Raw genomic sequence first — 65,794 nt, forward strand, 5'->3', positions numbered from 1 at the left:
GCTGCGGGTCCCCGCTGCCCGGGCCGGACGCCTAGGCCAGAGGTGTTAGGCCTGGTCAAGGGGCCGATCTGGTGATTGGTGATCAGAGGGTGATGAGGGTCAACTCCTCTGGCCGAGGCATCAGGCCTGGGCGGGGGGCGGAGCCGGGGATTGGGGGGATATGATGGTCCCCTTGCCCAGGCCTGAAGCCTGGGTCAGAGGCGTCAGGCTTGGGCGGGGGGTGGAGCAAGCGATCAGAGGGAGATGGGGGTCCCCTGCCCAGGCATGATTCCTGGGCCAGAGGCCTCAGGCCTGGGCCGGGGCCAGAGCCAGTGATCAGGGGGAGATGGGGGTCCCCTGTCCAAGCCTGACACCTCTGGCAGAGGCGTCAGGCCTGGGCAAGGGGCCGATCCTGCGATTGGAGGGTGATGGGGGTCAACGCCTGAGGGCTCCCAGTATGTGAGAGGGGGCAGGCTGGGCTGAGGGACACTCCCCCCCCCCACACACACCCAGTGCATGAATTTCGTGCACCGGGCCCCTAGTTTATACAGAAAAGTGCTAGAATATTGAATGACCAGGTAGGCGTTTGGAATAAAAATCTTTGGTTGAAATATTGTTGTTTTAGTCTTGGGAAAAAAAAATAACTCTGTAATATAAATTTAATGGATGGCTTGTCTCACCAACTATTTTATAGTGATACTAGAGGCCCAGTGCATGAAAATCGTGCAAAAGTAGGCCTTCCTTCCCCTGGCTGCTGGCACTGGCTTCCCTCTGGCACCCAGGACCCAAGCTTCCTTACTCTAGCTGGCAGCAGGCACCCAGGACCGGAACTGGCTTCCCTCCACCTCAGCTTCATCAGGAAAGACATCCAGAATAATGTCCGGAAGTCATCTAGTCTAATTAGCATATTACCCTTTTATTATTATAACTAGAGGCCAGGTGCACAAAAATTTGTGGACTAAGGGGGAGGGGAGGTCCCTCAGCCCGGCCTGTGCCCTCTCCCAGTCTGGGACCCCCTCGGGAGATAACGACCTGCAGGCTTAGGCCTGCTCCTGGGTGGCAGAGGGCAGGCCAATCCCTAGGTGCAGCCCCTGGTCGGGCTCATGCTTAGAGCAGATTAAATATTTATGTTCTGGAACTTCTTTCCTCCAACTGCCTTATTGGATCAGGAGGTTGTGATGCCACCCTCAGTCATGCTCAGGGTAGGGCCGATTGGGGGGTTGGGGCACCGCCCCCTGTCACACTCAAGGCAGGGTCGATGGGCAGGTTGCAGCGCCACCCCCTGTCATTCACAGAGCAGGGCCAATTAGGGGGTTGGGGAGCTCCCCCCTGTCACTCACAGAGCAGGGCCCATCAGGGGGGTTGGGGCTCTGTACCCTGTCACGCACAGAGCAGGGCGGATCAGGGGGGTTGGGGAGCTACCCCCTGTCACTCACAGAGTAGGGCCGATAGGGGAGTTGGGGCACCGCCCCCTGTCACACACAGAGCAGGGCCGATCAGGGGGTTGGGGCGCCGCACCCTGTCACACTCAGAGCCGCAGGGTGATCAGGGGGTTGGGGAGCTCCCCCCTATCAGGCACAGAGCAGGGCTGATCAGGGGGTTGGGGTGCCTTCCCCTGTCAGGAACAGAGCAGGGCGGATAGGGAGGTTGTGGCCCCGCCCCCTGTCACACACAGAGCCGCAGGGCGATCAGCGGGTTTGGGCGCTGCCCCCTGTCACGCTGATCCCGGTGCTGGGAGGCATATTACCCTTTTACTATATAGGATAGAGGCCTGGTGCACAGGTGGGGGCCGGCTGGTTTGCCCTGAAGGGTGTCATGGATCAGGGTGGGAGTCCCCACTGGGGTGCCTGGCCAGCCTGGATGAGGGGATGATGGCTGTTTGCAGCTGGTCACACACCCTTCAGGGTGGGGGTCCCCACTGGGGTACCTGGCTAGTCTGGGTGAGGGGCTGAGGGCTGTTTTCAGGCTGGCGGGTGACTGAAGCTCCCAACCGCTCCTTTTTTTCTTTTTTTAAAATTCTGGGCCAGCTTTATCTCTGAGGCTTGGCTCCAGCTCTTAGGCCTCCGCTGCTGAAAGCAGGCTTCTGGCCTTTGTTTACCTTATGTATTTGAAACAATGTTGCGATCCTGCTGGCTGAAGCCTGGCCGACTAAAGCAGGTTTCTGGGGTTTTGTTTAGCTTCTATATTTGTAACATAGTTGCTTAGAGTTGCAACTCAGAGGTCGGCAAGGCAGGCAGGGAATGTTGGAGTCCTCTGTCACTGAAGCAAGCAAGCCTCATGTTCGCTTTAAGCTGCCTGGCTGCCGGCCACCATCTTGGCTGGCAGTTAATTTGCATATCTCGCTGATTAGCCAATGGGAAGGGTAGCGGTCGTATGCTAATTACCATGTTTCTCTTTTATTAGATAGGATAGATCTTAAGGTCTTACTCTCCATGGCTCCCAACATATGCCTTACCTCTATAATTAAAGTTCAGTAGATGCTTGCTGAGTTTGAAAATATATTTTTTGACAAGACTATTACATTAATGATGGTTTGTCCTCCTCTGTTAATCATATCAGATGATATATAATATCTATTAGTGCTCATCTTAAGTTCAAATACTTGGTTAAGGTGATGTGTGCCCTATATTTGCCAGTAGGAGGACCTTTAATCTGTGTGTCATTTGACATGTCCCATGGGTTTGTGAATGCTCACCTGGTTATTTTTAGTTGAGTACCATATATGGTATTTGGATCATTGTAAAAATAGTTTGAGTTCTAGAATAATATCATCTTTCTTCAAGGAGGATTTACATTTGCTTCTGGAAAGAGGTTAAGGCTACTAGCAATGATAGGTCTCCTTAATCCAACTGGAAGACCTCAGAGGATTTGAAGCTGCGAGGGCTGGCTTATTTCTGGTTTATCTTTACTCCCAATGTAGTCCTTTGGGTCCCAAACCCAAAACCTGAAGTCACGCCCCTTGACCTTCCTCAAACTTTAATTTTGTATCCTTATTCCTATTAGTCTGTCAAAAGTTCTGCTTAGCTTCCCAGTCACCTCCTTGGGAAAAGCAGCTCTAAATGTTCTGCTCACTTCTCTGTGTTTTCTTCTCTTAGATCTTATTTCATTGTCGTGCTAGCTCTACGAGTGATTTAAAAAATATTTTTTCCAACTTCTCTGGGGTTTTTTTTTGGTAAAAGTATTAGCCTGAATTACCTAATCCATTACTGGAAATGAAAGTTCTCCTTGCCCCAGAGTTGACTTTTAAAAATAAAAAGATGGTTATATCATTTTCCTAATTAAAACACTTCAATGATTGCTTAGTTTTCTTCAGAATCTTTTATTAAGCTTAATGGTCTTCATCCCCAAATCATCTCCAGCCATTCTCCATCTTGCTTGGTGCTTTCCAGATACAGTGGCTCTCTTTCGCAAAATTTATGATTTTCAATCATTCAACCTTTACAATTCTGGCATTGCACTGTGGTTTCCATCTCCTGACTACTGTTAACTGCTCCCACCCATCACCTCCCTCATGACCTAGTTAATGCTTACTAATTACCAGAGCTCAGCCAAATGTTCAGCAAGAACTTCCCTGACTCTCCCGGCCTACGTAGGTCAGTCACAGCACCCAGTTTCCTCTTCAAAGCACTTATTAAAGTTTGCAATTATACACTGATTTGAATGATTAATTGAATAATCTCGGTCTTCTTCATATGCTATATGATGGCAGGGGTCATGTCTGTTTTGCTCACCATTGCATGCCCAGCAACTACTTGTAACAGGTGTTCAATAAAATAGAGGAAAGAATAAAAATGATTGTCAATCAAAAGTCCTTTTCTGGGTCAGTTATCTATGCAATTAGCCCATTTATTTGCACCAACAGTTCTGCAGCTACGGTTTGTTGATGCAGCTGAAATTTCCTGGCTTTTTACTTTGAAGTCTGATTTTAAACACACACACACACACACACCAGTTTCGATTTCCATTCCTCCTATGGTCACGTTGATTTCATGTCAATAGAGAGTTATTTTTAACCAAAGAAGTGTTGCTTTTTTGGTGACTTTGTAAAACTTTGGAACAAACCGAGAGTTACTTTGGTTTCAATGTAAACAACACTGATTCTTGAGAAAAAGCCATTCTGATGTTTAGTTTTCATTTTGGCTAACTCTTCAGAAAGTCAAAAATGAAAGACAGAGTCTCAGGCAGGTGATAATACAGCAAATAATGTTGCAAATATGTTCTTTTGCTGACTATAGATTTCCCTGGTAGAGTGAATTTCCATCTGTTTTGCATTTGAAAATAAAAGACAGCTGCTTCTTTAAAATTTGTAGGTAAGAAGTCAATAAATAATGAGAACTCTAATTCATATTATAGGTTTTTGTTTTAAAACCAGATTTTGGCTTACATTAATAGAAACCTGTATACTCCTGTACCAAGTTTGTATTTTGTATTTTAATAGGCTTGTCTTGGAATTGGCTATTTTTCTTTCTCTAGGTCTCTAGAATACACAAACAATAGCTATTTTACTTTTTTAGTTTCAAAGTGATTTCTTAGCTTTCCTGAATGGGGTCTTCGCTGACACAGTTGGGTAACGGTAACTGTAAATTAGCTTAAGTTTATAGGGATTACAGTTTTTTTCTGCTGGAGAAATATGAAATGTGTCGACATACCACTCGGCAACACCTCACTTCCACACTTTGTGAAACTAAATCTTCCTCTGCAAATACAGTCCTCTTTTTAAAAGACACACGTTTAGCCCTGGCCACTTTGGCTCAGTGGATAGAGCTTTGGCCTTCGGACTAAAGGGTCCTGGGTTTGATTCCTATCAAGAGCACATGCCCGGATTGTTGGCTCGATCCCCAGTAGGGGGCGTGCAGGAGGCAGCTGATCAATGATTCTCATCACTGATGTTTAACTCTCTCTTCCTCTCTGAAATAAATAAAAATACATTAAAAATAAAAACCCAATATGTTTGCTATGTAGGTTTAGAAATGGGGATATTCTTAGAAATGGCAGCAAACAGTCCCAATTTCCCCTAAACTTTTGCCTTCATTATCCAACTGCCTACTAACCATCTCCTCTTGGACATTTTATATATCTCAATCTTAACATGTCTAAAGCCACACTTGCTCCCAAAAGTCTAATTCCCATCATCCTTATCATCTCAATAAATGACAACTTCATTCTTCTGATTGCTCAAGCAACTGAAGGGTCATCCCTGGCTCTTCAGTTTTCTTCATATGCCATTTCTAAATCACCAGCAAAGCCTCTCAATTCTACCCTCAGCACATGTCCAGAATCTAATCACATCTCATCACTGCCACCATTACTCCCCTAGTCCAAGCCACCATAATCTCTTGCCTAGACTATAAACTGATCTTCCCTGTTTTCACTCTTACTATCGTATAATACTCCTTCACACACAACAGCCAGAGTTGTCCTTTTAAAATGTAAATCATATAGATTTTTGTCTTAAGGTAGAATCCAAAGTCCTTACCATGGGCTCAAAAGATAAAATATAGCCTCTGGCCACCCCTTTGACCTCTTCAGCAGAACTTCCTTTTGTTCATTTCACTCCAATCAAACTGGCTTCTGTGATTTTCCTCTGCCATGCCAGTCTTGCTACTACCTCAGAGACTTTGCATGATATTCCATCTACCTGGAATGCCCCTCCCCCAATATCATCATGACTAGCTCCTTAATCTTCCTCAGGCTTCTGCTTAAATGTTTCCATTCAGAAAATGCCCTTCCTGAACAGCACATCAATTTTAAAAAGTACCTCATTCCCTACCCACAGGACTCGTTCATGCCTTTCCTAGAATAAGGTTTTCCAGGATAGTCCTGATTTCATCTGTATTGTCTTGACATAGTAATTATAAGTAATTATTCTCAAAATGTCCTTGTTTGATAAATTATGTTGTTGCACACCCTTACAATATTTTCTTCTTATAGTTTTCATCTGTACCTGATACCACCTGTCTATCTCTCCCCGTTTGAAGGTTGGTGAAAGTTGACCATTTGTTTTATTTTCTGCCATATCCCTATCACTAAGAAGTACCTACAGCACAAAGACTCAATAAATCTGTATTGAATGAATGGGGTCATTAGCTACCTGATAATGTCAATTGCTCTCCTGGAAACCAGGGAGGAAAAGATAAATAAGAGACCCTATTCAATACACAAGCCCCACCTGAGAGATTGTGTTTTGATAGAAACTGGAAAAAAGATTTTCAGGTTGAAAATCTATGGTCTGGGATCTATCTGCCTAGTGGAGGAGTCCGAGATGAAAGGCAGATGGGCATCGGAACATCTCTCATCAGTGAATGGCTGGGATGTCCAGTCTGGCAAAATCATATTGAGTTTACTATGCACATAGTCCTGCCCAGTGTGGCTAGTCAGAGCTAATGATAAATTAAATTCCTAAATTCTATTTTTGACACCAGAAAAAGTTTTTACTACAGCGTTTTGGCTTTGCAGAGCCTAAGCAGCAAAAATAGAAAGTATTTATAGCCCCAAATGTCTCATGACAGTATAAGAAGTGGGGACAGGGAAATTGTCTCACAGAGAACTGAGTTTGGGATTCGATCAAAATGAGCAGTTGGACACAAATTATTTGCTGCAGGGAACAGCTTTGTAACCAAACTTTTGCATATAACTCTAATTATATCCTTAGGATAAATCCACACAAGTTAGAAATGCTATTAACTCGGATGATCTCTGCACATGATTTTCAAGATTGTCTTGAAAACTACTTGGGAATTCATTTTTTAAAAAAAAAAAAAAACTTTCCCCCTCTATTAAATTTAGGTGTACTCCCAGTAGAAACAGCTGAAGTTCTTAACATTCTAAGATATAGTAATCCTAGATACTTCAAGAAATCTGCTGCATAATTCTCTCCTCTGACAATAGAGGTAGGCTTAATTCCTCCTCTCTATATTATATTCCTAACACCATGCAGGTACACCTCTATTATAGCACTTGCCACACTACTATAGAGTATTTGTTTTCCTATTTGGCCACCCTCCAAGTCTCCTTTCCCTCCTACCCAAACCCCAAGGGTTTTAAAAGCCTATGAGCACTTAAAACAGCAGCTCTTAGGGAACATCTTCAAAGTGCAGAATTCGCTGCCCTCTCAGAATTTTTTTTTAATACTTACCTGAGGGCATGTTCATTAATTGTAGAGAGATGGGAAGTGAGAGAGAGAGAAAGACGGAGGGAGGGAGGGAGGGAGCAGAGGGAGAGAGAGAGAGAGAGAGCGAGAGAGAGAGAGAGAGAGAGAGAGAGAGAGAGAGAGAAGGAAACATGGATGTGAGAGAGGAAGATTAATCGGTTGCCTCCCATAGGTGCCCCAGCTGGAATCAAACCCTTGACCTTTCAGTGCACTGAACGATGCTCTCAACTGAGCCACATCGGCCAGGTCATGCCCTCTCAGATTTTCACTCAGAAGTTCTAGGGTGGGGCTGGGGAATCTGTAGCAGACTTTCCCAAGAGACTTGGATAATCAGTTCATAGACTTCACCATATGAAAATGACTGAGAGTAGGGACTATCTTAGTCATCATTGCATAACTAGTGCCTGGCACATACACACCCATAAATGTGTGCTGAATCAACTGAATGAATGGTCTGGAAAACATCTGGGGACTTCTCTAAGAGAATCCTTTCAAAAAGAATCAAAACCAGTTAGATCAGACAGCACTTTGCTTATGTGCTATGGGAATTAATCAACAAACAGGTCCAAAACTAAAGGGGATTAAAGAGCACAGTTAGCTATCCTGTGAAGATAAGAATAGTCCGGCAAGTGATTAGGCAGTTTACAGATGCAAGTCTTAGATAAACAGAGTACAGTCCTGGCCGGTGTGGCTCAGTTGGTTGAGCATCATCCCATGCACCAAAAAAAGGTAACCGGTTTGATTCCCAGTCTGAGTTTCAGGCTCAACCCCAGTAGGGGGTGTGCAAGAGACAGCCAATTGATGTTTCTCTTTCTCCCTTCCCCTTCCTCTCTCTCTAAAAAATCAATAAAAACATTTTTTTTTTAAAAGTCAAACAAAAACAGAATATAGAGGGTCCTCATGTTTGATGGTGTGACTTATTATTTTTCAACTTTATGATGGTGCAAAAGCTATATGCATTCAGGAGAGACTGTAATTCAAATTTTGAATTTTGATCTATTCCCAGGCTACTAATATGTGATACAATGTAGGGCGCGGCTATAGGGTTAAGCTTCGGACTGACCTGTTGGCAAAGCCACAAACAAGTCCCAGTTTAGAGGGCACAGTCCTCTTAGCATAATTAGGCTTGACCTTATGACGCTCCCTAGATCTTATCTGGGAAGCTAATGCGCTGAGGGAAGTGCAGGGAGTGTAACTATGGTCAAAACAGGTGAAACTCACAGGAACTGTGTAACTATCGTGACCACTACCTAGTTTACCTCTGGCTATAAAATAAAGGCTCAGCTTGCCTCTGGATCTCTCTGTGTGGCCTCAGCCAGGCACAGGAAGATCCACCTAGACCCAGCTTATTCTCTGTCGTTTCTTCATCCTTTCGCTGCCCTCACTCAGGCTTTAGAACCCTTGGCTGAGCTGGCTCGGCACGGTACAATACTCTCTCATGGTGCTGGACAGCAGCAATGAGATGATTTTGCCCTATAGTAGGGTCATGCAAGTGTTCTGAGCATGTTAAGTTAGGCCAGGATAAGCTCTGATGTTTGGTAGGTTAGGTGTATTAAGTGTACTTTTGACTTAATTTTTCAGCTTATATCAGGATATAACCCCATCATAAGTCAAGAAGCATCTTTGGTGAACTGGCAGATGCATTTTAGAACTCATCCTACTCATATTTTATCTTTTTATTTTCCAGTAGGCCTTGTACCCTCATCTTTTCCAGACAGAGGCACCTTGTTGCCTCAGCAGAGGCAGAGAGAAGTGAGTTTCATGAGAGAAGTGGTTATAACGGAGAAGTATTTTTAAAACCCAGAAATGGTCTGCAAAGTGAATATTCTATCACTTGATGAAAACATGAATCTGAAGTTTACATTTATCAAAGTACTTCATGTCAGGCTCAAAACCAGCCCTGAGCATTTTATTAATTCACCCTTAATTCATGCTGATTAAATAAATTCTCTACCTTTTGTTGCTCTGACATATTCTCTAGCAGCACTTTCCAATCTTCTCCCATAAACACCATATTTAAAATCCACTTGATATGAATACATTCAGCCAAATCTTTTCTTGCCCTAGAATCCCCAAAGTACAGAACTCCCTTTCCAGGAAATAGGCAATCTTTGTTTAAATAAGTCCCTAGAGTTGGCCCAATAGTAACAGCATCAAGACAAAATTTTCATTAATAGAATGTTTAAAAACAAGTCATTCCGTTGTCTAAATAACAGTTGGACTTTTCCTTTACTTTGGATATATTAGATACATGCACATATAAACTTCTGTTGAGTTAAAGAATAAGTTGTCCTTATACATCACCAGGAAACATTATAGCTTGGACTTGGCACTCATAGATAAGGAATTGTCAATCTGCCATTTATGCAGTGTGGCTGCATTCTCCATGTAATCTCAGTACAGCATTGCTGAGAGCCAAGGCCTCTGTTTGCAAATCTCATGTCTTTCACTGTGCTCTCTGAGTCACGTTAGTTACTGTTTCCTTCTTGGTACAGTAACCAGAAATGATTATCTTTGCACCAGAAGGATGTTGGGGAAATAACTATTACTAACAATTACGAAAACAGAAAGCAACTGATATTGATACTTATACTTTATAGCATGTACCCTGTTCATGAGCAGGGAAACAGGAGGTCTTGAGTCACTTGAAATATCAAGTATGTAGTCTTGGCATTTACATTAATAAGTTGTTCATGGGGAGTACTCTATTGATCAGTAATGCTAAGGCAAATCCAGCAGGCAAGGAAAACAGAGTGATAAAATAAATATGTGCAAAGGAAATTAGAATATTTCAGTCCTATAAGCATATTTTAAAAATATTAAATGGCTTTGGGCCACATATAGAAAGTATACACATACATATGCTATATACTATATGTTGCATGTATATATTTGTACCTTTTGCAGTTTTGAAGAGCATTCAGAGAGGAGGCACTTATTCATGTATGAGTACTTACAATATTTAATCCAGTGACTTAAATGTATTAGATACTCATTGAAAAAATGATTTTTTAAAAGTGAATTGATAGCTCAGCCAGTGTGGCTCAGCAGTTGAGTGTTGACCCAGGAACCAAGAGGTCACCAGTTCAATTCCCAATCAGGGCACATGCCCGGGGTTTCGGGCTCGACCCCCAGTGGGGGGCATGCAGGAGACAGCCGATTGATGATGTTTCTCTCTCATAATGTTTCTCTCTCTCAATCCCTCTCCCTTCCTCTCTCTCTAAAAATCAATACAAACATTTTTTTAAAGTGAATTGATAATTTCAATGATAAGGAACCAGTTAAGTAAAACTTGTTTATATTTATTTGGAATATTCAACAGCTATTTGTTTAAAAGACTGTGTTAACATGAAAAGCAAGTTATCATATAGTGTTAAGTTAAATATGACTATACAGTGATGTTACAATAGAAAAAAATCTTTAAATAAAACAAGATGCAACTATAGAAAAATGTTAAAATGGGACTTTAGATTCTTTGGTCTCCTCTCTACTTTCTATTTTTTCTTTAATAAACATGTTTCTTAATCATATAATTTGGTATAAGTGTAGAATTGGCAAAAAGTGCTATAGGAGTTGATGTATTGCTTTGTGACAGCTTTTATATCTCTCACATGCTATATCATATTACTTATCCAACTGGTAGAGCCTGCAAACAGGAAGAATAGTTGGAAGACAACATGATAGTTTATGTATTAGCTGAGAAAATTTTTAGCTACACATAACAGAAAACCAAATTGGGGCTTTTCAGACATAAAAGTAAGTCCAGATGTAGCCAGTCTAGAACTGCTGCAGCAGCTTCAAGATGTCGAGTGACCCAAACTCGTATCTTTCTGCTCAGCATCCCTATCTTGTAGATTCCAACTTCATATTTTCCACATCATGTTCATTTTCATTTTTGTCATGAGGTCCACCTCCATCCTCATTCTAGAAGGGGAAAAAAAGGATATAAAATGGAGTTTTGAGGTAGTAGACATATTAAGAAAAAATGTTTTTTTCTAGACATATTCACATGTCTAGAAATATATCCCATGGCCACCCATATCAGTATGGGATCTAATGAAACGAGTTTTTTTTAGCTAAGCTCATTGCCATCCTTCCTCCCATCCCCCACAAAAGTATCAGGATAGTCCAGCTGGTGTGGCTCAGTGGTTGAGCATTGACTCACGAACCAAGAGGTCACCATTTCAATTCCCAGTCAGGGCACATGCATGAGTTCTGGCTTGATTCCCAATAGGAGGTGTGCAGGAGGCAGCCAATCCATGTTCTCAAGTTGATGTTTCTCTCTATCCCTTTCCCTTCCTCTCTCTCTAAAATAATCAATAAAAACATTTTTTTAAAAGTGTCAGGATATTTCTAATAGATAGGGGCAACAAGCAGTGTCTGCCCTTTCGTTTCATATAAGGAATACACTCATCCCCTCCCTAAGAGAAACACTCTCAAAGTCTCATCCAGTTACTGCAATGAGCTCAAGCCCAGAATCCAGAAGTTCTGATGATGTGGGGTACTTCCCATCAAGAGTGTGGATCTGGCAACCAATATTTAAAGAAAATTTATCCGCCTCAACAATCCTAATAAGCAATGGTGGATAGACAAGAACAGAATGTTGGTAAAACAACTATTCAGGAAAGGGGAAAATGGGAGACACAGTGGTCTCTGGCCCATAGAAATACCAAATCCTGCTGGATAATTACTGGTATAGCAAGGAATCCATGCCCTTGGCCAGTTAATATGTCAGTTCCTGGTTCTGTTCTGTAAGAGGATCTTCCTATTCTATTGTCTTCCAGGAGTCCCATCTGAGGTGGACATTGTGGAGGGTACATTTTGGAGCATTAAAACTTTAGTAGTTGGAAGAGACTAGATCTAAGAGTGCTGAATGAGTCCAGAATCTGGTGCCATTTTACCTTCTGAGACAACTGACATCCTGAAAGCAGTAGTGGAGAGGTTGTGAAGTTCTCAAGGGCAGTGGGTGGGGAGTGGAGGGTGAAAATTCTGAGCTCAGGACCCGGGGAGGTGGGGAAAGATTTTAAGTTGGAATCCCCAAGAGCTACACCCTGGAATAAACTTTTAATTAATCCCTAATTGGATTAAGTTGATCTCTCCTTAATCTAAATGCCCCCCCCCCCCAATGAACCACACCTCCGAATTCATGGCCTCTTGCCATATTTGCTCTTGGCTATGTGACTTGCATCGGCCAATGATACATTAGTAAGCACAGGCCTGCACCCTGAGGCTTGTTCTCTTGGAATGCTCCCTCTCAGGATCCTGAAATTACCATGCTGTGAGGGAGTCCAAGTTAGTCACATGGAGAAGCCATGTAGAGAAAAACCAGGGAATCTAGCCAACAGCCCAAGACACACAGGCCTCCCTGAGCCAGCCCCAACCATCTGAGACACCCCAGTTGAGCCCCAAGGGATCATGGAGCAGATGTGTGGCTCATGCACTCTGGCCTGACTGCGTTCTTGAGCCAAAGAATCTGGAATCTTGAGCAAATAAGAGTTAAGTCATGAAGTTTTGAGGTGGTTAGGACACAGCAACAAATAACTGAAACACTACAAAAAGAATAAAGAATGTATAGCAAATAAATCTAACTGTTGGGGGAAAATACAATTAAAAGTAGGTAATCCAAAGGAAGGCGTGAAAAGAAAGACAACAGATTAGATCAATAAAAGCAAACAGTAAAATCCATTTAAATGTGCTTCGAAGGCAATTCTGTCTATGAGTAGGCATGACGAAGAGCTTGCCTCAAATCAGTTTCTAAGCCTGAAAAATCTTGTCTTTTCTGTATTAGCCTCTGTATCCTGTCCATATCATTTCCACCTGAGTTTAATGGCTCTGCCTTGATGCAATTTGAAATAAGCCTTCCTTTAATCTATTGTTTGCTAAATAAATTCATAAATAAATAAATAAATAAATAAATAAATAAATATTCTTTGTTGAATAGATTTAGAAGAGCTTGTCACCCAGTTTGGTTTAGAAGAGTTTAAGAAAGGCTTGGAACCATATATCTATTACTACCACCTCTCAGCTCCTATTTTTATAGGCTTCCATGTCTGGCAAGGTTAATAGCTGGCTTTTCCAACCCAGAAAGCCTCCAAATTATGGAATTAAATCAGTTTTATTTTTCAGGCCACAGGCCGAGAGCATCTTTTTGCAAGCTGTATTGTTCTCTCTCTCTCTCTCTCTCTCTCTCTCTCTCTCTCTCTCTCTCTCTCTCTCTCTCGCTCTCTCTCTCTGCCAGCTGTTGGGGATAAAGCCATAATTAACTTTCTTTTATTTTGATCAGGGCCTTTCCTTCCTATAGACAGAGATTATATGATTTTCACGTGTTTCTTCCTCCACCACTGACAAGCTATTCAATGTATGGACTTACCAGAAAGGCATTTGACAATCCGGACAATCCGGCAGAGTCTCGAGGGGCACGTGTTTCAGAGGAGAGGATGTGGTGCCCTGCACGCTGCCTGGTGGATGTCTGGGCTGATCAGAGCTGCGGCCGAAGCCTAGCACACGCCGGGCAATAGGCGCTCGACAAGTATTGTGTCAATTAATTACTACGGTGTCTGTGGGCTTTAAAACATATCTATCGGCGCCTTTCCGTCAAAAAACCCCAAAGATAGGTCACCTGAAAGAGGAATATGCCTTCTACCCGGCTGGGGCAGGCGATCCCTGGTGCTGCCGGGCCGGGCCGTTGAGTACGGAGCTGGCGACCCCGTCTGGCCGCAGCGGCCATAGCAGCCGTTTGCCGCCCCTTGGGGTTCGGCGGCGTCAGGGCAGGAGGCGTCTTAGGAGGAGGCAAATAAACAAAGCCGACCGCACAGAAACGGGCCGTTCCGTTTCACATCCTCCTTCGCACGCCCGGGATTTCTCGGAACAAAGTGATCCTCCATCTAACCGCAGGCAGGTGGAGCCCGCCCCACAGGGAGCGCAACGCTTCCTCACCGCCACCCGCTCAATGAAGCAAGTTGACAGGGACCCTCCCGGCCCGCGCCGCCCGGAAAGGACACGCCCCCTCGAGGGAGCGCGCGGCCGCGGCAACCCCCGGCGCGCCTGCTCGCGAGCGCGCACGCGGACGGGGCGGGGCTCCTTCCCGGCACCCAGTGAGCGCCCGGCCCCGAAGCCCCACCCCCGCCCGGGCCCCGCCCCCTCGGCCGGGCTGTGGAGAGCAGGCGACCGGAAGCCACTTTAAAGCAGAGCTCGAGGTGACAGGCGAACAAGCTGGGTCGGGAGCGCCGTCGCCGCTTTCTGTGCTCGCGGCGGCGGAATGGCTCGGGCGCCGGTCACCGCGTCCCCAGCCTGCGACCCTTAGAAACCTGAGTCTGCCCTCCGCGCCGACCCCCGTGCGGACGTTGTCCGCGAATCGGCGGCGCCGCAACTCGGCTCCTGCGGTCGGCGCTCTCAGGGTGCCGGTTGAGGTAAAGGACTCCGGCTGAGCTCCGAGGAGCCGGGGAGGGACCCTGGCGGGGCTGGCGGGCGAGGAAGGGGGCGCCGGCCCCGCAGCGACTCTCAAGGATCGAGGGCGATGGCTACTTAGATTGTGCTTTTTTGTGTGTGTGCCGAGTTCACTCGGATCCCGTCCGCATCGAGATGGAATTGGTTTACACTTCGTAGTCACTTAGGGCCTCTGGCAGGTGTATACACCGGAGTGAGACGCGGAAGGGTTTGGTCAGGGTCGCCGGCGTCTCCCCTGTCCGCCTGGGTCAGCGCGGGCGCGTCTGGGCGGCCTCCCCCGCGGGGGCGCTCCGCAGCCCGAGCGGGAGGCACGGTGGCCCGGGGAGCCTTCCGGCCGCCCCGCGTTCCGCCTGCAGCCCAGAAGTTAGCAGGCTTGTTCGGATTAACTTTGAAGGCGCGGGAGTCCTCGTCGCCCTTCCCGAGAAGCGGCGGCCACTTTCCCCCGGCGCTTCACGGGGCGGTTCTGCGATCCTGCGAGACCCGCGGAGCGATCCTCTGGGGAAGGTCGGTTGAGGGGGTGAAGAGTGGACTGGAAGGCCCCGTGAGTGGCTTCTGGGATGGAGGGGATCCCGGGCCGGGGAGGAGGCTAGACCGAGGGTTTTGGGGTGGGGGGTGGGGGTGGCGAGATGCTCGGGACTCCCGGACCGAATTGGCCGAGCCTGGCGGCGCCTCAGCCGCGCTGCGCCGAGTTGGCGCGGCCGGGGGGTGCGGAGCTGCGCGGATCGCCGCGGCCCTAGGAGGCGTCGCTCGGACCCGGGCTCGGCGCCGGGGTGTCGGGCAGCGGCGGCTGGCCTTCCGAGTCCCAAGTTTGGAGCCGGCGATCCCCGTGGAGCGGGCTCCGAGCCGAGCGTGCCCGGGAAATCGGGGCACCTAGAGGTGAGGGGAGGAGTGGGGGGGGGCCTGCGGAGGGGGACCCCAGGAGGTGCCCTGCCAGTCTCTGTTTGTTGTTATGCAAACTTTAATTGAGGAACTAGGTTCTGTTGACTTCCCCACTCCTCCAGGTCTCTGCCGCCTCAGGTTTATTTCCGAGTGTGACAGAGGACAATCATGGGAAAAGTTGAAGTGTGTGACTCAAGATCGGCTTAAGGTCTGCTGTGCCCGGAGAGGGTGTGATAGGAGGGTGTGCGTGCGTGTGTGTGTGTGTGTGTGCGCGCGCGCGCGTGTGTGTGTGCGTGCGTGTGTGGAGGATGGCACAGGCCGGTTTGGTGTGGCGGAGAGGGAATACCACAGTCTGTGCCAATTGTGCCTTGAGGCAAGAGCACTGAATGATGAATAATAACGCCTGGCTTGGCCGCTTTCCAGTTGATTTATGTCTTCTGTCAAGTCCCTCCTTCTTCGTGAAGCTTTTCCCTAACAATGGCAGCTCACACTGAACTCTTTCTACCTTTTCCTTTTGTACTTATCTTGGAGGCTAACACCTTGTGGGAGGTTTTTTGTTTTTGTTTTTCTTTTAAATCATTTTTCTGCGTTTGATCATTATGCACTTTTTACACGCACAGATTCAAGAATCCAATTAGACCTTTAATATTCACTTTTCAGGGGACTCAGTTTTATTATTTTTGTGTTGTTGTTGACCCATAAAGACGAATAGAACTAGGCACTTCAGGTTCTTTTTCTTCAGTTATTCAGACAAAAACATATCCTGAGTACCCACTGTTTGCATTGTGTTAGGCACTGTAATGGGCACCTGGGTTGCATGCTTGATGAAGTCATGGGCCCTTGCATCAAATATCTCTTTCAGTCCATTGGATAAGAGAGAAGAATATTAATTGCTCATCACCAATCCTTTTACACCCGACACAATGCTTAATAAATATTTTCAGAATTAATTAATGAGTGCTAGATTATGGAGTAGATACCATTTGTCATTTTACAAAGTTTCCTTTGCTTTATACTTTGTTCCATTTTTTCCCAAAGGGTCTGATTCCTTAAAGAAAGAACTTTTATTCTCTTTCAGTAGTTCATAAGGAATCTGAAAATGTGGCTTGTGTTTTATATTCTTATGTTATTTTCTACAATATTCCTTTATTTGCCTTTAAAAAATACATGTGTAACTTTTTTGAAGACAAGGACAAAGGGGTCTCTTTATGAGGTTGTGTTTGGTTTCTAAAACAGTGTGTGCTGTAGTTGTTGCTGATTTACTTTCTGTTGCTAAACAAGCCCTGGTATTCCTCCTCCAGCAGTGGTAATGTTTTGGGGATTGCAAAAGTAGACCCTTAATGTCTTTGGGATTTATATTGAAACTTTCTGAACACAGCAGGTCATCAAAAATATCATTTGGTTGTATGAACTTAACTCTTGTTTATAACAATTAGCCTATGGTAAAATTGGTTTCATTATATTTGTTTTCCCTAAAGTCACAGGTGACCTTAAGTAAGGATTTAACTGAATAGAAATGCTTCAACAGGCTCCTGGCTTTCTCCCATATAACATTTTGAGAGACCCTATTTTCTGAGTATATCCTCACACCCCAAATTCACTCACTATTTAACTTTGAAGTTTATCCTTCATTTGATGAACCTTTTTTTTTTTTTTTTTACAAAGAAACAGTTTTGTCACCTCATGAGAAAGGCGATAAATAACTCTGAAAAGAACCACAAAGCAGTGAAGATGTGGTTTCCCTGCTGTCATCAGTTAGACACACTTATTTCTCCCCCTCCCATTCTACCCTAGACTTAGAGTAAAAATTCATACCCCAGCAAAAGTACAAATTGTATATTAAGTCCACAAATAAATTTCAAGTGCCTAAAATACTCTTTCTCTTTTACTTTTACCTTCTGTGGGCATAGCCCTGGCTGTTTTGGAGCCTTGATTTCTCAATAAAATATAAAAAGATGAAATACAATGTAAGAGGAGTGATTTCAGTAACTTACAGACAAAAACTAAACATTTTGATGAATGAATGGTATCCAGTTGTTGTCAGCTTGTAAACGATCATCTTCTTTCCTTTCCTGGTAGGATTTTAGACTCTGAGGAGCAATTGGAGCTAATCCACATTATGGAAATGGAAACCACCGAACCTGAGCCAGACTGTGTAGTGCAGCCTCCCTCTCCTCCTGATGACTTTTCATGCCAAATGAGACTCTCTGAGAAGATCACTCCATTGAAGACTTGTTTTAAGAAAAAGGATCAGAAGAGATTGGGAACTGGAACCCTGAGGTCTTTGAGGCCAATATTAAACACTTTGCTAGAATCTGGCTCACTTGGTGGGGTTTTTAGATCCAGAAACCAGGATGCAGATGAGAACAGCTTACATGAACCTATGGTGAAAAAACCCCTGGAAATCAACACATCCTGTCCACCAACAGAAAACAATATGTCTGTCCTGATTCCTGAGGGGACAAATGTCGGGGACCAAATACCAGAAACTCGCCCTTCTACTGATGCTCCAGAACAAGTGATTCCAATCCAGGATCACAACTTTCCATCAGAAACCATTAGTGGGACAGTGGCTGATTCTACAGCAGGGCACTTCCAGACTGCCCTTTTGCACCCAGTTTCAAGTGATGTTCCCGTTAGTCCTGACTGCATAGACAAAGTCATGGATTATGTTCCAGGGGTTTTCCAAGACAGCAGTTTTACAATTCAATACATTTTGGACACCAGTGATAAGTTGAGTACCGAGCTCTTTCAGGACAAAAGTGAGGAGGCCTCCCTTGATCTTGTATTTGAGTTGGTGAACCAGCTACAGTACCACACTCACCAAGAGAACGAAATTGAAATTTGCATGGACTTTTTGCAAGGCATGTGTATTTATGGCAGGGATTGTTTGAAACACCACACGGTCTTGCCCTATCATTGGCAGATCAAGAGGACAACTACTCAAAAGTGGCAGAGTGTATCCAATGATTCCCAGGAGCACTTGGAAAGATTTTACTGTAACCCAGAGAATGATAGGATGAGAATGAAGTATGGGTATGTATTTATAACTTCTTTAAAGCTGTTGTTAAGTACTATAGAGAAGGTAAAGAGGTTAAAAGCTTAGTAGGGTAGTTTCTTTTAAATAACTAACAGGTTTTATTCTTTTTTCCACTGTTATTCTTCTGGCTGTGTGCTGTACTGATTTTTCATAGTGGTTGAATGAAGGCTATTTACCTAACCAGACAATAAAGTTTTTATGATTTGAACAATTCAGATGTTACTCTGTGCAATATGTATATGACTGAGAAGTTACCTGTACATTGAATGTTGTAAATCAAATACAATTTTAATCATACGGGAGAACTTGATTTTGAAAGAAAATCCATGATGAGTCTTATAACCTTAGACTTATACCTAATATATCTAATTTTCAAGTTTTGCATATTGAGTAGCTGCTACTTTTTAAAGGAAAATAGTATTGTTTGGAGATTTTTGTGGCCCTCTTGATTTTGAATGGTACAAACTGTTTTTGTGAATGATTCAGAAGTTTCTTCCAAACATGAATCCTGTTCAAGCATATTAATTTGTTTTTCAGTTTCCTTAAAACTTTTTGCCATTAAGTTTATTATTTTATTTATCTTATAGTAAAATAAATTCTGCAATTCAGCATACTTTTTAAAAAAATGAGTCTTTTAACAATGAGTAGAGGATATGTTTATCATTTACATAAAAACAGTTAACATATAAGTAATTTGGTTCTTTTAGTATGGATATCTAAGCAATATTCACTGATAGGAAACTGAAATTTTCATATCTGAATTCTTTAATTGAATTTAAAAGTGAAGAAGAAAATGATAGTTGCCACATGTAAAGTTACTAGTGCAAGAATGGCTGCATAATAACATTAATCTTTATATTTCTAAGTTGTTTATCCTGTAGTATGGAAGGAGTTAAAATGTGTGATGTTAATAGTTATTTGTGTATGACCAAGAGTAAATATTCAAATTACTTAGGGGAAAAGAGCACTTCTGTACATGCTACCTGATTTGGGAGACCATGAGGGCATCCTGACTGCTTCACAGATAATGAATAGCCTGATGATGTGTGTAGTACTGAAAGGAATGATCCATAGAGAGGAAAACGACCCTGAGTGTCCTAGACCAGAAGTCCAGGGGAAAAACTTCCTTGAGAGAGAGTCATCTTTGTTCACAGATAAGTTGGGTTACTCTCTTCAAGAGAGTCAACAAGCAAATGGTGGCAGTAAACCATTTCCAAGTTGTTTAATTCCGTTAATCTTGTTGTTCAACTTCTGTATTTCTAACATGGTGCCAAAGCATTGTTGGCATTGCAGAAACCTGGTCTTTTTTTTTTTTTTTTTTAACTTCTCTTGTTCCCATTTAGTATTAGATAAGTGGTTTCTTTTTAATAGTTCAGGCATATAGTGCTCAGATCTGTGTCTTATTAGCAACTCAACTATGAGACTAGAATTTTGAGATGCAAAGGGACATTGGAGGGATGTATGGAACAAGATGAGAAACAACATGAGGCCCAAGTTTAAAGGCATCATTGTTATATAGAAGACTCCTTGGGATTAAAGTAAGATTATATCAATAATGTAGTTTTCCTGATCATGAATGTATTATCTTAATAATAGAATGCATCCAAGATTCTATTTTGCTTGGGTAGTGAAATTCTTAGATCCTGTAATAAAGCTAAATACTTTAACTTCATATTTTAAAGCCAGCATTGGAAGACAACAATGTTTTCCATTCTCTTAAAATCTTTTTAATAAGGCTTTGTCTAAAATCTCTGTTGCCCATGAGCTAGCAATTCTAATTGGTATGTAAAGGGTAATTAATTTTATATACTCCAAAAGCCACTCTATCTTTCCCATCTCCAGATTGCGAAACTGCAGAATAGTAGCCTCCCACTTCACTCTTACGAAGCACATTTCCTGTCTGCTGAGTACTTGAGCATCTGGTACATTAAGTTTCTCTCTGTTTGAATTGGTCAGGATTATTGTCCAACACATTACGTTCTGTTATTATCAGCAAGGCAAGATGGGTATTTTGATGGAGAGAATCCAGGAACTCTTAGGTCAGCAGTATATTGGGTATTTTGTCCTTCGGTAAAATTACTTTGCTGAAGAATAGACATGGATATTGTTGAATTAGTTATAAAGTAGTTGCAGTGAGTGCTTGATTTCCAAATCAGTTTTACTGAAGTAATGTTTATTTGACACTTGAGAGGAAAGGTATGAGCGAATTATTATTGTAATTATTGTTGCTAATACATTGGTAATGGTAGTAAGTTGTCCTGCCCTGATAAAAATAGCAAAGCATTAAGTTAATTATTAGTAATGTGAAGAAGGTTCTCCATGGACTACAGTAAGAAATGTTATAAGATTGTAGATAACTAAGTGTCAAAAATTAGACTTTTGGGAAGTTGACCTGTGGTCATTGCAACCTGGTTTTCCTTGTATTCCAAAGCGATGTTGTGTTTCCTGGCAACAAGATGCAGATAACGGCATGTTGAGCCTTGCTGAGAGATTCACAAACAAGCTGGAGCAGCCCAGGTTCACATGGTTACCACATTATTTGGCTAAAGCTATTAATCTCTGTGGTCAGGCCTGTAAAGCTGGTCTATCTGTGCAGATTGCACATAACCAGGAAGTGTGTGTTCAGCTGTGTATATGTCCAAGTCAGATCCCAGCAGTCTTTGGGTTCAGGAAAAATGAATGACAGTTATTATCTTACTTGTGTTCAGTATTTTATATGACTTGATAAATCATTATTACATACTATATCTATAATACTTCATTGTGTGGAACTTGGGGAAAGTTAATAGTTCTGGGTCTGCTGTGCAGATAAAATTCTTCCAAATTAGATTTACAGGGTTCATTTTATTCTCAAGAATGAAATTGGAAAGGAAGTTGAGTTAGATAAATTCACAAGTCCATTCTGCCTCTTTAATCAAGATGCCTAGATACTAAAAATACACTTAATAAAGAGAATTTCAATAATAAATGCTTATTTGGTTCATTATAATGAAATTATTTTTAATTATTTTCCAATTTTGCCTTCACCCCAAATTATGATATAATCCTACTTTTCCGCCACACTGCTTTTGTACATCTGCAGATGTTCATTGCCAACATCAACTGGAAACTAGTTGTATGTGTGAGCTCCCTGTATTTACACGCCGAGGCTTCTTTTACACACAGGATGGGCTTTGGAGAATTTCCAAATTCCAAATATGAAGTTAAGAAAACAACATTGAATGTTATGTTTTCAATTAAGAAAACATAGTCTCTGACAGTTTAGGCACTCATCCTTATTAGAAAATGATACTAAATGGCAAGTCTAAGTAGTTTTAAGAGAGCCTCACTAACTGTAGAATACCTTTGAGGATAATTGAAATTGTGGAGGATGTGCAAATCTCCCATTAGCAACTAAGATCGCCATTGGTTTTCACATTACATCCATTTTAAAGTGTGCCAGAAGTCTTATAGTTATTATTAACCATAAAGAAGAGGCATTCTGCAAACCTTAATTTGGGGTTAATCTGTAGATGAAAATATAGCCTGTGATTATTTCTAATTCTGAAAGTTTTGAAGGAGAGTGGGAGGGTGAAGTAGAAAGTTGCAAAGCCCAACTCCAGGGTTAATTTTTCTCAGAGGACAATGTTCTTTTCTCCTCTTATGGAATTAAGGCATATTGATAAAAGAGGGAATTTTACTTGATATGACTTATGCCTAGAGTCTTGTCATAGTCTTAGTTTTGAGTGATTTCGATTGCTAATTTCTTTTAGAAGTGTGTGTGTGTGTGTGTGTGTGTGTGTGTGTGTGTGTGTTTAATCTGGGCAGAGGATAATAAAGATGACTTCACAGGAACTCTGTGAAAGAAGACAGGAGAATTGCATACTAATGATAATAAAGAGGATAGGATGTTCTTTTCTATGTGACTTGCAGAATGGATTATTTAAAAAAGAGCCAACTCCTGACTGAACTCTACTGGAATAGTTAAATTAGCCAAGTTAGCGCTGGCCTGCACAGCTGTGATGATGTATGAACTAACTCATTATGTGCTATTGATAATACTGGAGAGATGAGAACAGCTGAATCTTACTATGCCTTGTGACTTTTTGGTATTTCTTGAATATACACAGCTGGATGAATTTGAATTTATTTTTAAAATTCCTGCCTAAGAGAAAGAGAGAGAGAGCTCCATAAGCAATAATTGTATTTGAAGTGACTTTCAAAATGTGTGCCTTGTGCTTGAGGATAAAGCAATCTAATGAATTATATTTTGTACCTCTTTATGATGCTATTTACATATGAAATAAAACTAATTGGCTTCTTTCTGTACTAATCTAGAGGAGTTACTGGGTCTGTTGAGCTATCACGGGAATCAGTAGCGATCATTCATTTATTTTCTGTGTGTGTGTTTTATCAATAAGCAGATTAGGCTTTTTTCCCCATTGATTTTTTTGAGAGAGAAACATCGATGTGTGTGTGTGTGTGTGTGTGTGTGTGTGTGTGTGTGAGAGAGAGAGAGAGAGAGAGAGAGATATCAGTTGGTTGCCTTTCCATACAAGCCCCAAACTGGCAACCCAGGTTTGTGCCCTGGACCAGGAATCGAACCTGCACTCCTTTGGTATGAGAGGCGATGCTCTAACCCAGTGGTTCTCAACCTGTGGGTCGCGACCCCTCTGGTGGTCGAAAGACCCTTTCACAGGGTCGCCTAAGACCATCCTGCATATCAGATATTTACATTACAGTTATGAAGTAGCAACGAAAATAATTTTATGGTTGGGTCACAACGTGAGGAACTGTATTTAAAGGGCCAGAAGGTTGAGAACCACTGCCTAACCACAGAGCCAAGCTGGCCAGGGCTAGATTGGACTTTTTAAAGCACCTGTCACCTAGTTTCAGGTTAGGTCAGTCTGTTCCTAATGTATTTATGGTAATGAAAATGAACTTTGCAAGAAGCAAAGACAGTTGGAGTAAATAGCTTATAAGGTTATCTGGCAATCCCTAAAAATATATTAGATATTATACATTTTCTTATTGAGTTGACTATAAAGCTTTTACTTTTTGTTGTAAGTAAATGGGGAAAAGCAAGTAGTAATTCCTTATTCTGCATATGTGTATATGCAAAAAAACCTACAACTTTTGATTGATTAATTCTACTGTGTCCCTGTAAATCTATTTTCTGTAAATCTATTTACCATAAAGCAAAGATAAATTCATAAGTTCCTTCTATGCATCTCTGATCTTAGTGATTCTTAGTTTTATATTGGATTTGGGGCTACTTCTAAAGGATAAAGCAGTATGTAGCCCATACAAACCTTGACTACTCAAGGAATGCTACTAAAATCCAGCCATTCGAGATTATAACTGTTTTCTCATGGCCTTCCTTCTTTCTTATTCCATCATTTGAGACAACCAGATTCTCATCCTTTGTCTGATGGTAATAATTTTGATCACGTTTAAATTAGGACCTAAGGTGCTCTTAACCTAAGTCAGCAACCTTTAGTAATTACCAGTGTCCTGCTTGTGAGTTGCAGTTGTATTTTTGTGGAAAGAAAACTTAACTATATGTTTATATGTTTTTTGGTTTTTTTCCAAAGGAAAAAACAAGTGTATTTTGAGTTATAAGATAACTCTTGATGATTCTGGCCCAAGTTTCTATGAGGGTGGATAGGTTTTGCCAGAAAATCTCTTTGTTAAAAGCAATAGAGTTTCTCTTCTAAAATAAATCTGGGAGTTTTAAGGTGAATATGAATGATTTTGAATCATTGGAAGACACTAGAGTGCTGAGGGTTGAACCATTTTCTATTTCATCTGGTTTTGATATCTATCTATATAAAAGCCTAAGCGACGGTTATGACAAAGCGACCGGAATGACCAGAACGACCGGTCCCAGTCGCTGTGATGCACACTGACCACCAGAGAGCGGACACTCAACGCAGGAGCTGGCCCCTGGTGGTCAGTGCACTCCCACAGCCAACCTCCTGCAACCGGTCAACCTCCCGCGGCCTCTCTCCCTGGCTGGTCCCTACCCCAAGTTGGCCAGCCCTGATCTGCCCCAGTCGGGCCAGCCAACCTCCCCCCATCCCTCCCCCTGGCCAGCAGGCCCCAATCAGGACTGGGCGAGATGGCCCTCATTGGCCCTGATCACCAGCTAGGCCTAGGGACCCCACCTGTGCACAAATTCGTGCACCAGGCCTGTAGTTGTTAGATAATAGCTTGAGGTTTTTGGGTTGAACTGTACTTTGTAACACCATGAACAAACTGTGCAAAGGAATAATATACTCCTATAGTTCACCGTTTCTAGGCACAAACAAGTCACATTTTAGATATGAAGATACTTCTTTAACAAAAACAAAATTTTCTACTCATAGATTTATGGTAGTGCTTTCTAGGGACTAAGGATTATGCTATACAAACTCACCTCTATTTAAAAACCCTGTGTTAAAACTAATCCCTGACACATTAACTAAAAGCCTTGACTTTCCAGTGTAGATTAATTCCTTGTTAATAGGGAAATTTGAAATTGCAGGCAGTAGGTTGTGAAATATATTTTTTAATCTTTGAAAATAAAGGTTTTTATGTAAAATAAATTCTACTTATTCAACTTAGTAGTTTGTAAAGATATATATATATTTGTTCTGTACAAAAGATAGTTTTGCAGTTTTGTGCTAAATATAACTGATTCTGTGATTAGGAACTCAAATTTTAGAAGTTGATGATATTAATAAATTTCTAATTCTGAAATTTCCAATTTTTCTTGCTGACCTAGTCAGTTACTGTTGCTAAAGCAAGCATAGAAGGGAGTTAGCTAAGCATTCCTATTTGCAGTGTTCAGACAATAAAATGTGTCTGTCTCCGTGATCTTTCTCTGCTATATGTTATTTACTTATTGGTAACACCCACTTGACCAGTAGAGAACCTTTGCATGGTAATCACGATGAAAGGGTAAGCTCATATGAGAGCGAGAATGTCAGAATGACTGTTTCCTTTCACATGCTACAGAAACCAGTGATTTTCGAGTTTGTGTGCCACAAAGTGTTGTGTAAAGAGTGTATTAGAATCCCCTGTGACTAAATTGTCTGAGAAAGATTTGTTCAGGAAACTTGTATTCTTTATGCAAATGGTATTGTTGCTTCTGAGCATAAGGAAGGATTTATGAATAGTCAGTGTTGAAACAGCACTTCTCACAATGATTGGAAAAGATATTTCATTTAGGCCACACTTACTGGAATTTGTTACATTAATTTTTATTTTTGGATTAAGATATTCTTAAACTGTCCCTTCTCATTTCACATATAGCCATAGAATTTGGGTGACTTTCTTTGCTCTAAAATTTACCATCACTGAATAGTCAGTGAAGAATGGCTGGGGTAGGGGCCCAAGGGTGAACTTTGCTTGCAGAAGTACATGTGCTTTCAGTATCTTGCCTGTGCCCTGTGATCTTCACAGCTCCTGCAGCTGATCAGGGGACAGAGAGGGCAAATGGCAAAAAATACTCTAAATAATTTCCTGCTGTGATTGGTCTTTGGTTTCTGACAGTCACCTGGCTTCTCTCTTTCATTTCCAGGCATTGAGAGAATAAAAATAAGCACAGGAGAAATACTAGGTTTGCTTCCAAGTTAATAATAATAAAAAATAGGACATCCTTGAATGGGGATAGAGTATGTGAAACAGAAGAAACTTTGCTTACTTGCTTTCTAAGGTTTAGATTGTCCAAATGTTGCTGCACCTCAGGAGCATTGTGTAAAGTGTTCTACAGCTAATTAGCTACTAAAAAATTATGTAGACTCTTAAATTTGATAAAATTAAATATATTAGAGAAACTTGGTTTTGTAGAATCCCTTTCCTCTAGGAAAAATTGACTGGTATAAGCCTTGTTGAAAGATTTTGTAGACATAGTTTACAAAATCTATAGACAAAAACAAACAAACAACCTCTTGATATGTTTTCTATAGGAAATCTTATTTTTCCCTTTCAGAAATTAGCCCAGAAATAAAATAAGCTAATAGATTGTATCTTATTGGGAGTTAGAGTATATATTTTATGATAATTATTTATAATTAGTATTTCATTTATGTATAAGTGAGTTCTGAATTGTTTGACCTTATTTGAAAACAGTTATTTTAAGCAATTTTAACATTTATATACACCTGATTTTATAATGTGTATGTAGAAAAGTTTTATAAACAAATTTTTTCAGCTCTCTCTAAATACTGTGAAATTCTATATCCACAAAATTGAATTAATCAGTATTTGTGTTTTGAGTACACAGCAGACATTTTGTATTGTCTACATTGAGGTAAAATAGAAATCCCTCAATTTAAAAATATTTAACAAAGGTATATTTACTCATCTTCACAAAAAGCAACAGCTGCATAATTTTAAGGTAGCACAAGGAATAGTACACATTATTTTAATCTATTGTGTGCTTTCTATCACAAATTCTTGCAGAAATTAAGTTTTACTTCATCAGGCAATGGTAGTCAGAGACATGTAGAAGTATTTCTCACTTAAGTTACCTTCTAGGAGTCTCAGTACATGTGATTAAACTTGGATAAAAGTTAAAGCTGCCCTGCAGGCCTGGTTCGATGGTTGGGCGCTGAACTATGAACCAGGAGGTCTCGGTTTTCGATTCTAGTCAGGGCAAATGCCTGGATTTTGGGCCATGATGTCTTCAGGGTGCAAAATTAATCCCATGCCTTCATAAATAGATAGCAGTGAGGTCTTCTGAACTCTTAAGTATAATTTTTATTCACGAAAGATTATAGGCTTATCCACATATTATTAGAAAGTTCTTTTGTATTTTTTTGCTTTGGTCCATAGTTTTGTAATAAAAACCAAAAAAGCCCAACAACAGTATTTTAGTAGATTATTTTTTCTTCGAGTGGATATTGTAATTTGCTTTTGGTGGTTGCATGAAGGGGACTTCAATGTATGGTATTAAACTGTGTTATGTGTTTGTTTAGTTTCCCACATCCTTTTGGAGACTGTAGAATACAAAAACTTAAAAACGGTCCTAGCTAGTTTGGTTCAGTGGATAGAGCATTGGCCTGCGGACTGAAGGGTCCTGGGTTCGATTCAGTCATGGGCACAACCTAACCCCTAGTAGGGGGCATGCAGGAGGCAGCCAATCAATGATTCTCTTTCATTGATGTTTCTATCTCTCTCTTCCTCTCCCTGTTTACCTCTCCCTTCCTCTCTAAATCAATAAAAACGTATTTTTTAAAAAGACAACAATAAAACAAAAAACAGGGCATCCTTTCATTTAGTAAACCTACCTGCCTTTAATTTTTCTTCTGTCTTATCCTCATTATTATTTCACTGTGTTCACTTCTAAAATGACTTTAAGACCATCGATTAGATGTCCAACAATTTGTAAATCAGACCTGGGGTTTTGCACACAGATAAATGTGATTCTAGATGCCACTCACTAACTGTGACTGCATTTTCTTATTTCTAAGATGTCCCAGAAGGGACCAAAGGAGCAGCACACACAGTCAGAATTTTGCCTTTTGATGATTCCTTTCTAAGAGTTGTTTCTTAAAGTGGGGAATATTTTTACCTACCCCAAAATCTTTTGAGGCATTTAGAACCATAATATAAATCTATGATTCAAGATGGATATTAATTATTTTACAGAGTGATCTAAGCCTCAGCAATCCTGCCTTGATTAGGTCAGGGTCTCCTTAAATATGGGCAGATTTAACTGAAAGTCAACATTTGATGTGTAGCCTACCCATAATTACTGAGGGCCATATCCATAATAATAAACTCCCAATTTTGATTTATAGGTATATCTGTGTCTCCAGCTATTCTGGATACAAAGGGAAAACCCAGTTGTTACCAAGACCCTAGGTCATAGTATAAAATTTAAGTATAGAATTTTAACTTCTGGTAAATATTGAAAGATGTTGCTTTGTATGTAAGCATTTATAGGTAATTTTTATTGCCTCCTACAATAGCTTTGTGCTATTTGAGTCAGTGTTAGCAAAAAATCTTAATAACAGAATAAGTGACCATTATTGTTTCTAGTACAGAAAATTAAAAGTACATAGTCAGTCCTCCGAAGTTTAATAATTATTCTGCTTCTACAAAATATGCTGGTATTGTATGTGCCATGGCTTTGATTCTCATCACCTTATAACATATTTGAAAGGTTATATAAGCTGCCAGATATTCCAGCGTTGCTAAATGAGTTCCTGAAAACATCAAAGCCAGGTATCAAAAGCCAGCTTTATTTTGTGTGCCTGTGAAATTTCTTTAGCAGCAGCAAACATACCCCATCTGTCATGCCTGTCTCAAGTCTGTAAGAGAAGAGCCTTAACACTCTCTTCATATTGCATTTGATCTTTAGCCTTCTATCATTATGACCCTCAGTTTGGGGAGACATTTCATTTTATATCATAGTAATAAAATAAAAGGACCTATTAATTGTGTCAGGTTAGTCTAGCTGATTAGAACAGGTGTTATTGAGGTCACAGGTTTGTCCTTGTAGAAACCAGTTAACTCTTATAGGCAGGAAGCCACAGTGCCAAACTCTAACCCATCCAGTTAAAACTGTGCAGAAGTAGGATCCAGAAACTTATTCTTAATTGACCTCTGCTAAAGTCTGATTTCTATATTTTATTTACATCATCTTCCCATTTAAATGTGTTCCACCTCCTACAATTCCTATCTCATTTAATGGCACTGTTAACCAGTCACCCAGACCAGAAACATAGGACACATCTTGGACTCTTTCTACTCCCTTCAGCCCCACATGTAATCATCCTTCATGCAGTTAGGTTCTAACTCTTAAGTACCCCTCAGAGCATCCCTTGCCTCCTCCATTTTCTGTCATCATTTGTCTTAAGAGCAATGCTAATAACTGTAGATGGCTAAGCATAGAATAATAAATATTAAAGCAAAATAACTGCCTTCTCCACCCTTCCTCAATCTTTCCCCACCCTCCCCTTCCAAAAATAAACAAATCAGTCCATACCACTGCTGCTGGAGTGACCTTTATAAAAGGCAATCTGAATCTTGTTGAAAATCCACCAGTGATTCTTACTGCCCACACAATCAAATCCTAACCTCTTAACCCAGAATACAAAGCTCTTCATTATCTGGCCCCAGCCAACCTATCTGTAATCCAGTTTTTTATCTTATCATCCCCCTCACACACACATACACCCTGACCTCCCACATGAACTGCAAGTGCTGCATGCTCTTGGGTCTCTCCTGCCTTGCTTGGTTAGCATCTACACATGTCACTGTGCAAGTGGTGTCGTGCCTCCCATTGTCTGCCTGATGGCTGGCCAGATTTGGCTCTCATTTCATCCACTCTGGGATACCTCCCTTGACCATATTTCCTGACCCCCTTTTCAGCAGAGGTAGCTCTCTCTCTAAAATGTTCCCAAACCACCTTGGTGTCACATTTCATACTATGCCACAGGGTTTGTCTTTTCTGTCTCTTCTTCCACTGACTCTGGCATTTTGTTATTGTTGCTCTTCCACACAACTCTTTACTTGTAAGATTTCATATTATTTAAATTGTTCCTAGCTTTTTTTTCTTTTACAGAAAGTTATCTTGGATTAATAAAGTCTCTTACTTTTCCTAACCTTTTCCATTTTTGGATGCCAGTAACCACCTCCTCTCTCATAATTCTGTGTGCCTATTCTTTGTCCTCTTATTCCAGGATTGTACTTGCTGCTGATGAATATAAATAGGCAGATGCACTCCTTCTTTGGTTTTTCATTTCTCTCAAAGCCATTGAAAGCCAGGGACTACATCTGTTTAATTCTTTGTGTGTTGCCTAAAACAGCCAACCATCACTATTACCACACACATGACTTATAACTGCTTTCTGGTAATAGAAAACAATGGTTTGATAAAGAAGAGTGGTAAATGTTGAACATTTACGCATTTGTACTGATGCAGATTGAGGAGGGGAAAAAACCTCTTGGCTTTGGAGTTTTTAAGCATTACTTGTTTATGGGAGAGCAGGTGGTAAAATTGATCTTATAAAAAGATAATGTTTTTCAGATTTGTTGTTTTGTCTCTGTCAAGTCTAGAAAAGCATATTGAAAATCAAATAGAGCTAAAACAGTACTTTGATACATCAATGCAAGGAACATTTGGTTGTAGTAAATTAGGATTTGTCATAGAAATTTCATAATGGCCAAAGGACTGAAATGCACAGAGAATGTAGCAAAAGCTGCAGTTTTAGATGTCTTTCTCATGCAAATCATTATCTATGAAGTCTTAGTAATACAGGCTTAAACAAAAATTGCTAGAATGATGTCCAGAATAAAATCTGATACTTTAATAGCAAAAAGCATTGGCTGTGTATGTTATAATGCATGTTAACCTAATGACTGCTGTTCTAAGAACTCCTTAGAAAAATAATGAGGATTTATTAACTCATAATTGGGAAAAGTTATTGGTAAATAAACCTAAAGCAGGAAAATCTATTTAGAAATTGGCAATGATCTTAAGAGGGGAAAAGAGCCAAGAGTCTCTTGGCTCTGTGATAACATCAAATTCTCCTAAAGTTAAGCCCTGGCCGGTGTGACTCAGTTGATTGGAGCATTGTCCCATACACTACAAGTTGACAGGTTCGATTCCTGGTAAGGGCACATACCCAGGTTGTGGGTTCAATCCCTGGTCAGGGTGCGTATAGGAGGCAACCAATTGATGTTCTTCACATCACTGTTTCTCTCCCCTCCCCCCCCTTCCTCTCTCTAAAATCAATAAAAACCGTACCCTCAGGTGAGGATTTAAAAAAAAAAATTATTCTAAAGTTAAGTGAAAACTGTTTACAGCAAGTTGATGTGGTGTTTAGGCATAGGAGTTTGTTTTCGGTGTTTTTTCAAGGATTTCCCAGAAGTATTTTTTCCTCTTTGATTGGATATTCCTATTTACCATAATCTTTTTTAATAATCCTCACCCAAGGATATTTTTTCATTGATGTTTAGAGAGAGTGGAAAGGAGAGGGAGAGACAAACACTGATGTGAGAGAGACATACCGATTGGTTGCCTCCCATATGCCCCCAACCAGGGCTGGGAGCCTGCAACCGAGGTATGTGCCCTTGACTGGAATTGAACCCAGGACCCTTCCGTCCCCGGACCAAAGCTCTATCCACTGAACCCAACCGGCTAGGGCTACCATAATTGTTTTAAACAAAGCAGTGTCCAAATGTTATTTTAAAATACACTTTATTGTCCTATTCTCATTTTATAATTAAAATTATATGTTCTTTTTAAGACCTTGTCTTAACTAGTTTGTACTGTTTCTGAGCAAGAAATGAAGGATTTTGGAAGTTCTTTGGGAATTTTTAAAGACCATACTGTTTTTTACAAGTTATGTGCTTCATGGCACTGTCAGTTGGGTTTATGACTTGAGTCTTTGTGTGTGTGGTTTGTTTGTTTTTAATATAGAAGCTGATTCACTAATTATGAATATTGGGATGGTGGGTAAAAAATAGATTTCCTTTCCCTGACATTTGTCAGGGGTGTTTATTGAGAGATGTTAACAGGTATTCATGGGGGAAAGGGAGAGCATTGTCATAGGTTTGGAAGAATACTTTATAGTCCTTATCATGGTACTTCAGTGTCTACCTTAGTATATTAAAGGGACTGAGGAGTGGCCACAATATATAAATTGTTTAATTTTATAAAACCACTTTTTTCCAAACATTTGACTACAGAATGCTTTTTGCACAGAATACCTAGTAACAGTCCTTGAAACATGTTTTTTAAGGGCAGAGTTTAGGAAGTATTGCACTAACCAACAAAACGCATAGGTCAAATCTAATACCCTTTTCAAAATCCCAATTTACAACAAGGAAATAATTATTGGGCATATCTGTCCAGACATCTGGATTTCACATGAGCCAGTCTTCCTGAGTGCCACTGGATCTGGAGTATCCTGTGTGTCATAGACATCTGTTTAGAAATCTGTGGTGGAAAAGGGTGGAAGTACATCTCTGATATTATTTTATGATATATTTAACACTTTGTATTCTTAGGAAAATTTTGAAACATACAAAAAAAGAAAGAAGAGCAATGAACTGTTTATCAGTTACTGAAAATAATGGTTCAGATGTTTTAGACACTAGATGAAGTTCCATTTAAAAAGAAACAAATATTTTAATTGGACCACCTTTTATAAAATTTATTTCTTAAGTGATTCTGATTCATACAGTGGATATTTTCCTCAGCAGTATTCAGATGTTTTACAAAGTGCTGATACAGCAGCATCAGACCAGATAACAAAAATGACAAAAATAATCTCATAGCTAAACCTCATAATCAAATCATTTTTCTCTTCATGTTTTGCCAACTCTTTTTTCGTCCACAGGATATAAAGTAATATTGATGGTGTGTAGATTAGCAGTACTGACCTCCTGGAGTCATTTTATTACCCCCCCTTCCCCCCATCACACAGTATTGTGTATTCCTACTTGTCTTAGGTAAACTGATGTCTCTGAAAAACACAACAAACCAAAACAAGAGAAGTTTCTTTTGTTTCTCTGTCTTCTTTGTCAGTGTCATCCTGAGTCTGACTCTCTGATTGGCTGACACCAGGGTTTGGCTCATCCCACTGGTGGGGAGGGTAAGATTCTGTTGATTGGTTTAGGTCAATGATGGTGTGGGATATAATCAATTCTACCATAACTCCATGGCCTGGAGATTTTTGTGTAGAAAATGGGGAAACAATCAATAATGCCCTTTACTCTGAATAAGACCACTTTTAAAAATTTACAACATATGCTATATTGGTTATTTTTAATATCCAACGAGATGTTTAAATATTTCTATTTTGTAAATGTATTAATATTAACAAATCCTTTTTTCTTGGGTCTTTTTAGAGGACAAGAATTTTGGGCAGATTTGAATGCCATGAATGTGTATGAAACAACTGAATTTGACCAACTACGAAGGCTGTCCACACCACCCTCTAGCAATGTCAATGCTATTTACCACACAGTCTGGAAATTCTTCTGTAGGGACCACTTTGGATGGAGAGAGTATCCTGAGGTATTTAAAGGACTTTTAAATCCCCAAAAGTACATTTAAATTTTTTTTGTCTTTCATTGTTCTTTTGTTCTTCCTTTCTAACTATGACTACACAGAACTACAAATCAAAGAGCTTCTGGTTATAAAATTCAGTCTTGTTGGTATAAATTACACTTTTCTCTCTTGATTTTTCTAAAAATGTATTTTTTTTCCCATTCAATCCCTGGAATCCATAAGTAGAATACCTCTATTATTAGAGAGATAAAATGTTTCCCCAGTATCTTATATTATGGAGAAAAAGTATTTAGAGTTGTAAGTACTCAGGCTCAGAGCAGTTTTTGGAGTAATTTTAATGAGGTGAGTTCTGGTGTAACTTTTGGTTGTATCTGGCTCTTGGGCTCATCGTGATTAGATCATGTGTTGTGCTTAGCATTTCAGAAGTATAGTGGGAAACAATCACTCTTATGCCTCTGAAAGAAGTATTGAAAATGTTCATTGAGCTGTGGTCAGGCACATTAGTCATTTAAAATTGTATCAAATGGCCCTGTCCGGTTTGGCTCAGTGGATGGAGCGTCAGCCTGCGGACTGAAGGGTCCCAGGTTCGATTCCAGTCGGGCATTTGCCTTGGTTGCGGACACATCCCCAGTGGGGGGTGTGCAGGGGGTGGCTGATCAGTGTTTCTCTCTCATCGATGTTTCTAACTCTCTATCCCTCTCCCTTCCTCTCTGTAAAAAATCAATAAAATATTTTTTTTTAAAATTGTATCAAATGTGCACATGCATCCTTAGTTTAAGATGGTAAGAATAGCTTATCACAAAGCAAAATTTTAAAATGGTGATGGTTTATTTGCCTCTAAATGAGAATTCCAAATCAAGTTTAAACACCCTGAAATGGACTTTAGAGATTAATTTCGCATTCCAAAGATCCGACTTCAATTTGATCAAATTTCCAGCATACAAAAAGGGCAAACTAACTTAACTATCTTAGGTTTTCTTTTAAGGCAATAACTAAAGAAAATAACATAGTATTTTAAATTGCTATAAAACACAATATTAAATTAAAATTTTGACTCTCATTTAAATAATCACTAGTATCTAATGCCTTCCAAAGAGAACAAGAGGCTATTTAAAAAGTATTCTCAGAATACTTAGACTGTCACTTCGTTTGTCCTCTGAAAGATTTTTTAGGTTTGGAATTTACTTATTTGAACACTACCATCTTTAATCCTCTTCTGAAAATTCCCTTAAGAAATATAAAAAATCTCTTTTCCTCTTCCGGGGATGATGTCCTCAGGCATTCAGAATAGTTCAGTGTTTGACACACTGTCCTACAATGCAGCCTCTAACAAAACTAGACTGTCCTGAACCCCTGCTGTTTGTTTACCTTTATACCAAGAAGGTTGGGAAAGCACCAAAATCTGCATGTGGCCTGTGCCCTGGCCAACTTCACAGAGTTTGTGCTGTGAGACCTAAAGTCGTAATAAGGTTGTCTAAAATGAGAAAACATGCTAGCAGGACCACCAGTGTCCAGGAGCAAAAAAAAAAATCATTGTGAAAGTGTTGAAAGCACTAGCACAGAGTGAGAAAACTAAATTTTTTAAAAAATGAAGCTTTTTTTTGAGTAAAACAATTAGAAGGCTAAATTGACAAAGAAACAAAGAATATTTAGGACATTGTTAAGGCCTTAAAATAGAATAGAGTAGTTCCCTGGGCCTCACATGTTTCTTAAGGTGGAAATCTGTGTTCTTCTAAACAGGGATCATCTTTCTACCCTGTATCTTTGCTCCAAAAAAGAAAGGAAAAAAAATTTCTATGTATAAAGGGAATTTATTTGACTCATTTTACTTTATTGAAACTCTTCTGATATTAACAGCAAGGTTAACTATGTGTGGCTTTAGTAACATTAATAGTTTTTATATTTCATAGTGATTGTATATTAACTTGCTTTTTTTTTTCTTTACCTTCTGTTTACTACTCCATAGACTGTTATTCGATTGATTGAAGAAGCCAACTCTCGGGGTCTGAAAGAGGTCCGATTTATGATGTGGAACAATCACTACATTCTCCACAACTCATTTTTCAGGAGAGAAATAAAAAGGAGACCCCTCTTCCGCTCCTGTTTTATATTGCTTCCATATTTACAGTACGTGTCCAGTGAAAAGTCTCATTTTTTTCTGATTTTATGTTAATGTACAACTGTATGCCAAAGAGAAAAAAAATTAAATAACTAACTTGGTTATTACCTCTAGAATGTGAAATTCTAAGTTATTCTTTGGGCTTAATTTTTCAAAAAATAGAATTCAGATAAGATATAGTTAACCCGACACTAAAAGAGTGAGTATTGTATTAAATTTTTTAAATGAAAGCACAGTAGAATTAACATTTTTTCACAACTAAAAGTAATTGTACCTGGAATAAGGCAAAATTTGCATATGCCGCCTTTATGCAAGATTGAGTTTTCTGATGATACGCTTCTGTGTTATGGGACTACTTCCCAGTCCTGGTAAACTTCCAGGTCAAGTAGGGAGAAACCTTCAAGGTGATTTTCTCCATTCTTCTTCCTTGAATGCATTTGCATGGGAAGAATTCACCTTTTCAAATAATTTACATTTTCATTTGCTAAGTAAGGCCCATCCTCCTATAATACTCACTAAAATTACTTGTGGCACTTTTAGGTTGAGACTGAACTTATCCTTCTGAATTATAGGTGAGCTCTTTCATTTTCCCGAGTGCCATTTCTTCTTTCCCTCTCTACATAGACCACTCACACATCTTTGTAGATGTGAAAAGATGGGATACATTGTCATTTGCATAGCCATCTGTGAAAGTGAGTATCTTAAGGGAAATCTTTATATACTCTAGTCAGATATACTGTATTGAAAGCCTGATTTTTAAAATGATACTGGATTTACTTGGTTTTATGAACTTTGGAGGTTAGAGTAATATTGGTTGGTCCCTTCTGCTGATCTTTGAGGTGAAGATGCTCTTTTCATATTCTTAATAGTAGTTTTTTTTTTTTTAAATTTCAAGCCCAAACTGTGTTTTTCCCAGATCATTATGACGGAACTTTAATGATTCTAATTATGAGATTGCAAAGGGAACATTCAAACAAAATAGAAACAAGTAAAAATCCATGAAATTCTCAGGATCCAAAAGTACTGTGTAATAAGTCCAATTTTAGAAATATATATTTGCTTGGGTAAATGTGTCCTTTCTTTCTTGTCCAAGTGTGAAAAATTTTACCTTGTCTGGTTTTTTAAATTAGAAATTAATAAAAATGCCATTTCTGTGATTTCATTAGCACAGCTGGCGATAATGTCAGTGTCCAGTAGTTAAGAACACATCGTCATCCTAGTGAGATGGTGGAACTCATTAGTGAGAACAGCGCCTTGGCATGCTGAGCCAGTCGAGTGAGATGTAGCTTCTGTGTGAGAGTAAGAATGCTCATTCAAGTGCTACATTGTTGAGGGACTTTCATAGAATGGTGAAAATTTGTTTTGATCCTAAGACAAGTAATTATGAAATGCTACCTCCTCTCCCCCTTTTAAAACCTAAGCTTGTTTTGTAAAAGTATAAACGATTATATAAGCAGTAGTAGAATTAATGCCACAAATATGGAATTACTATTTATAACTTAGGCTTAAAGAGAACAAAGTTCTTCCATTTTCTTTTTAAAATTTCCTATTTTAGTGTTGTCTGGAACAGTGGTAATCAGGTATAAAGTAAAAGCTTAGCAAATCAGAGATTGTGCAAACATGTCAGTGAGAAAGGAATAGAGAAACATCAAGTTCACCAGGGTAGAATGGGTAAATGCAGCCCTTCAATTCCCATCCAACTGAGTCTGGGCCTAAGGGGTACTTGGGGAGAAAGAGGAGTGAGGTAGTTCTAAAAGCAGGTTTCAGAAAATCTATTTCTCAGTACTAAGCCTTCTGTTTATTAGTCCATAGACTGTTATTTGATTGATTGCAGAAGCCAACTCTCGGAGTCTGAAAGATCATGATTTTAGCCAGAAAAAAGTTTGTTAAGTGTTAGTAAATACTAAAGGTCAAAGAAAAACATAGGTGTCAAAAAAGCCACAATTATTGGGGAATCAGAGATGCCTAAGAATTGGGAAAGCCCAGAGTAGGAAGGTAGTAAGATGATTGGAGCGGGAGGCTGACTTAATTCACGAATTTCCTGCAAACTTAGCTCTTTAAATGAGGGTTTCCCTGATCCTTTTTTTTCTTCCAGTTTTATTTATAATCGACAAACAACACTGTAAGTGTAAGGTGTACAGCATAATGACTTGACATATGTATATATTACAAAATGATTACCACAGTAAGTTTAGTTAACATCCATCACCTCAGTTACAAAAAAGTTTTTTTCCTTGTGCTTTCTCTTTTTTCATGGAACTGATAAAAAGGAGCTTATTCTTTTTTATATTTTATTGATTTTTTACAGAGAGGAAGGGAGAGAGATAGAGAGTTAGAAACATCGATGAGAGAGAAACATCGATCAGCCGCCTCCTGCACATCTCCTACTGGAGATGTGCCCGCAACCCAGGCACATGCCCCTGACCGGAATCGAACCCGGGACCCCTCAGTCCGCAGGCCGACGCTCTATCCACTGAGCCAAACAGGTTTTGGCAAGGAGCTTATTCTTTAATATTCTTAGAATACTTGTGCTGAGGTCACATAAAAGCAAACAAATCTCAGGTTTAGAGGTTTGTGAGTTCATTTCAGCTGAAAAGACATCTATTCCATGCAATCACCTCATGGTTATGAGAAGACCTGATACAGTTTCTTTGGCTTCTCCTCCCAAAAGGATAAAATGAATTAGTTTTTGGTTCATTACTGAAGTTGGGTTAGGAAACCTCTTTCAAAAATATGACAAGGGAGGGTGAAGGTGAGTGATAAAAGGTGACCTTGGATTCTGAAAATCCATTCATCAGAGGTCCTTGAGTACAAGTTCCTTACCCACCAGCTTTGCCTCCCTAAAGAAGACTGGTGCAGCACTGTAAAGCACAGTATGTCTTTGGAAAACCGATGAGCTGACTACAAGCTCAGCATTCTCAGAAAATAAAGCCACATTTCTAAGTGTGCTTGGAATATACATATTTTTAACCCATGTCAACTAGATTGTATAACTCCATCAGACATGTCTATATGCATTTTTATGTTTTAGCCCAATTAGGACGTTGGCTTGTTAAAAGTAAGCATCTGTTGATGGGAATGAGTGCTGACTAGATATATATGATCTAATTTAATATCCTAGGATGGATCAGACTTAGTTACACAGGCACATCTTCAGGTATGTGTGAGTAAATAATAGACCCTTTCCCCTCTGAAAAAGGAAAAGATAGGTTTGAAACTTCTATTTTATGGAACTGTTGTGTTTTTGTTAAGAGAGGAATGGTATTAGAAAGAAAAGAAGCAGTGTCCTCTATTGTTAGTGCCACTTTTTCAATAGAGTTGCGACGGCCTAAAACCTGTTTTGGGCAGAGTGCTTGGGAAGAATCTTACCCTCCTCCCCTCAACACAGAAACCTCTGTTGCTAACTTCAACCCCTGAGAATACTGGAAAACCTGGTGTGCTTGGATTTACCCTTTGCAGAGCAGGGATAGAGGGGACAGCTAAAGATAAGGAGCTTATATTCTGTGTTTCCTGCCATCCTCCAGAATTGTGATGGCTTTTAAGAAGTTACAGACTTTTCAGAATCTGATTAAAACAGTGATGCCTCTCTCCAGAAATATATACCAGTGAACGCAGGTTCTGGAGGGATCTATCAAAGCTTGGTGAAAATGCTCCAGATGCCAAGAACTGTTGTGCCTTCTGTCATAAAAGTTGGAGAAACCAGCACTCCTTTAAATCTGCCCCTGAACTTAAAAGCACCTGGGGGATACAAGGAGTTCAAGGCAGGTTAATACAAGGCACAGCTTGAAGGGGTGGGGATTAAAGAAGGGAGTTGTCCCTCTATTAATTGTTAGCTTCTTCTCAAGTCATCTCTTAAAAGGCAAAAGACTATGTGAGGTGATGGTAGTGGTGTTAGTGGGAGCCGAGTTCTAATCCTGATATCCATCACTTTCAAGCCTTGTTTGCATATATTGGGGGAAATGGAAAAATATGTACTCTTTTCATTTCTACATATTTCACATATGCACTTAGAAACTAGGTAGACGTTGATTAAAATCCTGTCTCTGGCCTTTGCTGGCTCTGCTAGCAACTTTTTAATTTGAAAAGTAGGGATAAGCAGACCATCTTGCAGGGTGGTTATGACAGGGATAATATATATAAAACGTCTGGTTTGTAGTATGTGCTTAGTATAAGGTGGCTATGATTATTAGGAGGAGGAGGATGAGATACGCGCTGGAGATTAGATGCATGTTCACCCACAGTTGTAACCTCTGTGTCGCAAAACTCTTGGAAAATTTCACTTTCCTAATCTATTTGGCAGACTTGTTGCTTCCTTGTGATCACTACATGCTGATGAATGTTACAGTACCCTAAACCTGAATCTGGGACTTAGGGTCAGGATTTCCTTTCTCTCTGCTTCTTCCTTTTTGCTCTGTTTTGAAAATGGTCAAGAAATGTGATTTGAATTTCAGCATTTAATCAGGCAGGAAAAAGTAACTGAGCAAGTTGCTGCTTATCTAAATTCATCTTTCAAATTCATCTGAATTTAAAGGTTCAAGAATATGCATTCTGGTCTCTAGAGCTTAAAGTAATTAGAGCCATCACCCCTAAAGTTGTAAAATTTGAATAGTATTGGTGGGGTTTTTTGTTGTTGTATGTGATACTGAAAAAGGAAGCAAATTCCAAATGTCAGCTTTCAGTGCCCATGCTATGATTTTTGTTTGTTTTTATAAAAATTATAAAGTTTAAGGTTTTTATTTTTAATATTTTGTGCCTTCTCTCTGTAAGCTCCCTCTTTTCTACTGCCTCACTTTTTTCTCCCCCTTATTCTGCTCTCCTTACCCCACATAGACGTTAATAATGATATGTTTCCTATTTAGTACAGCAAAGTTTGAAGAACACATATAAATTACCACTGCTCCCTTGAAACAAAGCTTTTTAACTATATAGGCAAAAGAGGAGTCCAGGATTCAAAAAGTAAAGATATTTATAGCCCTGACTGGTTTGGCTCAGTGGATAGAGCGTTGGCCTACAGACTCAAGGGTTCCCAGTTCGATTCCGGTCAAGGGCATGTACCTTGGTTGTGGGCACATCCCCAGTAGGAGGTGTGCAGGAGGCAGCTGATTGATGTTTCTCTCTCATCGATGTTTCTAACTCTCTAACTCTCTCCCTTCCTCTCTGTAAAAAATCAATAAAATATATTTTTTAAAAAGATATTTATAAATTTTTTCTTGTTTGCTTACCTTGCAGCAGTATATTCTATAGTTTTTCCCACAAATAGGAGGCCAGGAGGAAGCAAATAATATCTGTATAAAGGCAGTTTTTGTTCTAAGATTTCTTTTGTCTTTAATCAATAGCATTTTATATATTGTTTTTTAAACAAGCTTTTAAGCTATACAGATTATAATATTAGGTATTGCTATAGTGCATTCTAATGTGAAATGTTCTGAGTGGTTGACATTGACATTTCTTCTTCTCCTTCTAGGACACTTGGTGGTGTTCCCACGCAGGCTCCTTCACCTCTCGAAGCAACCTCATCATCACAAATCATCTGCCCAGATGGGGTGACCTCAGCAAACTTTTACCCTGAAACTTGGGTTTATATGCATCCATCTCAGGACTTTATCCAAGTGCCTGTTTCTTCAGAGGACAAAAGTTATCGAATTATTTACAATCTTTTTCATAAGACTGTGCCTGAATTTAAATATAGAATTTTGCAAATATTGAGAGTCCAAAACCAGTTTCTTTGGGAGAAATATAAAAGGTGAGTCAGTAGCATGAAATGTTTAAGAGAGCTTTTCTTAATATAGCTAAGGACAAGTGTGGAACCTAATAGTAAAGACTTGCATAGAAATTAATATGTTTGTGTTTTTATATGTTAACTCTCATATAATCCTTATAACAGACCTGTAAGTAGGAGTGGAGTACTGCAGTCTACATTTTACAGAGAGGAAACTGAGTCATAGGAAAGGTTGGTAATTTGCCAAAGGACATACAGCAAATAAGATGCTAGAATTTGGATCCTAGCAGTCTAGCACTAGAAATCTTGCTCTTAATTACTCTACTGGGCTGCCTCTCAAGTCAACAAACTAATGTAGTGCAAAAGGAATATATGTAGGTTTGAGGAATCTCATAATTAAGAGGCATTAGGTTGGTGAAATTGGACAAGGAAGGCATTCTGAAAAGGTAAAATGTGAAAACTAGTTTTAAGTGGAAGAGAAAGCATGTGAACAGTTGGTAGAGAAAAAAAGAAAGGGCTTTTGTCTGCAGTGGAAATGATAAGCTTAAACTTTTAATGTGATCACTGATTGCATTTTGCCCTTTAACATCTCTTCCCCATTGAAACCATAAGGAAGTTTATGACCACATCATGCCTTTTAAATTGATGCATACCTTCTTTCTTCTGAATTCCCTATCCACTCTTGCATTAGGAAAAAGGAATATATGAACAGAAAAATGTGTGGCCGTGACAGAATAATAAATGAGAGGCACTTATTTCATGGAACATCCCAGGATGTGGTAGATGGAATCTGCAAGCACAACTTTGACCCTCGAGTCTGTGGAAAGCATGCTACAATGTTTGGACAAGGCAGTTATTTTGCAAAGAAGGCAAGCTACTCTCATAATTTTTCTAAGAAGTCCTCCAAAGGAGTCCATTTCATGTTTCTGGCCAAAGTGCTAACTGGCAGATATACGATGGGTAGTCATGGCATGAGAAGACCTCCTCCCGTCAATCCCGGCAGTGTCACCAGTGACCTGTATGACTCTTGTGTGGATAATTTCTTTGAGCCTCAGATTTTTGTCATTTTTAATGATGACCAGAGTTACCCTTATTTTGTTATTCAGTATGAAGAAGTCAGTAACACTGTTTCCATTTGAAAAATCTTGGTACTGTTAAATTATTTGATATGAACTCAATCCAGCATTTGTAGCAGGTTTTGGATGGGTGGGACAGAGTGGGAAACAGCATTGGACATTGATAGGGCACTTTTAAGACCCATTTTTTTTAAGTGTTAGAAAGTAAAAAAATTTTGAAAGAAAAACAAGTTTTAAAATGACCACTTACTCTTTAATTATTTACTAATTGTTGTTAGTGTACTCAGTGTGGGAAAGACTACAGATTGCATACTCTTTATTCACACTTGTACATATAGGCAGCAATGTTATTAGAAGCATTAAAAAAAAAAAAAAAGAGCCTAACTAATTGAATGTGACTTAAGCCTGGTAGAAGTTTGGCCAAATGAAATGGAAGCTGTGAACAAAGTGAGGATTTGGTGTATTTACAGTGAAAAAACTGACTGGAACTAGTATTCTCATACGTACTCCCTGTCCAAAGTGGAAAGAAATATTTCTATCAGCCAGACAAACGTATCACCGAACCAAAGCGTACCAATGACTTTAACTTTTGCAGAGTTTGCCTGAGAATTCAGAGTTTTGTTTAGAGGAAGTTTAAAAAAAGGAACTATTTGAAAATTTTTTGTCATCAGCGAAATTTTTCACTAGCCAGTTATATGTGATTCTCGTGTTGTTACACTTCAGCCTTGGAAAAAGTCTCTCCCATTATCATTCACTCAGTTTGAAAAAGTTGGGCAGCTAATTTGGTTAAAGCCAGTTTTGAAGATTAGGAGTATTACTTTATTTTAGGGTTCCAGAGGTAGGCCCTGCCAAGGTTTTAGAGAAAGCAAGTCTATCTGTAAGCAAATTGATAGGGCTTAGTACTGTGCTTTGCACAAAGTAGACTCTCAAAAGTATTTGCTGACTTGGAAATAATGTTAAAGGTGGTAATCCCACCCCTATGCCTGCTTTGCCAGATGCAGCTGGGTTTCCTGGCTGGCTCTGTATTTTACACTACTTAATAGAAACACAAACTTGGAAGTTGTGCTACTGGCCCAGCTGGAGCAGTGTTAGATGAATATGCTGACATCTCAGTTCAGAGAGGTAGCAGCTAGGTTTACTTTGCCTTAAGCAAAGCAAACACCTGGATTTACAAAAGTGGAAGTGGCTGTTCACAAAGAATTCACAGAATTCCTTCAGATACCAAGCTTTTTGAGTATTTTGTGGTCATTTCATTTACACCAAACTTTTCAGGAACTTCTGTGTTATTTAAAGCAAGATATATCTATATTGATGTCTCAGTGAATCAGTCTGTTTAAACACTTTTCAGGGCTTCCACACCATTATTTATTTTGCTCTAGTTGATCTTGTTTGCTGCCATTGGCATGAAGCGGCCAACTGTGGCTGTTACAGTTGTTGTTTCAATTAGAACTTGTAAACCTGTGATTCCCAATCTTTTTCAAGTTAAGACACCTTGCCATTGCTTATTTGATTTTATGAAACTTGTTCCTTTTTTCTCCCTAAAGAAAAAAAAAGCTTTATGATATATTTATTTTTTTAATAAAACTAAGCAAAAATAAAAGCTCTGGTAATTCTTTAAAACTTTTTGCTTTGGTTCCATTTAAGATAACTGAATTCAACACATAGTAGATGATCTATAAGGGACGGTTGGTTGGTTGGTTGGTTGATTGGTTGGTTGGTTGGTTGAATGAGTGATTGAATGAGCAGCACTAACCAGAACTGGCTGCTTAAAATGTGTGCTCTGGGAATCAGCAGAGAGGATATTATCTAACAGTCGACTAAGTCACCAGAGAAGAGTGAATATTTTATTTTGCAGGTAAGTATTTGGGGCATCTTAAAAGGGACATGTTTTATATCAGCAAACAGCTATAGTGCAAAATATGAGCAGGGTTGTCCCTTCCAACAGGTGCTGAAGGAAATAGAAAAAGGAATATAGAAATCTTGTCAGCTTTCAAGCACCTTAACTTTCAGCCAACTTAGGCATCTGACAGTATTTAACCTCCAGTGTAATAATTTTGAAATTCCTATATAGTATTGTATGTTGTTTTATCTAAGCAAGAACTATGGAGTCAGCCCGGCCAGCATGGTTCAATGGTTGAGCATCAGCCTATGAACAGGAGGTCCCAGTTTGGTTCCTGATCTGGGTACATGTCCAGGTTGTGGGCTGTGGGCTCTATCCCCAGTGTGGGGTGTGCAGGAGGCAGCCAATCAATGAAATCGTTGATGTTTCTGTTTCTTTCTCCCTCTACCTTCCTCTCTGAAATCAATACAAATATATTAAAAACAAAACAAAACACAACAACTGTGGAGTCAGCCTCAATTTTATAATGGTTCCATGGATTGAAAACATACTGAAAGGCATTCAGTGAATCTTTATCCCTACTTGTCCAGCTATAATTTATACCATTTCAGAAAGTTGGAACTTGCTGTTAATTAAACTATGGTAAAGATTTCTAAGGAGAGTCTGCAGACTCCCCAAGATATTTCAATGCCATACAATCCTATATACAGGACAAGTTTTTTTATGTGTTAAAAACTTACAAATATTGGATCCTGTGTAATTATAAATTGTAAAACTCTGTGCTATTAGCCTGAAACCTGTTTATTTAGTAAAATATTTAGATATAAAAATAAGTCCTGAAATGCTGATATTTATAGGAATTTTTATTATACTAAGCCTAAAGAGAATATAGTCAACACCCAAACTGTACCTGTCAGTTTAAATCAGAGTATTTTTTTCCTCTTAAGGAAGGTAAGATGACCACAAAATGTTTCCAGTTTTTCTTCATTGGGATCAAATAGTCAAAATGCATAGAAAATTCAGTATGACACGTTTCTAACATCTAATTCACATCACTTAAGTTGCTATTATGTGATTTTTTAAAAAAAAAAATATTTGTAGCTCCCTCTTCTGTGTTTGACAAGTCACTTAACCTTTCATGTGGCTTCTCATCTTTGAAATAGTGTGCGTTGTTTCTTTTTTTTTCCTTTTTCAAAAGACTACAAATGAGCCCAGCTGGCGTGGCTCAGAGTTGAGCATGGATCTATGAATCAGGAGGTCACAGTTTGATTCCTGGTCATGGCACATGCCTAGATTGGGGGATCGATCCCCAATGGGGGGAGTGCAGGAGGCAGCTGATCAATGGTTCTCTGACATCATTGATGTTTCTATCTATCCCTCTCTCTTCCTCTCTGAAATCAATAAAGAATGAAAAAAAAAGTTGCTTGCTTTAAAAATAAGTAAATAAATAAAAAGACTACAAATGATAAGAATGTTCCCACTCTGGGACCCTACAGTGCAAAAATTTCTTGTAAAGTGCTATACAACTGATAGCATTTATTTACAAATTAAAAGCTAGACATTTTCTTAGAAAAGATAGTGTTGGGTTTTAAAAACAGACCCATCTAGTTTATTGATTTAGGCACTCCTTCAGGCGAGTTAAAAGGAAATGAGACTTTTTTACCTTTATCTTGCTAAACTTACTCTTAAGCTATCATTGTCGAAAGAAAAAGATGCTATTGAAAGGTTTCATCAGCATTGTTAGTCTTAATATATTGCTCAACTCCTCAGCATCTTTTGGGAGACTCACTTCTGAATAGAACTTTCAGATGACAGCTCTTTTAAAGCTTTAATCTTATAAGGAATGGAAACATTGGTGTATCAGAAGTATTTTGTGCCCACTGCTAAATTCAAGTTAGAGCAGAGGTGCCCAACCACTTTGAGGATATCAGAATTTCACACTTAATTGTACTGAAGTGCCTAATGATTATTAATAACATGCAAAATGACCAAAAGCTTCTATGAATTCAGTGATATTTTAAGCACATTTGTATTACTCATCACAGCCATATCAACATTTGATATGGAGGATATAATCTGCAGACAACATTTGGTACTCAAATGGATTAATGGACTCCTTACAATAACTTCCACATGTTGCTAGAATTTACAGCCAACAGGCTGAAAATGACTGGGCTAGACTATTATCTATATTTAGCCTTTTATAACTATCATCTTAATTATATTCTATTTTAAAATAGCCTTAAATCAGACAGCTAAGAGTTTCAACCCAGTGTTCAAGAGCTTCTAACCCTCCTACTTAGGAAGTCTTAGGTGACAAATTGTCATTTGGGCCCTATGTTTAGATACATCAGCTGCACTTCTAAGTGTTTCACAGTACATTGAGGACTGCCTCTAACAGATTTGAGTGGCAAGAGTACATTAAACAGATGCTACTCAATTGCATGATAATGTGGGACTTTTTAATGCTAACAAATTCTTGTGCAACCATCGGTTTATAAATTGGGTTTGAATAGCAGTGGTGAGTTTTTGGGTTTTGTGCATTAAGCCACACTTTTCTGACAAAGGTCCTACTTGAAGGTTTGCATTTCATAGCATCTTGGACAAGGGTCTAAGACAGTTTTTTTTTAAATTTATCTTGTTGAAAGTATTACAGGTGTCCCCTTTTTCCCTCCATTGACCCCTTCTACCCTGTATTCTCCACCCCCAGGCCTACTCCACTATTGTCTATGTCCATGGGTTATGCATATAGTCTCTTAAGCTAAGTGCAACAAACTGTTCCATTTAGGAGTAGCAACCATAAATCTAATTAGCATTGGTCTCAATGATCTACGCTAACTGAACCCAGTAACTACAAGCTTTCCTTCCAGCAATTCAAATGTAGCTGAATTTCTTCTAAATGCAAATTTCTACCCATATGACTACATTTTTGTAAAAATACATTTATAATCTCATAATTAACTTGTAGGCATATACAAGTCAGTGCTCGATAGGAGTGGAAATGCAGATTTTTCTATCATTATTACTCAATTTTGTGATGAATTACTGTCATTATCAGCAATGGCTTAGTCACAAGCCTGTCTCAGAAAGTTACACAATCTTAGTATGTGGTTTATGAACTAATTGAGATGAAGAATGTAAAGCAGTTAGCATAGTTCCTGGCAAATTTTTGCTAGCAGTAGTAATAATAGAAGTAGTGGTATGGAAGGCTGAATAAAGACATCCTATTCCAAATAAAGACTTGGTATGCCCCTAAGATATCCAAGTCCTAATCATAGGAATTTGTGAATATGTTGCCTTAGAAGGCAAAAGAGGCTTTGCATATGCGATTAAATTAAGGGTCTTGAGATGGGGAGATTACCCTGGGGAGCCCAATGCAATCACAAAGTTCTTTTTTATAAGAGGGAGACAGAAGGTCAGAAAGAAATTGGAAGATGCTATGCTGCTGACTTTGTAGATGGAGGATGAGGTCATGAGCTAAGGAATGCAGGTGGCCTGATCTAGAAGTTAGAAAAAGTAGGCAAATATTCTACCCTAGAGACTCCAGAAGGAACACAGCCCCACTGTCACATTGATTTTAAGACTTCTGACCTCCAGAACTACAACATAATAAATTTGTATTGTTTTAAACCACTAAGTTTGTGGTGGTTTGTAACAGCAGCAATAGGAAGCTAATACAAGTAATAACTAAAATAGAAATTATGTTGAAGAATCTTTAGAAAGCTATCCTATATAATAAAAGGGTAATATGCAAATCGACCAAATGACAGAACAACCAGTAGCTATGGCACGCACTGACCACCAGAGGGGCAGAAGCTCAATGCATGAGCTGCCCCCCTGGTGGTCAGTGTGCTCCCACAGGGGGAGCCCCACTCAGCCACAAGCTGGGCTGATGGCTGGCAAGCATAGCGAGCCTCTCCTGCCTCCGCAGCAGCACTAAGGATGTCCGACTGCGCGGGCCTAAGCCATCAGTAGGACATCCCCCGAGGGCTCCTGGACTGCTAAAGGTCACAGGCCTGGCTGAGGGACTCCCCACCCCCCCACCCCCCGAGTGCACGAATGTTGTGCACCGGGCCTCTGGTCCTATGTAATAAAGCGGTAACATGCAAATTGACCATCACATCCTTGCACAAGATGGCCGCCCCCATGTGGTCACAAGATGGCCAGAAGGGGAGGGCAGTTGTGGATGATAAGGCCAGAAGGGGAGGGCAGTTAGGGGCAACCAAGCCATCAGGGGAGGGCAGTTGGGGGCAACCAGGCCAGCAGGAGAGGGCAGTTGGGGGCGAAAAGTATCTAATGAGCAAAAAAAAAAAAAAAGTTGGAAGCAGACAGCTGGAAGACATGCCTATAGAATTCCCAAAATAAAAACTCTAGAGAGCTTTGGCAGCTTTTCACAGAATTGCCACAGGGTCTCCGAAAAGCCAACAAGGAGGTAGAGATGGCTATGGTGATGGTGATCATAACCATTGAGCTGATAACAGTGGTCCTTCATGATGGTGGTGACTGTAATGTCAGTGACGGTAGCCATGGTGGTGATGGAGAAGATGATATGCTGATGGTGAGGGTGATAGTGGGGACAGTGATGTCATGATCTAAGTTGTTATGTGGGTCATAAGGGTCATAAAAGTGGTGATGGTGATGATAGTATTGTTGTTATTTTTAGTGGTGGTGGTGTTGAAAAGGTGAGGAAATCAAGACCTATAGGACTTGATTACAGAGAAAGGAAAAGAAAAAAAGATCTAGAAAGTAGGGATAATACAATTTTTTATTGCCCAGCTCCATTATAAAGACTCGTAGGAGAAAGGAAGCATAAAATTTTTTAACTTGAGCCCCTGCTTTCAGAATTCAATCTGATAATTTTGGATTCAGGAAAGACTCCAGGTTTTTTTATTTAGGAAGTGATATTAATGGCTTATTGGGTTTGAAAGTCAAGTGTTCCCATCCACCTTCACTCTTGATGGAAAAGGTCAGGGCTTCCTTATTGAACTTCAGGGAGCGTTATTCACTCATAAGTGTTAATGATATTCCTAGAGGAGTTTAATGCCCAGACTGAAGCTGTGCTTAAGACCTTGGCATAACAGAGTAGGCTGTGCTGGTCTGAGAAACAGGCTGGACTCTGAATTCAAGAAAGAACTAAGAAGGCAGAAAGTTCTCTGAAGGGAAAGAACTGTGCCAACAACAGGAAGACAGTCTGGGCCTAGGGCTGTACAGACTCAGCAAGACATTCCCAGCAGTGGGCAGTAGTCCATGAATTTAGAGAGGGAACTGTGATATCTAAATTTTAAGTTGCTTACTGTTCTGAACTGTATTTACCCTGTGTTATTCTGAAGTCATAAGTCTTACAACAGCCCTGAGTCTTTGAAAATGCTGGAAAGGAGGCTATGTCCACTCTTGGGGACATGTGGAGAAGGAACAGGACAGAAGCCTGCAGGTGATGGACAACTGAACCCAGGAGAGAGGCATCAAGCAATCAGCAGGAAAATGACATTATCCCGAATTTAACCACCCTCTGTAGAAATTCAGGGATGTATGCTGGTCTTCCCATAAATAAGTGAGATGAGAGGGATTGAGTTATTCTATTGGGGTAATCAAGAAAAGGGTGGCCCTAGAAGACTGGAGAATGTGGAGATATTTAGGTACAATAATATTGTTTACTGATGTTTATCAGACAGTTATTAATATTTATTGAACATTTACTATGTGTTAGATTCTGTATTAAGTGTCTCATGGGAATTATCTCAATTTTACAGTTCAGAAAATAAGACTTACAATAAATTATTCTGATCAATAGAATGGAGCCAGTGAGTGGCAAAGCCCTATTTAAATTTGTCACCTAAATTCCAAATTCACACTCAAAATCAGTGGTCTCCAAACACTGTAATGAAACATTCTTATTTTTTTAAATATTTGGGAGGCATGCATCCCAATGTATACATATTTATTTATTCATAATTGCATATATCTTCTTCTCCACCAACAAACTACATACATTATAAAACTGACACAAAAATAGATATGAACTGAGCAAGAAAAAGATGAAGTAAATAATATAAAATAAAAGATTTTAAAAATTTAAAAACAAGAAATGTAGTTTTTATATTTATTAAATGTACACAAATATTTTTTGTTTTTGCTAAAAACAAAATAATAATAGTAGCTGGGAAAAGTATATCACAAAGACACGTGTCCAAATGGGAAAAGAAGTCCACCGTTGACTGAGCTTACTAACTCGCGATGCTCATTTTTTCATTCTTCCTTAGACAAAGATTTCTGTTGAAATTCAGCTAGTAAATATTCATATTTCCAGATGCCAGTCATTTTTGAAAACCAGTAGAAAAGTGTTGTATTTGTGTAATTTTAACATATGGCTTCAAATTCGATTGAAACTCTTCATTTAGATGGCTTTTAAACTGAAAAAATGCTGCTTCCAAGTGACTAAGAATATACATATGAACAGTTTTCTGTGATACACTCATTCTTTTTAGAAGCACACTCACACAAAGTAGGAACACATCAAAATATTTTTTTTCAAAATGTTCTCTCCACAGAAGGTTTTTTGTGAAATACACAATCATTTCTCACACATTGTTCCAAAGTGAAAAGATAGTTTCACTTAAAACAATAGTCTAAATGTGTGTGGGGTTTTTTGTTTTGTGTTTGTTTTTTTTGTTTTGTTTTCAAAAATATCTTCTTGGTCACTAGAGTCAGCTACTTGTCATCAGAATAAAAGGCCAGCAACTTTGAAACATTAGTGTTTTCATAAAATAAACATGCATAATTCATCTTTAATTCTACCTTTCTTTTAAGAACTTTGTCATGAGATAACCAGTGAACCTTGGTGTGATATAAAGATTTTCATGGCCACTATCCTCTCTCCCCATCTTATACAAATTTTCAAAAATTGAACAATTTTGCCCTAACCAGTTTGGCTCAGTGGATAGAGCGTCGGACTGCGGATTGAAGGGTCCCAGGTTCGATTCCGGTCAAGGGCATGTACCTTGGTTGCGGGCACATCCCCAGTGGCGAGTGTGCAGGAGGCAGCTGATTGATGTTTCTCTCTGATCCATGTTTCTAACTCTCTATCCCTCTCCCTTCCTCTCTGTAAAAAATCAATAAAATATATTTTTTTAAAAAAATTGAACAATTTTGGGGGTGGAACTTGGCCAATGTTGTCCGTAAAGGGCCTGATAGTAAACGTTTCCAGTTTTTCAGGCCATACAATCTCTGTTGCAACTACTGTCCTTTACCCCTTTAGTTCTTCTGGCTGGTTGAATAATTTAAATAACATACAGCATTTTAACAGGAGAAAATCAAATTTTAATGCATGCATACAGGGAATTCACATAAGCATGAAAATTCCAAAGACAGTGAGGCTAAATGAGGTATATATGTCATTTTAGACTAAGGGAGGGGAAAGTAGGCAATTCACAGGTAGGAGAGAAAGAGCAAACAGCAAATTCTTGCAGGACCACCAGAAACAAAGGGGCACTATGGGGAATCTAGCAGCAGAGTTTTGCTTGTATCCTCCCTGTCTGCCACACTTAATTTCATATGTGCGTAAGTGAAAATACTAAGATAATTATTCTAAGGTTCCTTTCCTGAAGCAGTGCTTCTGTGATACACTTATTTTTTTTTATACACTTATTTATCTGAATCTCTTTAGGCAAGAAGAGTTGGGGTGGAAGTTAAACACACACACACACACACACACACACACACACACACACACAACAACAACAACGAAAACTCTTCTTGGGTTTGTTGGGTTTTAATTGTTTCAGCTCGAAATAATCTTCATGCCAGGATGGCACATCCCCATGAGACTGACTCCTGACCCCCACATTGCTCAACTCTGCCACTGCTATCTGAAAGCAGACACAGACAATATGTAAATCAGTGAGCATGGCTTTATTTACAAAAATAAGCATCAGGCTGGATTTGACCATGGCCATAGTTTGGCAACCCTAGATTTTGGATAATATAATTCTGAAATCCACTCAACCAAGCACTGATAACCTGAAATATGTTCCAATATCTGACAGCCAAAAGACTGCAGATGCCTCCCTCTGCTCTGAGAACTCACTTTTTCCTGAGGGTACCACACCTACTTGATATGCGCCCATCCAACAGACAGGCCTAATGAGGGTGTCAGTGTCATAAAAGTTAAAAGTTGGGGAAATTTAATATTTTTCTTTTAAATTAAAAAACAACAACACTTCATTGTTGAAAGTATTACATATGTTAAAATTTCTTACATAAAAATGAATATAAGTCATGTTCCAATACTTCTGTCCTTCATCTTAATTGATCATCATTTACACCCCCTTCCCCTTCCCCCTTTATTGACTTAAAGCTTTCTCACATCTGCCTGTGAAAGCAGGGGATAGGTAGGAAAATGGCCAGTGAGATGAAGGCGAGGCGGTGTGGGACCTTTCCGGTGTCTAACACTAGCCAACTTCCGGATGGGTGTCAACATGATGGCTGCCTCTAAGGATGAAGGTCAAGGAGTACAGAGACGAACTAATGGAAGAAGAAACAGGGCTTGTGGCTCTTGGAAAGACTTTCCAATCACCACCCAGGCACTATGTTACCGCACGACATTTTTATTATTTATTTAGACCTATATCTTTACCACTAGACTGTGAGCTCCTGGAGGGAATCTTTGTATCTTCAGTACCTTTGTATGATGAACACTCGATCAGTAATGTTTGTTGAGTGTGTGCAGAGGTGCAGAAGAATTCCCATTCCTAAGGAATAAGGTGGAGATTAGCTAAGATAAGACAGGGACATAAAAATATAAGGCAGCTTATGTCCCCAAACTGTCACTGTGCATCACGGACCCACCCTAAGTGATGGAGGGAGGAAATGACTATGACTCAGCAGACTGGGATATTTCACCACCATCAGACGTGTTACAGGCAGAGGTGGCAGGTAAGGCCCCAGGAATTGTAATTGTGTTTTTTATTCACAGATAACCAGAGTGGCAATAATTTAGTTGATTGGGTCAACACAGACTGCAGGACTGGAAAAGTCTGATAAAACACAATCTACTTAATGCCCAATTGTGTGGTTTGTTTGCATTTATTGAACTGGAAAATACCAAATCCCTTTTCACTTGGCAGCGCATGAATATTGCCTGCCATACTAAGTGCAAAATCTTAGGCCATATCAAGATATCAGCCAGCTGACGATGGATTGCCCTTAAGCAGGCATGACCTCCCCTGAAGACAAAGGTTAATCCTATTTTCTGTATTTCATATGTTTATACGGGTGTCAGTTTATAATGTCTCGAGTGTTGTTAAATCTGGATAGTGTTTGTCGATTAACATTCCTTTGGTCACATTAAGCTTTGTAAGTTTGATGTATAGGTTTGCATTCTTGCTCTTGCTCTCTCTCCCTCTGCTCCCCCTTTCTTTCTCTCCCTTTCTCAGCTCAGCTCTTGGAAAATTCCTGCTGAACCAACATATTCACTTCTCTTTGGGACAGGGAAATGGACCACATAATTTGAAACACAGTGAATAAATAGAAGTGTGAGCAGAATGCAAAAGCAGGAAATTAATGTTACTTTTCAAATAGCAGAGGACTCTGCTTGGTGGAGAAAACATTGAATCCTAGCCCCAGCTTTTCTGATAGCTTCATCCAAGTTCCTTAACTCTTCTAGTCCTTGGTTTCCTCATCTCTACAATGAGTGGGTCAGATCTCTACTAGCCCTTCCAACTCTGATTCTAAGACAAAATTATGGAATAGTAAATCTATAGCTGGAACCATTGATACTAAAGACCTTGACCTTAGAGACAGAGTATGCTTCATACAGAAAGTCAACCAATACTAGGCTGAGTGACTCCAAAGAGGGATCTCAAAAATAGAAGGTAGAAATACAAGTCCAACTCCAAGATTATTTATACTTATCACACCAAGCTCCACCGGACTGTCCAACATATTTGCTGCCTGTACTAGAGCAGTCCCTCCCTGGGACAGAGTCAAGTCCAGTTGTGATTTCCAGAGTCCTGTCTGAATTATTCTGTCTCTCTCAGGTTCCTCTCTCTCCACCTCCACTAGCCAGGGCCCACACCACAGCCCTCTCCCTCCTTCTCCAAGAACAGCAGAGAGTTTGTGACCTCAAGGGCCATAGAAGCCTTCCCTGAAATCTGATCTTGAGGACAAGGGACCCTGACCTGGAGTTGGCCCAGCCCTTATCAGTGACCCACTTTTTTAAAAATTATTTTTATTGATTTCAGAGAGGAAGAGAGAGGTGGAGAGAGATAGAAACATCAAGGATGAGAGAGAATCATTGATTGGCTGCTTCCTGCATGCCCCACACTGGGGATCAAGCCCACAACCCAGGCATATGCCCCAACTGGGAATGGAACCCTGAACACCAGGTTCACAGGTCGACACTTAATTATGGAGCCATGCTGGCTGGGCAACGACCCACTTTTTAATAACTTCCTCCCCTGTGAGCAGGTGCTGTTGGCACAGATAACGGGCCTGCCGCCTGGTAAGGCTCCTGGGATCCGGACTCTGGCTTTCTCTGCTGGGCTCACGCTGCCGTGTAAGACCAACAGCCTAGCAAGTGTCCAAAACACCTTTCATCGGAACCCGTTTCACAGAGGGGTAGGCTCTGCCAAGAACTGATGACATTCCCTTCTCGGATGATACGCTCAAAGCTGCTATCCACGCGCTGACCGCTGAGGGCGAGCAGTGTCTCTTGGCTCCGCCTCCATAGGGTTGTGCTCTCTGACTCAGCTTCACAGGCAGCTGTTCTCTGGGGTGTTGTTACCACGGCTTCTTTCTAATGAGCCATTTGTCCTTCCTGCAGCCCCACTGGCATCAAACCGCAGGCCGCTCCCCAGGCTCTGCCCCTGCCAGAGCCTCACAGCCACCTTGATGCTGATGGAAATTTTGCCTCCAAGCGAATTAATTCCTCACGATTCCACTGGATCCATATTTAATGCATTTTTTAAAAATAGATACTGAATGTCATTTCCACAGCTATTTCGGGTTATTGACAGCAATTTTTCTTTCAAATAAAACTTTTATATGCACAAATGATTTATTTATCGTGGGGCAGGTTTTATTCCCAGGAGGAGGAGTAAGGACAATTTGCTCTCCTTCTCTGGCACAGCATTGTAGGAAGCCACAGAGACCGGGCTTGGAATAAGAGACATCTGAAAAACATCTTATTTCCATCATATTTCTTAAAATTTTACTGGTAGCTGAAGACTCTTATCAGTCCATAATCATTAATGGTCCAGAACATGAAATAGCTGTGAGAGTTTAGAAAAACATTCTTGCTGGAACAAGTTCGTTCTTAGAAACCCAGGCCTGTTCTAACTTAGAAGGAAGCAAACTGTAATATTGTATATGTATTGGAAAGTCTTTTTCAAGAAAAGTCACCTTTTTTTTTCAATTCTCAGTCTGAACATTGGTCGACGGTTAGTTGTTGAGATCTTTAAATGGATAGAAATGAGTGCACTGTTTTCCAAAAACGATGTCCATTCTAAGAGAAAATGCCTTTTCTGAAATGATTCCTAAGCTCATCATAGAGACCAGGCCCAAGCCCTGGCTGAGAAATGCCCATATGTTTAGTTAGCCAAGAAGGTGACTAATTCTAGGAGCTTTTCCACTTTTAACACTTAAAGTCATTCCAGCTGGAACTGTGATATATAAGTACACATGGAAAGAACTTCCTATGAACATTACATATATAATTATACTCCAATGCTTTATTTTTCAAAACATGTTTATTAAATAGCTAAGATATGCAAAAGATAAAAGTGAAAACATTACAAAAAACATATAGAGTTTCCCTAATTCTCCCCCAGCCCCTGTTGAAGCAAAAACTGTTATCAGTGTCTTACATACCCTCCCAAAGATAATATGTACGTGTATATATATTTTTCAAAGATGATAGCATATTGAGCTCAGTTCCTGCACCTTGCTTTTCCTCACATAATTTATCTTGGAGCTCAACCTCATTCTTTCTAACGACTGCCAAGTTCTCTCATATGGATGTTCCATAATTTCTTAGCCACTCCCCTGGTGATGAACTTCTGTGTTGTTCAAAGTCTTTTGCTATTGCAAGCTATGCTGTGGTAAATATCCCTATATATACATCTTCATGCGTAAGTGCCATCATTTCTATAGATGAAATTACTAGAAGTAGGGGTTGTTGGGTCTAAAGATAGTACTTCTTTAATTTTGATAGATATTCAATGTTGACCTCCTTAGAGACTGAATCAATTTACCAGTTATTCTTGCATAGCTCCCCCAACTCAAAACAAAACAAAAACAGTATAAGAAGACAATGCTCTCCTAATCAATCTCTTCATTCTATTTGAGTTTCTGCCATTGTGGAATTGCTTTAAACAGAAGTGTATCTAACAGAACACGACACAGTTAGCACAACATCATCATTCAGGTCTCAAATCCAGTGTTATTCCCTCAGCAATGTTTCTCTGACCATCCAGCACACACATCCCCAGTCACTCTCTACGCCATTATCCTCTGTATGGTCTTACTATAACTTGTCACTATTGGAAATTACTTTGCTTTCGTGTTTATTGTTTGCCACGACCCTGCTACCCTACTTAGAAGGTGAGCCATGAGAGAGCAGAAAGCATGACGGCCTATGTTGTTCACCTCATGCCTGCACCAGTACCTGCCATGGAATCAGCACTCAGTACATGTGTGTTGAATAAAACTCTGGGTCCAAAGGTACCCTTGGTCTCCATGGATGTGAGTTTGCTCTGGAATAATTTCCCAGAGCCCTTCCCTCACCCCCACCCCGCCCAAGAAAGCCAGGAGGGTGGAGGGCTTAAAGGAATTTCTAACCCATTCTGGGAATATCTTACAGGCTTAGGAGGGAAAACAAGGCTCACACTAATTTCAAGGGAAAAACAAAACAAAACATGGGGCTGATAGAAACTACCCAGTCCTTTGATCTGGGCCTGAAGAAAAATAAGTCCCATAGTCCTTGGTCTGGACAAACTGTGGAATAGAAATTAATATTTGTGAAGTGGTTTGAGTGTCAAGCACCATAGCTATGATTATCAAGAGAACAGAGAGAGATTCTTTAATGAAAAATAAAGAAGAGGGCTTTGACTTTTAGTTTATAAACACCCTGTTCTGAGGAAGCTCTATCAGATGGCATCTGCCATAGAGGTGATTCAGTGAAGACAGGTCGTAATAAATGAGTGTTTGTCAAAGGAGTGTTTCTAAATCCTCTGAGGGTTCTTGGGCTGGGTCCCGGGTGTGGCTGGCAAGTTCGGCTAGGCCTAATTAATTAGATTCAGCCATGTGGGAAACTTTAATAATGACTGTTGGTGTAAACCTTTCTTGCCAGCCATTTACTAGCTTGGCACCAGTAAGACATGAAAATGTGATTTGAGCTTTCTAGACCTTATACAAGGTGGGCAAAAGTAGGTTTATAGTTGTGAGTTTGAACACAGAGTTTATTCTTGTATTATTATGTATTAATTATTGCATTATTTTCCACACGAACAACTGTAAACATACTCTTTCCCCACCCTGTATATTCTGGGAGATCCAGGGGCTACCATGTATCTTCCCACTGGAAAATATTCCTCAGTCTTGATTACTTAAATACACGGAGTAGGTCCTTTTAATTACTAAAGAATGTGCATTTCTCAGAATACTTAGAGGTGTGCGACTTAGTTTCTCATAGAGAAATTGCATCTAGTCTTTCATGCCTCCATGCCATCCAGGGAGTGGCTTTGTGGATTCAGACCCCCTTATCCATATCAGTCATCTTCCCCAGTTCTTTAAATGGACAATGGATGTTTCCTCAAGCTTGCAGTGCTATGAAAGTGCAGCTTCAAAGACAAGTCTTCTAGCTGCCGCCCCTTCCATGTTCCTGAGTATCCCCATGGAGCACCCTTCAAGTCACCCCTTGGCAGGGTCCTCCAGATCTGAAGACACTGGAGAAAGCAGCCAGTGCAGAGCTGTCTGTCCAAAGAAAGCCTCATGTGTCCACTCTCTGCTTCTTCCCTGCCGGACACACCCCTTCCAGGGAAGTCATTCTTAGCCGCCTTTCATAGAGTGCCCTTCTCTGATCTCAGCAAAGCCAGGGACGGAACCAGCGGCACCAGATGCAGGAGGACTTTTCTGAGTCGCCAAGTGGTTTCTCCTCAGACCTGGACTCTACACGTGGAAGCTTCCAACTATAACGCTTCACAAAAGGGCCCTCACTCTAAGGGCTGTACAAAGCCCTTACCCTCCGAGACTGGGGCATTTGGTTAGATGCCCTCTCCATGGCTGGGAAGAGAGTACAATGCTGCATTGGGGGTGACTAGAGCATTCAAAGTTTGTTTGAATCACAAGATTTCTAAAATGTAAAAGCCAACATTGATCTGAGGGGCTCAAGACACTCCCTTTCACCGCATATATTTTCTAGACCTTTTGTAAAATCCCCTCAAAGAAAAAGGAACTGCATATTTGTGTTCAAGAAATGTATAAGATTTTGCGAAGAAGTGATGCTAGAATTTGGTCCCACTTAAGATTCTCCAATATCTATTTTTCCTTATAGGTTATGAGACATCAATTTTCCTGCCTTAGATTTTGCCCAGGAAATAAGAATTTTCCCACAAGTAACTTAAGTTGCCTGGTTGTGGGGGTCGGCGGGAGGGAAGATATAGAGAAACACATACTCCCTAGCATGTGGAATGAGGAGTGATGTTATAATTTCCATTCAGATGATCCACTGAGATTGTTTCTGAAACAAAATGCCCTTTAATTAAGAGAGGCCTTAGGAAGGCTAAAGTCTTTACAATGTTTGTCCTTCAATTGAACACCTAACAAGAACCTGTGTATCAACTCAGTCTTCCAGAGCCAAGGGAGCAGTAGTGAGGACATGGCTTTCTCTGTAGTTACCGAATCCTCTACAGAACTGTTCTGTCGGGTCCTGTGGACAGGGTGACCAGTGCTGCTATGGCTGTAGCCTAACCCTGAGACATTAGAAAAGCCAGTGTGGGGTATTGTCTTAGCTTGGTCTGTCGCCGCAAAAGACCATAGACTGGGTGGCTTAAACAGCAGAAAGGTGTTTTCTCACTGTTCTGGAGGCTGAAGTCCAAGATCAGAGTGTCACTATGGCCCTCTTCTTGGTTTGCAGGTGGCCATCTTCTCACTGAGAGAGAGAGAGAGAGAGAGAGAGAGAGAGCGCATGAGGTTTCTGCCCAAAGGCCCAACTCCAAATAACATCACACTGGGGCTTCAACACATGAGTTGGGGTGGGGGAACACAATTCAGTTCATAGCATTACATCGGGATGACTGAGGAAGCTTGAACCAATCATCTTACTGCAAAATATGTGTCCTTCCTCATGTGTAGCATAGAGGCCATTTTGGAGCAATCTTCTGTGATTTCTTCAGAGAAACTCAATCAAAAGCCTATTTCAATGGCCTTTCTCAGTGAGTTGGTTAAGGAGTGCCCGGCTCACAAAGGCACCTGCCAGGCAAGGCCCAGCCGTTAGCACCGAAGGCTAACAAAGCAGTTGAGATTCATTCACTGTTCACCAATCTCTATTGACCCCCTACAATGAGCCAGGCCCAGGTCTAGGCACTGGGGATACAAGAGCCAAGAAAGCATCAACTCTCCCTGCCTTTATGAAGCTCCCATTTACATCTGCACCAATAGGCTGGCCAGAGCCAGAGGCTTTGGAAGGCTCAGGTGTGAGTGCTCAATCAGTCCCGCATTTTAAAAAGTGCTTTGTTTAGTGTTTTATCCCTTTGTCAAGTTTTGAGCTACCCCATGAGTACCCGCTCTTCAGAGGAGGTAAAACTGTCCAGGGTGGGACCCGAGGGACAGGAGCCTTGCCCACAAGTGCTGCCTGGCTGTGCGGCTGACATGCTTGCTGTGCGGCCCTGGACTGCCTGCCAGATTCCACCTTGTGCTCATGTCTTCATTGACAAAGCAGGGGTGATGCTATCGGCCCGCCTCCAGGGATGTGTGGGAATCACCCACCAGACAGCATTTGGAAAGTCCACGTAGATGTGAGGACAGGTCAACGAAGTGAGCTTTGCAACTTGCCTCCGCCTGGCTACTTGCTGTCTGCCTTTCAGGAGATCTGCATGTCATCGCCTGATGTCGACACCAGCTGTGCAAAGGTAAGAGGCTGAGGGAGCCAGGTGGCCCAGGAGAGAGACACTTAGGCAGGCTCAGGGCAAGAAAGAGCCCTTGTCTCTGGTTCCTTATTCAAATCCCTTCAAAAGGGGAATGACTTGACCAACGCGGGCAAACAGTTTCCAAGACTGGTGAGTTTCACTTACACAGAAGAGAACAAGAAGTTACCCCCGGAGGCATTTATTTTCTGAGAAGCCCTGGGCAGCCAGCAGCTGTGGGCACGTGGCCAGCTACTCCAGGTGGAACCTGCCGTTACCTGCATTCCCCCCAGGAATTATTTGATATGGCGATGGTGTCCGTGGAGCTAAGTAGGGTGTGGAAGATGCACGGTGGTCCTGGGGCTGCTGATAGAGGTGGGGGAAAGGTGGAAGTTAATGACTCAACTTCTATCCCCGCCCCCTATTCTGTTCAATGTTTTTCCTCATTTAGGGAAGTAATATATATCGTGGTGAGATGATTTATCATCAATAAAGCAACGTTGAAATGGAAGGCATGAGAGAAAGCCATGTAGTTATCTGGGCAACCAAAACTGCAAAGGTAAACTCAGTATGTAGTTAAGGCACAAAGATCTTTGAAGATTGGCAGGGTGGCAAGATGTGGCATTGCTAGGGATTCCCCCACAGTTTAAAAGAAAACTCTCTTTTAGTCAACTTGCTACCCCTCCTCACCTCAGATTGAATGGAAAGTTTTATCCCAAGGAAAATAAATTGTCCTAGCAAAGGAAATTTTTAAAAAATATATACTTCCATTGATTTCAGAGAGGACGGGAGAGGGAGAGAGAGAGAGAGAGAGAGAGAGAAAGAAACATCAATGATGAGGGAGAATCATTGATTGGCTGCCTCCAGCACACCCCACACTGAGGATTGAGCCCGCAACCTGGGCATATGCCCTGACCGGGAATCAAACCATGACCTCTTGGTTCATAGGTCAGTGCTCAACCACTGAGCCACACTGGCTGGGAACAAAGGAAGTGTTTTTGCTTTGAACAACATAAATTGGGAGCTGGGCCTCTCACTACTCTCTGACTCTTCTTTCCTTCCCTCCTCCTCTCCTTTCTTTTCGCTTCTTCTTCCCCTCCCTGCTCTTCACCACGATGAACAGGTTTTGGTCCTTTAAGTAAAAAGTGAGACCTTTCTGGCCTCTCCTCTGAGGTGTTCCAAGTGCGTCACAGGCCCGCCTGCTGTGACTGGAAAGCAGAGTTCCATCTGGCTGGAGAGAGAGGTCTCCTGCTTTGCAGTCATAGTGCATTGTTTCGGGTTATCCGCGCCCAGCGAGGAGGCCTGGTGGGAGGCCAGGATCCAGTGGGAATGCTAGTAGGTGACAGCCACGCTCTGGGCTAAGTCCACAGGAAGCCAGGCTTCCACCGTGGGAAAGCCAGGGAGGCCTGTGCATTCGGTGATGGGAGAGATGCCCTGCAGCCTTTTGCGGGCAAGGTGTCTGACTGCATGTGGGATATTTCCTCAGAGGGTTCCTGGCAAATTCCTAATGGGAGCAGAGCAAGAACAAAACCACAAAACCACACAAGGTGGCCATTACTTCGAGACCCTGTGCTCTCTCTTCCTGGGTCCCAGACACTGCGACTTCAGTGGGCGCCTCAGAGCCACATCTCTCTGGCCACCTGAGCCCCAGGCGCTGCCTTCTTTCCTGGTTTCATAGAATAAGAGCTAGATGATGCTGAATTCTGATTTCTACTCTGAACAGTCAGCAGAGCTGAGTTCTAAACTATGCTGTCCCCCGCCCCCACACATTTGTATTTTGTTTGCTTGGACTAGGGTCCTTCTTTAACAGGCTGGTTTGCTTTCCACTCAATGACCAACTTATGAATAAAAAACACTGGGAGCTGTGGGTTCTCACTGGGGCTTTGGGGACATCAGACTGATGATTCAAGAACAGTGACCTTAGATGCTGATGACCAGGACCGCAGGTCACCTTGCAAACCTGCTAACATCCCCAGGTCTGTGGGAAGGAAGGAGCCAGCGATGGCCTTTGCACTCTTGAATAGCCTCCAGCCCAGGGTTTCAGCCCCATCAGAGCTTCCTTCACCCTGAGAAGAGCTGCTCTGATGTGTTTTCTGCATAAAACATGAAGTCGGGCCTGAGGGATGGGCTGGACATGAATCCACTTAGTGGTTATTCCAGTGTCAGCCTCTTCCTGTGCTCAGATGGGCAAGTCCCTCTGTGGGTTTGGAAACACTTCTGTTTTGGCTGGAGTTAACTCTACAATGGCACCAGCAGCCCTGACTGTGGGTCGGGCAGGCAGTGGACACCTGGTGGGCCTGGGGCCAGAGTTGCGATGATGAAGTTTGTAGGGGCAGCATGTTGTCTGAGGAGAGTCACTATCATTTACCTGTCACTGTGCTGACTTTCACTGGGTTTTCAGTGTAGTTTCCCCCCCTTCCCCAGAAAAGGTATCATCAGCTCTCAGAAGATTCAAAAAATTCCAAGCATAGGGATCATTATATTTCTTATCAGTTAAAAAATTGAACAGAATTACAAGGAGGCGGGGTAATACGTTGATCCTTGTCAAAGCTAGGTCATAGGTACAGGAAGCATAAGTATACTATTTTCTATACATTCAAATGTTGTGAAAACATTTAAATAATTTTTTTGAAAAAAGATTGAATACCCATTTGAAATGACTCAAAGACACTTCATATGTGCAAATTCTATTTTTAAGATTAATAACTTTATTTTTAAAATAAATCTTTATTGTTGAAAGTATTACATATGTCCCTCCCCCCTCCCCCCCCCCATGGCTCTCCCCCAGTACCCCCCCCCCCCAGTGCAAATTATTACTTAATTATGATCAAGAACTATCAATAACTAAGCACTTAGCCTTGGATCTGAGGATCTGTGGGCCAGGCCTTTGCTTTACATGCATGGTTTCTAAGCCTCGTAATAGCCCTGCGGAAACAGGATAATTAATCCAATTTACTCAAGGAGGCTAAATGATTAGCTCAAGTCACCTGTTAAGTAACAGAGTTAATGAGCAAACACAAATCTGTCTTTCCTTAAGAAGCACAACTTTCCACAACATGATTCCCTAGACCAGGGGCCAAGCTCAGCTGGTCCCAAGAGTGACCTGGGACACAGACAGGTCCCTCTCCTAAAGTGCCCACATCAGGAATGAGGCTGGGGAAGGCTGGGTTTTACCCCCAGGCGATTTTCATGGGAAGGAGAATTTAGGAAATTCAGTTCTCTTTCATTTGATGACTCTTGGATTCTCCTCTCAAAAAAAAAAAAAAACACAAAACCACAAAACTTGTTTCTCCAAAGTGCCCTGCTCTTTAGAGGTTGTCTTTTAAAACATACTGTTTCTAAGCCAACACAAAACATTCCTAATTCCTTTCCTTTGAATTTATTAGTTTATGACATAGTTTTGTTTCTCCCCTGCTGGGAAAGGATGTCCTAAGAGCAGGGAAATCTGGGGCCAGGGAATCGCTAAAAGGTGGTAAAAATATTGCAAAATAGGAAGGCGGGGAAATCAATGTCCTTTCCCTCCCAATTTCCTCTAGCACCAGCCAACACCACACCCTCGTGGGTGTAGATTTGATCTTTATACATAGTAAAGTCTGAAAATATCTTTGAAAGAGAACAACACGCCCTCAGTTCCTGTAGAGGATTTGAATCTAGGAATCAATCCTATTTTTTCAAAGGCCAATTTTGATATCTGGATTGTCTTCCTCCATGCCTCTTCCTTGCCCAAGTGCAATAAGTGTTTGCTGAATGGATGCAAGGGCCAGATCCAGGCTAGAAAGGACAATGGGCGTATTCGAATTGCCAAGGGTCAGAAAGTGAATCATTTCATATCATAGGTCTGAGTTCCAGGAAACCATCCGTGTAACTCCTGAATCCTTTGGAGATACTGGCATTCAAAGAGGCATGGATGATTTCAGCTTTATTTTAGGCCTGGGGGACCGCATTGTGTTGTGAATATCTGCAAACACACACACACACACACACACACACACACACACACCCCTATCTATGAAAACCACAATCTCAGTGATTCCTGACATTGTTGAAAAATGTTTATCCTTCCCAACAGCATGTCCACTCTCACTGAGAAGGATCCAGAAGGGCCTCTTTAATATGCTCTGTGAGAGAAGAAAACACACTGGATCCCCTCTCCCTTTTGCTTGTCAAGGCTAAGAAAGCATTCAAGTCCATGGCTTCTTTTCTCAACCAGCTGAACCAAGGGCAGGGAAGAGAATGAGAGCAGGACCCTCACTAATCCCTGCATCTGATCTCAAGTCCAAAGATGACAACTTCTTTAAAGAAAGAATTCTTTGACTGTATCTGTATAATCTTGAGTCAGGGGATGAAGGCAGCTGAGGCATGTGGGCACCCACTGTAGGAGTGGATCTGCTGACTTCCAGCCAGACGTCAGGTGGTCCAGAGAAGTGCAGCTGCAGGAATCAGAGACACCACGAGGTCCAGGGTCCATTATTAGTAATCATTCTGAGGAGAGACTGTATGGTCAACCACTGGCCAGACTTCCTGTCCTGGACCCTGATAGGGGACTCTGAAGGCACACAATAGGGGCATTGGCAGTTCTAATAGACAACCTCCTCAGAACCATTTATAAAGTTCTATGATCTTAGAGACTCGGGCCTCCAGGAATCTCAGACCTAGAAAGCACCTCAGAGCCACTTCATGGTGCCTGGTCATAGGGTAAGAGATACCTTGTAAGTGAGCTTTCCACTTCTCCCTTGAAGCCCTAAGAAGTCTCTGGTGAGCAACTTTTGGAGGAAGTATTCTAAAAGATGCTATCTACCCACCTGTTTTATTAAACAGGTGTTAACAAACATACAACCCTTTCTTAATAACTTGACGTCGCCCTTTAGCTTCTGTTTTCCCATCTATAAAAGGAGAAAAAAAGCCCTGACTTTATAGGGTTGTCAGGATTGAATGAGACATGACATGGGAAGTGTTTAGCATAGTGCCTGCCAGTGTTAAGTAAATAACAGTGAGAACGAAGTCTTAGCAACTCAAACCATCAGGTACGACCTTCTTTGCTGACAGCACGGTGACTGTCTCCACCAGCTCCATGCCACACCCCATTCAGTTTGTTGTTTATTATCTACTGTGGGCCTGGGAACTAGAAAAAATCAAACATGTCCAGACTATATGTTTATATGCTCAATTAAAATCAATAAATCTCCAAATGAGTGTTTATAAGTACAACTGCATGAGTGCTTTATCTAATCTGCAGAAACCTTCCCCCACCCAGGAACAGAGGCTGTGTTTTGAAGGGTTGAGTATATTATAAATCAGCTCTCCAGTGTCTAGATGAATGAGCTGTTACTGTATTTACCATTCCCTACCCATATTCGGTCATATTTCTCTCTAATAACGTAGTTTTAATTACACAACTTTAAGGTCTTGCTGGGAAGTTACTCTTTCCACCTCCTG

The 65,794-nt window shown here is 40.7% G+C and overlaps 1 protein-coding gene and 1 long non-coding RNA gene across 4 annotated transcripts; one reads left to right on the forward strand and one right to left on the reverse strand.

Moving 5' to 3' along the window:
- Positions 1 to 10,848: 10,848 nt before the first annotated feature.
- On the reverse strand, positions 10,849 to 14,275 carry LOC132230044 (uncharacterized). 2 transcript variants are annotated; one of them, XR_009451793.1, is made up of 2 exons: positions 13,749 to 14,275; positions 10,849 to 11,053 (listed from the first exon to the last, which is right to left on the reverse strand). It is a non-coding gene; the product is annotated as an uncharacterized LOC132230044 (long non-coding RNA). The 2 variants fall into 2 exon arrangements; XR_009451794.1 differs by having other exon boundaries at positions 13,500 to 14,275.
- Positions 14,276 to 14,321: 46 nt separating this feature from the next.
- Positions 14,322 to 44,020, forward strand: TIPARP (TCDD inducible poly(ADP-ribose) polymerase). 2 transcript variants are annotated; one of them, XM_059686876.1, is made up of 6 exons: positions 14,322 to 14,538; positions 17,534 to 18,490; positions 33,324 to 33,492; positions 35,453 to 35,613; positions 41,070 to 41,348; positions 42,016 to 44,020. In XM_059686876.1, exons 2-6 carry the CDS (start codon positions 17,574 to 17,576, stop codon positions 42,461 to 42,463), a joined length of 1,974 nt encoding a protein of 657 aa, XP_059542859.1. In that variant the 5' UTR covers positions 14,322 to 14,538; positions 17,534 to 17,573; the 3' UTR covers positions 42,464 to 44,020. The 2 variants fall into 2 exon arrangements, with proteins under 2 accessions (XP_059542859.1, XP_059542860.1); XM_059686877.1 differs by lacking the exon at positions 14,322 to 14,538 and adding an exon at positions 14,949 to 15,079.
- Positions 44,021 to 65,794: the final 21,774 nt, after the last annotated feature.

Source organism: Myotis daubentonii, chromosome 3 (assembly GCF_963259705.1).
Source record: "Myotis daubentonii chromosome 3, mMyoDau2.1, whole genome shotgun sequence".
Taxonomy (NCBI): Eukaryota; Metazoa; Chordata; class Mammalia; order Chiroptera; family Vespertilionidae; genus Myotis; species Myotis daubentonii.

What these genes read in the sequence shown, in the direction of transcription:
- TIPARP (XM_059686876.1), top strand. Translation starts at nt 17,574, where the DNA reads ATGGAAATGGAAACCACCGAACCTGAGCCAGACTGTGTAGTGCAGCCT. An exon ending in GATGGAGAGAGTATCCTGAG is followed by an intron (nt 33,493 to 35,452) that starts GTATTTAAAGGA and finishes ACTACTCCATAG; the next exon opens with ACTGTTATTCGATTGATTGA. An exon ending in ATATTGCTTCCATATTTACA is followed by an intron (nt 35,614 to 41,069) that starts GTACGTGTCCAG and finishes TTCTCCTTCTAG; the next exon opens with GACACTTGGTGGTGTTCCCA.